The 55,019-nt window shown below is 31.7% G+C and overlaps 3 protein-coding genes across 6 annotated transcripts in view; 1 reads left to right on the top strand and 2 right to left on the bottom strand.

Annotated features, from left to right (window-relative positions):
* Nucleotides 1–3,463: 3,463 nt before the first annotated feature.
* LOC105363727 (integrator complex subunit 12) lies at nucleotides 3,464–34,827 on the top strand. Its single transcript, XM_011501481.1, has 3 exons — nucleotides 3,464–3,523; nucleotides 31,763–32,113; nucleotides 34,561–34,827. The coding sequence occupies exons 1-3, from the start codon at nucleotides 3,482–3,484 to the stop codon at nucleotides 34,780–34,782; spliced, it is 615 nt and encodes a 204-aa protein (XP_011499783.1). The 5' UTR covers nucleotides 3,464–3,481; the 3' UTR covers nucleotides 34,783–34,827.
* Nucleotides 6,938–8,843, bottom strand: LOC105363726 (chymotrypsin-2-like). 2 transcript variants are annotated; one of them, XM_011501479.1, is made up of 4 exons: nucleotides 8,756–8,843; nucleotides 8,310–8,659; nucleotides 7,874–8,140; nucleotides 6,938–7,295 (listed from the first exon to the last, which is right to left on the bottom strand). In XM_011501479.1, exons 1-4 carry the CDS (start codon nucleotides 8,802–8,804, stop codon nucleotides 7,131–7,133), a joined length of 831 nt encoding a protein of 276 aa, XP_011499781.1. In that variant the 5' UTR covers nucleotides 8,805–8,843; the 3' UTR covers nucleotides 6,938–7,130. The 2 variants fall into 2 exon arrangements, with proteins under 2 accessions (XP_011499781.1, XP_011499782.1); XM_011501480.1 differs by lacking the exon at nucleotides 7,874–8,140.
* Nucleotides 34,828–39,690: 4,863 nt separating the features above from the next.
* LOC105363725 (post-GPI attachment to proteins factor 2-like) overlaps nucleotides 39,691–55,019 on the bottom strand; it is a 15,828-nt gene continuing 499 nt past the window's right edge. The window contains exons 1-5 of one of the 3 annotated variants that reach the window (XM_011501476.1): nucleotides 42,631–42,949; nucleotides 41,432–41,770; nucleotides 40,919–41,186; nucleotides 40,394–40,591; nucleotides 39,691–40,013 (exon numbers count right to left, since the gene is read on the bottom strand). In XM_011501476.1, coding sequence (XP_011499778.1) covers nucleotides 39,880–40,013; nucleotides 40,394–40,591; nucleotides 40,919–41,186; nucleotides 41,432–41,596 — 765 coding nt within the window. In that variant the 5' untranslated portion in view covers nucleotides 41,597–41,770; nucleotides 42,631–42,949 and the 3' untranslated portion in view covers nucleotides 39,691–39,879. Of the gene's footprint in view, nucleotides 40,014–40,393; nucleotides 40,592–40,918; nucleotides 41,187–41,431; nucleotides 41,771–41,868; nucleotides 42,025–42,630; nucleotides 42,950–55,019 lie in introns of those variants that run through there. The other 2 variants (XM_011501477.1, XM_011501478.1) reach the window with 2 other exon arrangements.

Here is a 55,019-nt window from a genome sequence, read left to right as displayed (position 1 = left end):
ACCACCACCACCACCACCACCACCACCACCACCACCACCGTCGCCGCTACCGCCCCGCCACCACTCTCGCGGGCTGCGGGGAGCGCGACCAGTAAACGGACCAGGATGAACCGCGAGTGGGACTGAAAGAGAGCGAGAGAGTGTCCGTGAGTGTGAGTGAGAGAACCGATGACTGGAAACCAGCCGGCGAGTGGACCCGAGGGTCGCCGAGTCGCCGGCGAAGGGATTCTCTCTCTCTCTCTTTCGCTGGCTCGCTTCCCGACCCCCTCGCCTACCGCATCCATCTTGAACTCCCCGCTACCGTCCTGCCTCCAACATCACCACCACCACCGCCGCCACCTCCTCCACCGTCACCGTTACCACCGCTGTCACCGTCACCGTCACTCTTACCGTCTCCGTCTCCGTCTCCGTCTCCGTCCCCGTCCCCGTCCCCGTCCCCGTCACCGCCACCGCTGCCGCTGCCGCTGCCGCCACCGCTACCGCCACTACCACCATGCTACTACCATCTCCACTACTACCACCGCCACCACCACCACCACCTCCGCGAGCACCGCGGCCGATTTAACCGTCCATTTTTTGAAACGCAAGAGTCGCGCACTAACGTATACAAAAAAGACATATTAAGAATACGAGAGAGAAAGAGAGAGTGAGGAGTGTGCGAGCAAGGGGACGAACGAGCGACTCGTAACCGCGCGCCCGATATGTGTAAATATTGATGATTGAACCGAGTTAAGCGGCGAAAACAGATATCGACGCGATAAAAGCGAATTGAATAACCTTCCTTAACGCTATCACCAACGGCGAATTTTTGCGAGTGACCTGCCACGTGCACCTACCAACCATAATCGTACTATTATCGTCTAGCTTCTTTTTCTCTATCTCTTGTACTCGTCTCACAATGTCTCATGTTTATGAGGCGTATCGCTTCCCTGGCAAGAAAGAAAGAAAAACGGTCGGGCGCCGATTTTCGTGTCTGGTCATTCGCCTCCGCCCCCTCTATTGTCGCTCCGATATAGGTTATAAAGCCATAAGAATAATCCGCAAATTAACAGCATATTTGAAGAATAATTTATATAAATTAATGTTAAAGGTGATCCGATAATTGGCGACGGCGATCAGAAGCGCATGGAAATCGCTAATCGCAAAGGTAAGAGCGCGGAACTTATGTCGAGATAGCTCAGTACGACGTTGCCCGTTGGCGAAGTAAGAAAAAAAAACAAATAGAGTACAACGAGGAGAAGAAAGATCGATCAACCGATGCTAAATGCCGATAAGTCGTCAGTGGCGGCGACGGCAGTTAACAAATGAAAAAGATTTACCGCCTGGGCTTGTGCATCAATAAGGAAGGAAGCAGCGATGATACGCTTATGACGAAGTCCAATGACGGATGATGCAGGAGCGCCGGAGAGACCAAAAGAGAAGAAGAGGCAGATATAGAGAACGAGTGTGTGTGCGTGTGTGTGCGCGTGTGTGTGTGTGTGTGTGTGTGTGTGAGGGAGAGAGAGTGAGGGAGCAAAGGGAGAGAGAGAGAGAGAGAGAGAGAGAGAGAGAGAGAGAGAGAGAGAGAGAAAGCAACCCCATAAAGCGCGTACGAGATCGCGAAGCGCTCGAGATGCGTTGGTCAGTTGGGTCAACCCGTCCGGAGGACACGGTGGCGAGTTTTTTGTTTGCGCGTGCGCCTCATCCGCACCGTAGACGTGACCGAGTGTAGACGGCGGTCGGTGAGCATGTGAAGATCCTTTAAAAGGGCACACACCACCCTCGCCTCACCGCATCTCACCTCACCTCACCTCACCTCACCTCACCTCACCTCACCTCACCTCACCTCACCTCACCTCACCTCACCTCACCTCACCTCACCTCACCTCACCTCACCTCACCTCACCTCACCTCACCTCACCTCACCTCACCTCACCTCACCTCACCTCACCTCACCTCACCTCACCTCACCTCACCTCACCTCACCTCACCTCACCTCACCTCACCTCACCTCACCTCACCTCACCTCACCTCACCTCACCTCACCTCACCTCACCTCACCTCACCTCACCTCACCTCACCTCACCTCACCTCACCTCACCTCACCTCACCTCACCTCACCTCACCTCACCTCACCTCACCTCACCTCACCTCACCTCACCTCACCTCACCTCACCTCACCTCACCTCACCTCACCTCACCTCACCTCACCTCACCTCACCTCACCTCACCTCACCTCACCTCACCTCACCTCACCTCACCTCACCTCACCTCACCTCACCTCACCTCACCTCACCTCACCTCACCTCACCTCACCTCACCTCACCTCACCTCACCTCACCTCACCTCACCTCACCTCACCTCACCTCACCACACCTCACCTCACCACACCACACACAACTTCGGTTGAGCGGGTAGCTTGCGAACACGGCCGTCGGGTGGCGCTCGCCAGCAGCCGCGGGAACTCGCGTGCGGCGAACGCGAGATTTGAGCACTCTTGCCTCACTGGCTATTCTCTTCGCCAAAATACAAATAAAGCATGCTAAAGCGATCCTTCGGTGGCATCGTAAACGACTTGGCAATGCCTTGGGAAGAAACATCGTTCGCGTTCCCCTCGCTCGAGCTCCGTTAACTAGCCCACCCAATCACGCCCTTGCCTTGGCGATGGTTATGAATGTCACGAGCGGCTGAATAAGGATAGCTGCAGAGCTTGAGTGTGCGTTCGGTTAAGTCCGTAAACCTAGGGGACGCACGGAGCGATTGATTCGGTTATCGCGCCGGTTCATCAACGGGTCCAAAAGCTAATTGGTTGGGATAATGATTGGGGCACATTTATCGTGCCAGTTCGCGACGTTCGCACGCCCAATTTCATCCGGAATAAGGGAAGGCCTCGATCGCTTAAATAATAGCCTTTTGCGAGAGACTCCTGTGGAGCGGTACTGTACTTATAGATTAATTAAAGGCGTGGTTTGCGGAACTTTTATGGAAATGTCCGTAACAGGCTGATATAGCGCGCCTCCGGCTTTCCATGATTATCTTGCCTAAGGCAAACTGTTCGCCCCCCCCCCACCCCGCGTGTATTAGTGTATTAACCTGCATTGCCGCGCGTACTTATTCGACTATCGATTCGACTATCTACCTGAGTACGTAAGGACCGACCTCGGCCTATATGCACGTTATATTTCAAACGTGCGTTGGTACTCCACCTTTACCGTCGTTGATCCGGTAATTTGAAAAGGCTTAGGACTTTTGAACGGGTGGTGGCGGGGGCGGGGGGGGGGGGGGGGGGGGGACCAGCCATCGCCTATTGCTTGATACAATTTCCCGACTGGGTGGGTGGTACCTCGATGGATTTTGCTCTTCGTCGTGTCGGCAATGAAAGAGCCGAGTTTTATATTTCTTTTGGGCGGATCTAACCACTCTGGATGTATATTTAATCCATTGAACTTTAAATATGTATTTTAGCTTGAAATGTTTAGGCGTTTGGATCGACGACTGTGTCATGACGGTAAAGCATCATCAGATTACATTTGAATACATTTTGGTAAGAAATATATTTTTTTAAATTATGATGATATTAATAATAATAATAATAATAATAATAATAATAATAATAATAATAATAAACACTCCAAAAGCACGTTAAAAACATTAATACGTGTGTTTGGCAGTAAAATATTGAGAAATCATTTTTAGTATAGAGAGGCATTGGTAAAATGATTATCTCATCTTATGGTCTTAAAACGCACATTGTGCATTAAAAATTCATGGATTTGAGAAATATTAGTTTCAAATAATGAATGTTAAGCTTCAACGAAAATCTTTCAAAGCAATACACGAAATAAATAAATGATTTAATATTCTATTACAAGATTTTATATTATCTTTAGTATTTGGAGGATACAAAGACATTTTTATCCAATAATTTACAACATGTGAATAATATTCCATAACAAAGTTCAACCTACTTCCTTCGTAATATGATATAAGTATTTTAATAGATTAATAAATTTTTTAATACAGGCAGTAAAGCAAATCATTTGCATATATTATATGCTTACATTGTAATAGAGAAGAGCAACACAAGGCCATTACAAATAGAAAAGTCTTTAAGATGTAAAACAATTGGATATACATAGCATAAATGAAAAAAAAAAATATATATATATATACATAAAGATTAAAAAAAAAAAAGCCATTTAATTGGCAAAAATAATGACTCGAACGTAAAAATAAAGTAGTTTGTTCGCGCAAAATAAACATTATTTCATCCTACTTACATTCTATGCTAAATGTCCGAAAAATCAATCGTTCAATCATTAGTATTAAAAATGATATTTCTCACTTTTATTGTAAGATAATTTTTTTAATGACAAATTGAAGAACTAAATTATTCATTGTTTAAGACCAATAACAGTCATCGTTATTTTTTAAATACACCTCCCGTATTTTCTTTAATGCAAATTATTTTCAAAGCCTAATTAAATGATATAAAGTGTTTATAATAACAACCGAGCCATCGTTAAACATTATGTTTAATTGTTTATATTTATATCCGCGTTACGTAGACTCGTCCTCGTCCTCCTCCCCGGCCTCTGCAAACATAAATACAATTGAAAAGACAATTTTAGTATAAATTTGAAAATCTTATAAGTATGTTACATACGTGTAATTGATTTATAGGCTATTGTAATAATTGCTTATACGAGCGAACAGTGGCGAGAATCTCAAACTTTCTTTTATAATTCCATTATCAATCCTTTCTCTACTTTTTCCCTTTTACTTTTAAATATTTCATTATTCCATTTAATAATATTGTATGTATCTAATTTATTATAGGGATTCACCATATCTATTGCATTTGTTATGCCATAAAATTGGTAATTTGATGCTTTCTATGGTATTATACCATTGGGAAATAAAAAATACCTTACACCAATCCGCAAATACATTCGATGAAAAACTGCGTCATCCTTTAATTTATACAATTCGAAAAAATTAATTCCATCAAATAATTGTTCACTATATTATGATTGATATAACTCGATAATTTAGTTAAATCCTGTGAAAGAGAATTTAGCGAAGCGAATAATTAATTATTAACAAATTTACATCTTATTTTACATTCCTTAATGATATTAATGATTATACATTAGGTAGTCTTTAGCATCAAGTATAGAATAATATAGAAAAAATGTAGAAAAAATGTAGAAAAAATATAGAAAAAATATAGAAAAAAATTAACTAACGTTAGTGTTTAGCTTTTGTATTAACGTTAATTGTGATGTCGGTCATTCGAAATATTTAATGCTATTTTAATTTTAATTAAATAAGTACTTGATCAATCAAATATTGCATAAGCGCACAAGCGTAGCGTACTTTCTATACTTGAATATTGAGAATAAAAGCAGAAAAAGATCTTTCAACATCAAATGGGAATAACTTCTTTATTTAACGTAATTCTATTTGTCTTAGCAATTTATTCGCTTAATGATATTTATTTTATTGTCATAAATTGCATATTAATTTTGTCGTGCTTTCGTTGCATAATATATAAAATACAAGTATTACACTTTTATGCCGATCAATTGAAATTCGATAAATAAGATTGCATTGATTGATTATCCAGTGAGTGATTAAGATCTTGAATAAAAGATTTGTTTAGGCAATTAAACAATAGGCAAAACTTGTAATTTGAAGTAAAAATTAATCAATTTATTTTTAGATTTATTTGAATTCATTTTTGATCCATTAGAAGTAGAAAGATTATGTTTTTTTTTTTTTTTTTTTTTTTTTTTTTTTTTTAATTTAAAGCACTTTACATCACTGATTCAATCGGCAAAGTATTATTAAAATATTTTACATAAGCTTACTGCAATGCTGCATAAATATCGAATCAATTAGGAATTATTGTCAATTTCGTATTAATGAAAATCTCGTTATTTATGAATTGTATTTAAAATAAGATAGCGACGTTTAATATTGAGCGAGAAATTAACTATAATCGCTTTCTTCGGTTATTCAATGCTGCCTTTGCTATTTAGCTTTATGAAATCCGTTGCCGAGCATAAATAAAGAAACGACATACTTCAATATGCTCATTTGATAGGGCAGACCACGTTAACTGAAAATATTACGCAGTTGATGGACTCATTATCTTCTCGTCGACTAACGCTTACTTTTCGCCGACAACTGACGAAAATTATAATTGCGGCAATTCGTGCAATGCATTTTGTTCGTTCAAGCATCTGATATATTATGCTCTGATATAATATGAAATATATTTATACAGAAAGGGTTATATAAAAAGAAAAAAAAATAATAAATATATAAATAAAAAAAAAACAATAAAATATATTAATGAAAAGCTTATGATATGTTAAATTGTGTTGGAAATTGATAGGAAGGAGCGACGATTTTTTTTTTTAATGATTTTTCCGACTCGAATAGATTGACCGATTAATGTTATATTAAAATTAATATTTATACAAAATTAAAAGATTTGCCTTTATGCTACGAATTTACTCGTATCGAGTTTTGGATTTAAAATGCCTTTTTTCAAAAAAATATTTGTAATTAAGAACAATTATAAATAGAACAAAATTTGTTATTATGTTTTTCATTTTCAATTTTGAATTAAATAATTTTCTGCTCAAGTTTTAGAATAATATTTGTAATTAAAAAAGTTTCTCGATGAACACTTTCGACGCTTTTAATTTCAAACTTTTAACATTTAAATCAATAGAACTAAAAATACAAGATTATTTATCTATTTATAAGTTTAAAATTAATAATATACTTTGTAGATGTATATTTGAGAAGCTAAATAAAAAAAAAATTAAAAGTATTAACTAACACGAGTATTATAAATTTGTTCGTCAAGTAAAATATCTTGTAAAATGAAAAAATTTCAAACCACATAAAACATCTTTGTTCTATAAAATTTTATTAACTGTATTTATGAAAATATCGTATTATTATGGTAAAATTAATTAACATAATTGATATTTTTAATTGATGCTTACGACTTTAGAAATCGCGTTATACACCGAATTCATGCTATAATTACTATTTCTAATATTTTAAATGTATGTTTTCTCTCTCTCTCTCTCTCTCTCTCTCTCTCTCTATTCTATCGTAATATTAGTAATTTAAATAGAATGTTGTACAATCAATCGGATGAAATCTCGATAAAAATACAAAAATGTATGTGTATTCACTGATAATTGATGATAGAAGTTGAAACTTGGAGACACTGATTTTGTCACTGCAATTATAGTATTTCTATCTAAATAAAGTCCGCCGCCACTGTCACCCTAAAAAAGAAAATTATTTATAAATAATTGTACAATCGTGCAGGAGCATATGTTTTTTTTTTTTAAGTTTTATACGGAATAAATTGCCCGGCGATATTATATTTACGATTAATATTTGTAAAATTGCAAATCTTAATACTATATAATCCTTAATTTCTTAATATTTTATGAATTAATTATCAATTGTTCGAGGATTATGTAATTTATTAATTTTTATATTTTTTATATTACCCTATTTATTAAGATTATCACGATATTATTAAAATGTATAATTTCTAGTGAATTATTGTTTTCTGCCAATATTTATGTTATTCAATTCAAGACCTTCGGCACAGTTAAAAGTAAGCCTATAATTTAAGAATGTACGAACCTTTTAATTAAGAGCAAAATTAATTTACCATTTTAGTACGATTTACAAACGATTCGTCATTTCTGTCACAAGTGTTTCGCACATTGAAAATTCAATTTAATCGAATAGTCAGTTATTTTTTATTAAATGACGAACCACGCATCAAGTTCTACTCTAAATCAATTCGACATTTCGTTAAATACATTAAAGTAAAAGTAATGTCATTTACTGGACTTATTAATGCAAATGGAGTCGCAGCGGTACACAAATAGTTAAGAGGTAATCTATATAATTCATGCGTAATGTTAGTATATCTGTTAGAACATTCTTGATTAGAATAGATATTCAAGGAAACCGTTTGCATCATCCTGGGAATTCGACCTGTCATTACTGTACCCCATGTGGCCAAATGGACTCGTCTTCCCTGCAATCTGTCCCTCGAAATTCTTACTATTCTCGATGGTGTAGCATGATTTATGCTTACGTTCCTTGCTAGCTTTAAATCATTTTTCATCGATTTATTAATACAGCGCTAGTGCGTATTTTATATTGAAGCTTAGGCAGAGAGTAGCGATATGTACAAATTATAATTGCTATTGTGAATAACGTAAGCGTGGGCCTTGATTACTTTTAACTCCAAATGCAAGTATTTAATGATTACTTACCCGTATAATACACAAGTCATTGACTGGGAATAAAGAGGCGACACCGTTTTGTTCAGCCCATTCATCGTAAGTTACCCACCACAATGGAAGATGTTCTATACCGTCCCTTAAATTATTCATACCGACGAGTACCTTAACTTGATCAACTTCCTCGTTTTCAACGCAATGCGCACACGTTAAAACGTCCCTATAACTAATGAGCGTTGCCGAACATTTAAAATTATTTTCTGGCCAACTGTTATCTGGCACAATCTTGACAATGGCCACAGCCGAGGAGAATTCATTAATTTCGGCTTCTCGAACATTTGCACCAATCAAGCCATTTACAAGTAAAAAATTGCATTGTTTATCTAAACGATCAAAAATTTATTGAAATTACATGGCAACGTTCATTAATTAGAAATTCAAACAATATTGTAAATATTTCTTTGTTTATCTTTACTTACAAATTAGAATATATCGCAAAAGTAATAACAGTGTTTTTTTATATTGCATACTGAAAATGTAAGTGTCAATGTAAAGTCATTATTTAATAATTTTCAAACTGATCGTATACTATAGCGGTCTTAGCAATTTGACTTTATTCCTTATAAAAAAAAACAAAAGAAAAATGACAATATTAAATATATTAAGCCTTTTGAGCAATTTTTTAAACATTCAAAACGATTTTTCGATAACATTGAAGTAATTTTCTATCTCTTCAATGCATATATCGATAGTAATGATTTTTCAATAATTTCGATTTAAATTTTAAATTAAATATAAACTTGCACTTATAAATCGAATCAATATTCTTAAAAAAAAAAAACAGCAATAACCTCAATTTAAATTATTTCTATCCGTACTTAAAATATCTTTGCAACATAATATTATTTTTATTCGGTTTATCTGATCTACTATATATATTGAATGCTCTTATAATATTTCGCAATTCTATTACTTACTTTTTAAAGATAAAAGTATTATTATCGGCTATTATATACACAAAAACCTCAATATAAAATACAAAAATTAAGGTTTTGTATTAACAGCTGCATTTATATTTTTTTTTTTTTTGAGAATTAAAATTTGATTATGATAATTAAAATAGGTAATCCTTTACTTTTTAATTTACTCAATGTATACTTTTACTTTTTGTTTTACCTTATTTAATATATATATATATATATATATATATATATATATATATATATGCGTGCGTGCGTGTGTGTGTGTGTGTGCGCGCGCGCGTTATATATATGTATATGCATATAGATTTACAAAATTCTATTTACCTTAGAAAGTACGATTTTATTTTTATAAAAATTTCAATTTCAAATTTTTTATATTTTTTCATTATTCTATCATTATCCATTCATAATTATTCCAATAAAGCATTCGATACATTTAATACGTTGATATATTAAACAAAAATAATAGCACATACATGTCATGCCTATGTATGAATTTATAATATATTCAAAGTAAATACAATAAACATAACTTCTGCGCTTTTTATATTTCCTACATATTTAATAGGTATTGCAAAAAAAAAAAAAAAGAACCTTATTTTGTACTAAAATTTAAGAAACAAAAACTGTCTGGTTTTAATTTATTATATATTAAATAGATTAAATATATTGAATAGATGTAATTATAAATAAAATGGAATAGTATGGTATAGATTATTTGGTTTTTATTTGAGGTTATTATTTTTTTATCAATTTTTCATGCTTTAACTGCAAATATATAAAATATGTTTTAGTCGCTAGGGAATATATTTCATCTTTTAATTTTACTTTTTTATAAAATCCCTCGTTTTTCTAATTTAGAACTCTTTCGAGTACTTTAAATTTATATTTTATTTATTAAATATTATTACACGCAAAACTGGCAAAAATAGTCATAGTGAAAAATTATTTTCAATTAACTGTTATTTATTATATTATTTATTTACAAACAGCTTGTATTAAAATTTACCAAATAATCAGAGTTTCTTAATTTTTTAACTTTATGTATAATCTTACAATTTATTCATAAAACGCATCGTTTTTTATCAAAAATTTAAAAAATGAGATAAATATTTAACAGTCACATAATAAACAATTTTTTTTTCTATCGATATGAGGTAAAAAAAATTTTTTAATATCATTATTAATGAGAACTTATAATCTCGTATTAAATTAATATTTCATTCTTTTATTAGTATGTATATTAAACACTACAGTGTTTGATTTGTTTCAAAACTATTGTAAACAAATCAAATATGTATCACACATTTTTATAATTAAATGTCTCACATATTAGCATTACTGTAATATAATTACTATTCGTACACAAAAAAAGTATTTGAAAGCTTATTTGGAAAAAAGCACTATAATTATTATATTAGTAATATAACATTAATCAATTTGACTTTTAGTTGCCAATCAAAAAAAAATTTTTGATTTTAAATTTGTAATTTTTCTAACATATTTGCTTGGTATCTCTCCATTTAAAGAATTATAGCACATTAATTAGAAAAATTAGAATTAAAACTTTAATATTGGGCCATTTTCATTTTTTTTTTTTTTTAATATCCATTATATAAAATTTATTTTTTGCATAACTTTAAAGTATTACTAAACATTACGGCACCTTTGTGTAATAAATATGATTAAAGTTTCAATTGAAATTTGATTGGAATTTTTTGTATCGCACTCAGTTACTCAAGCATAATATGTCGATTTCTTGACTTATTAGAAAATTTATTATCGTATCGTTGCATCGTCAGATATGGATATCGAGTTACACGATCGATAGGAAAGTTACTGTAATCGCAAATAAAGTCGGATCGCATTTGACATAAAGCTAATCATTAAATTAATGAAATAAAACTGTATATTATATAAATGTTGAATATTAATTGATAGATGTAAATATGATGCAACATTATTGTGCTTAAGTGCTTGAACGGTCTGTTAAAAAGCAGATAATTTTGATGAATGTTAGTAAGTACAGGTGTCCATAGTTGCTCTAACTTCTAATAGTCTAAACAAAATTTATACTCTCTCTCTCTCTCTCTCTCTCTCTCTCTCTCTCTCTCTCTCCCTCAGTTATGACAATGATGAAATAATTTATTTTCAGTGACTTAACCAATGTATTTATAATAAGTTAATTACAAATAACAGTTCTTATCTCTCTTGAATTTATAAAGCATTCAAAGAATTATCAAAATTAATATCCTATAGGCTTAAAATATTGGTACTGCACATTTTTAATATAATGAATCTAGATAAGAAATACTTATAAGGTTACTATTATTTATATTTTAGATAGCTTCAGAGATCACTGATTTTTTTTTACAAAATTAGTAAGTCCGGTGATGTTACGATACCATTATTGGCCATTAATTTTAAATGCATGTACCGCCTTTTAATTAAATATATTTAATTATATCTTTATATTTATAAAATATGAATTAAAATTTGTTAAATATGATATGAATTTAATATATAAAATATGAATTAAAAAAAAAAAACGGTAATACTTACAGTGAAATTGTAGATATAAACTTGAACAAGAAATATTGCAAATTACATTAAATAAGAATTAATATTTAATAGTATATATAAATAGTCTAAGTAATGTGTATAAAAATTACGTTGATCAATTTTGTCTTCATTTTCTTCAATTTCTCTTTTAATGACTCGCTTGTTGATTATTGTGTCCGTTATATTTCAATTAAACTACTGTAATTAATCCGACCTTTATATTATTTAAAAACAATGTTATTGTATAATTAATGCTTTCATATTTTTGCATAAATTATTTATATTTTATCTTATATTATATTATCGAAGGTATATAGTAATATAATACAATACATTAATCACATATGAGGAAATAAATATTTTGTGACACTACAAATTTATACTTCATGAAAAAATCAATTTATTTGTAAAAGACTTGGTAATACTTTATCAGTACGACTTATCTGCACTGCACAAATGACATTTAATTAAGCATCGATTAATTAAATAAACCGTCAACAATTTTCTATAAAGTATATTGTATTCGTCAATTAATTTCGTTTGTATTTATAATGATACTTTCTCGTAATTAAAAAGTAATGTAAATAACAGATTTTACTAAATTAATATTTAAATTACTTATTTCAGATAATAAATTGATTTTATACATTATTGTTTAATTATAAAAAAATATAACAAACAACAACTACCTTAAAAATTTATTTTAAATTTAGATAAATCATTTTGTGATTAATCTCAATCTATTAACTAACGACAAGTATACTTCACAAAAAAAAATGGATATTAAAATGTATGTAATTTGAAATAATAATATAGAAGAATACGATGAAAATCTATGTACACAATGATAATTTACAATAAACTATCTTTCCCAAAGAAAAATAAAGTTAAAAATACACAAATAATTTTTTTTATTTTCATATAATTGGATTGAGAATAAATAATGAAAATAAATATTTAGTATTTTAACTATTTGATTACATGATTAACGTTTCATTTAATTAATCAATTATGTTTAAGGTATTTATAAAAATAAAATTTTCAAAAAAAAACTTCATTAATATTTTTAAATGATAACCTTAGTGTATTGTATATTTAAAATTTGCAAATATATTTCAATGTAGTTCAATTTTTAGAATTTCGAAATGAATATATATATATATATATATATATATATGCTTTAAGATTAAATAAATATTAAATTTATTCAATTATTTTCTATAATATTAATACCAAATTCTTATCCTCTCGATTTATGTCATTGATTATCTGATTTTCATTAGCATCGTTATGCAGTTGTTTGTTTCTAATGATCAATATTTAATTAATTTGAAATACCGTTTGTGCCTTCGTTTAATTTATTCCTATTTTTACAAACTTTGTTTTTAATTTATATTAGTGATAATATAGAATTGGAATGTTGATATAAAGTATAAACCAATACGAATATTAGAAATAATACAATACATTTTATTTATCTAATGTGAGTTTAAATATTCACAAGATAGAAGATAAAGGATGTTTCATATGATTGGTTAGGGACAAATAATGCAGTAATTAGTAATAAGTATTAGTACGGAGATGATTATTAGATGACTACATACTCATGTTTTGTATCGAAAGTATTTTTAACATAAAATAATAAAAATAATAATTCGTATATATATAAAGCGAATTAACTGTAAATTCTGTTAATCTTTAGTATAAAGTCAGAACAATGACATTACTAACGATATACTAACATTACATGTAGGTATTTACAGCTGTTGCTATTATTCTTTATATACTTAATATTTATTACAAAATATTTTTCAACTATTTATGATTAATTACAATACTAACCTCAAAAGGTGCGTTTCATTGAATTCACGAGAATAAATTTAATTGGAATTTGATTATCTTAATCAGATATTTTTATAAAAGTTAAATATTAAGCGTTAACATAAAATATTAGAAGTAATTGCTTACCGTACATTGGAGGTAGTTTTACATGAAGAATAATATTGGAATATAGGCTGCCATCAAATTTAGATATAAAATTTAATGATTATATTTTGTTGTTAAAATAAATATAAATTGTGTTATTTTATTAAAAAATTGCATATAGTTACGAATACTTATATTACATACTTTTAAAATAAATTAAATAGATCATTTAATGGCAAAATATCATATTAAATTTAAATTAATGTACATTTATAAATGTATTATATAATCAAATTCAGTATAATTGAATAATTCGATAAGTAAAAAAATGGAAATATTAAAATAATATTATATAACTTATACTTATTTTTGTTTTATTTTGACATTTAAAAACATTAAATAATTAAATTGTTAAAAAATGCAATTATAGAAATATTATTTTTCAAATTGAGTATTTTGTATTTTAAATATTTGATTACATGACTTATATATTTCATTTAATGAAGTTATTATTTTTCATATATATATATATATATATATATATATATATATATATATATATATATAAAGATAAAAATTTATTAGCTTTTTAAAAATTTGCATAAGTTCATTAATATTTTTAAATGTTAGCCACTAGTATATTATGTGTATTATTGAATATTGATAATTTTTATATTTATTTTACACTCAATATTTACTGTATAGTTGATAAATATTTAATCATATATTATTTTCAAATGTACCATTTATAACTAAGCATTAAACTACAAAATGTAATAAATCTTAAAATATATATTGTAAAAAATAGTGATAAATTTATTCCAATTATATTTATAATATTGCCGATAATACTATACTCGTCTAATATTGTTATTGTCTTTTATTTATAAAATTTCTATAAATAGTTAAAAATCGCAATATCAATATTTTTAAAATACTCACATATTTTGATCGAGTGTGTTGAAATTGGTAAAAGATTTTATTCATAAATTTATAATTATATAAAAATCTAATTGTAACTTTTGTTTTTTCTTTTAATTGATTAGAATGGCACATTATACAATAATTTCAGTCCATAATATTGAAATATATAGCTTCAATAATGCGTTTTTTGTTTAATGTCTTCGTGTTTTTTTTTTTTACAAAATAACAGACGTTAATGTTTATAGTATTTTAAAAGTAATATCAATATTTTAATGTGATTGAATTTTTACATTTTTTAATACAATGTAAATTAAAAAATTTCAAATTCATATTAATGTTAATTCATAATGTTATTTAAAAAATAATTAAAATATTAAAAAAACATTTAAAATATTACGATAATTCATTCGACTTTACATTGATATAAGATTTTTTTAAATTCATGAAATATTACATGGTCTACTAAACAAATATTATTACGCATGGGATGTAATGCGGGTATTTAATTTTTGCAAGCAATTGGAATTAAAAAAAGTACCCGATAGGGATAGGTTCGGATAAATAATTATTCTGTATTTTTAATATGACACTGAATAATGTAATGTAGAGCCGTTAATTTGTTTTCAACGACAAAGATAAAGGATGAAAATAAAAGTTTTCAATTAAATTAAACTTTAATGTGACGAATAATTAATTGAATTACTCTTGAATCACATAAAAATATAAGAACTTCGATATTATGTCGATTTAATTACTTAAATAAAAATTGGCCATTAATAATGAGTCATAAATAAGGTTTCAAAATTCTACAAATTACAAATTAATAATGTAACAGAATAAATAAAGAAAAATAAAGTTTAGTACGGACATATTGATTATCTTTAAATTGTTGAAAAATAATTTTAGAAACTTTATTGACGAGAAATTTTCTAAAGAATAAATCAGGAACGATTTTTAAGATAATACAAATAATTGCAAATGAAGATATATTCCATTTTTATTATTAAATAACCGTAAGATTATAGAGATAAATGAGATAACATATTTATCCCAATAATCTTTATTGAAATAAACTTAATAAATTAATTCAGAGAAATGAGAATTTTCTTTAAAGAAGGATCAAAAAATATAATAAGTAAGGATAAATTTTTATTCTCCATCCAACGATATGAAGATGTTTCAATTATATATAAATGAATAAAATGTAAAGAAATTTATCAGCAAATTTAATGACAAATTTCTTTTATTCATTATTTTGTAATTTATATTTTGTAATTTAATTTATTTTTATATATTTACAACGATTGAAATACCGACTAATCTATTAACAACTTTGAACATTCGACGTAGAGGTAACCTAGGAGATGTATTAGCGAAGGTAAATTTTAAGTTAGCAATTATGTGATAAGCGGGAGAAAAAAGGTGTCCATGCAAGATTAACCACATTACCATTCAATCAGATTGGAAAAACGATGGTTAGTGTCTTGAAACTTGATCCATAAATTTTATCCCCAAGTTTTCTCGAAGAAGATGGATTTGGTGGTAATTGGCCCTTTTCGGAACGGATAATGATAATGGATTATTAGTTTTTGTTACTGATAGAATGTTGCCGTCGTTGACAACGTTGTAACGTCCCATTCAATTACATCTCCTAATTAAAATTATATGTTCCGTTGATAGATCGGGTAATACGGCAATCATAATTATTACAATTGAATTTGAAGCTACGGTTTAGACAGAAATGGACGTAATGCTGTAAAGGTTTGGGTACTGGAGATTCGATAAAATAATGAATTTTTCCGTCTATCCGTTGCTCTAACATTATACTATAATACCATGTGCGGGTGTGGGCGTGTGTGCGCGTGTATATGATTTAAAACATCGTTTTTTAAATTACTAAATCAAGTACTCTGACAAACATTGTCAGATAAATTGTAATTTTTAATTACAAAATCTAAAAATTGCATATTTAAATTAAAGGAACGAAGGAAAATGAAATAAAATTCAAAAGTATGGTAGATATTGATTAATTACAATTTAATATCATCATCATCATCATCATCATCATAATTTTTATCAATATTAGAATTATTTGGAAATAAAAAAAATGATAATGGAAAACTATGGAAGAATTCTCAATTAGAAATGTAAAAATATATTAGCGATGGTATTATTTTTCACCTTTTAGACTCTTATGTTGTCATAAACTAAATTTATTTCTACTTATATATATATATATATATATATAATGTTTTAATAATATTCAGAAAATTACTGTGAAAACTACTTTTTAGAGATTTAAAAAGAAAAGGCAAGAAAACGAGAAGCAGAAAGATTTTTTAAAAAATTATTTATTTATCGAAGGTATTCGAATCAACGATATGAATTATTTGAATAAACAAGGTCTGTTAGATCGCAAATGCTTGCTATTTTGCCAACATCTTATCGTAGAAGCTATTTTAATATTCAAATGATTTTATCATAAACGCTTCGAGATACATTCTCGCAAGATGCAAATATAAATACTCGCGGTATTTATAAATGTAATTAAGAATAAGTATTACTTTGAAGAAAGTAAGGCAGGCTTGGTTCTCTTATAAAAACAGTTGTAACTCGAAAGTAGCTTTATTAGCTTGAAAGGCAATAAAAGAACATTTCCATTTACGGCCTGTAAGCGCAAAGTAAAAATGAATAATATTTCTGTAGCAATGAGAATAAACCGAAGCGAAAGAAAATTTGCTCGGGGCACAATTAATTGCAGGTCAAGGAAGGAAGTTAAGAAGGACTCGGCGGTGTTCTATGTGGCACACATCATCATAAGCTCAGGACATGAAAGGGGCCTTTGGGCGACTCATGTCGTGACTCTCGTCTTCATTTAGTCCGAAAATCCTTTAAATCATGCGCAAGAGACACTGAGATACGCGACTCACCGACTTCGGCCCACAATCCTCAAAGACGCGAGAGAGACGAGCGTAATCAGAACGACGTACCGCCACGCAAATCAGATTACTCGACTTTGGGGAACTGGGGCCATCTTCTTAACCGGTTGCATCTGTGTGCGTATGTCCCTGCTCTTTGCGCCTGAGTTTACTGTATTTTGTATTTAACGCTTTACACGTCCGTGATGTGTTATCACTCTCTCTCTCTCTCTCTCTCTCTCTCTGTCTCTCTCTGTCTCTCTCTCTCTCTCTCTATCTCTGTCTCTCTCTCTCTATATATATATATATATTTTTTTTTTTACTGCGCTTCTTACAGCCAGTGTGGTTTTCCTACTTTCTTTTCCGTGGCTTTTGCGAGCTGCGTGCACTCGTTTCTAGAATGTTGTAACGGTGCATGGCGATTGTGGAAGATATACTTTCTTTAATTTTTAAAATCAGTCCGAAGAAAGTTTTCCCTCCGATTGCCCGGGAATTTTAATTCCTGCTTATACTTAAACATTTGTTTTTCTTGGCTTCTTTTTTCTTTCTTCATTTTTTATGATTAAGACGGAGAGAGAGAGAGAGAGAGAGAGAGAGAGAGAGAGAGAGAAAGAGATCAGGACTTTGTTAAGATCCGTATTAATTATTGTTTTGATCTTTGTGTAGATGAATGTATAAATCGTGTATAAGCTTACCGAGCCAAAGAAATTAAAGTTTGAAAGTAAAATGTAATAAAGACTCAATGTGATAAAATATTTAGTAAACAAAACAAAAAAATAAAAAAAAAACATAAATTAAAAGATTGACTCACATAAATTCTTCTAAGTGACTCTTAAAATTACATCTAAATTCCTTATTTAATTGCTAGGAAAAAAATTTAATTGCTTGCTTTCCTACTGGCTACAAGTATACACCAAGATAATTATTTCTTTGTTTAAACAATGTTTGGTATATACAAGTGGAGACAAAGAAAATGTTAGAGTCTTGGGATCAAAATTAAGAGAAAAAGGCTCTGAAGATCGAGTAGCGAAGAAATGTTTAACACATCGTTTAACAGACTTATGCTTTTTAGGATATTTTATAATTTCGTTTTTTACTCTATCCATAATTTCCGACTAGACTCATTTCATTTCATTATTGAATAATGTCGCCGTTTGAATATTCAATTGTGTAAGAGCGTTTCATCATAATCAGTGTTTAAATAGAACGTTAAACAATGAATTCGCGTGCAAATTAGCTTTTTAATATCTAAGATATTAACACCCAATTGTACATAAATTTTCAGCTTATTAAATATAATGCTAAATATAAAATTTGAATTAATTTACGATTCGACAATTCCCTCGTCTCGCAATACACTTATTCGGATAAATATTCATATTTGAATAGTTTGACGGGCCGTTGAATGCAATTAAAATAAAAATAGAAATAATTAGCTGACTGAACGTCGAATGTATGTGAAATTAATAGTACATTTATTAATCTATCAATTTATCAATTTATCAATTTATCAATTTATCAATTTATACATTAATCCTTTAATCAAAGATTGTCAAAGTTTATGTATATTTTTTTGTTTTGTTTGATGTATGATTTAAAAAAAAAAACCCCTGTCTCTAGAATCATGGCACATTTTTGTTCTCTTAGTAAGTAAATTTACAAGCGAGTCATTAGTGAAAAATGTATATTAAGTAAACGAAGCAATGGTTAAATTTATATTTCACCAAAAAATTAAACTCAATAGTGTGAATTTTTTCTCATCGACTGGATAGCGAATTGAACCTCAACATCCAATTACTCATAGCGCAAAGAGCTTTGTATGTTGCAAAGCGACTTGTTAAATTAATTGCAATTTCCAATGCGCGCTCGAGTGCATTACGCAATAGCCAAGTTTATCGGTTCACATCAAACCGATTGGTAGCTCCTCGAATAACAATAGAATGCACGAGTTCCTTGTTGGTGAATGAAGCTTGTGAATTTGCATTTAAAAACATGGTCGGAAGCGTACCAGGGAAGATAGATTTTTCCTTAATTATTTTTCCCTCGCTTATTCTACGCAAACTTGCCGACAAACAACTACATTTGCAAATAACGAGAAATCCTTTTTACATTCGTTAAAAGGCAATTACACTCCTGTAATCGTATTCATTTAATACTATTATAATGCGTGAAAATAATTTCTAACTTTTAAGTTTATTTCAAGGCCTTTGGCCGCTGGTTTCTTATAAAGTTTCGTATAATTCTTGTAAGAAAAAATGCGTTCATTCTTGGCGCTTTATTATTATTATTATTATTTTTTTTATTATTATTATTATTATTATTATTTTTTTATTATTATTATTATTATTATTATTAATTTGACTTATATAATTTAGATCGATTGGATAAGGTATTTTCCTAAATGCGCAACATACTTATTCACTGCAATATTACCAATTGTAGATTAATACCGAGTTAACAGCTAATAATAATACATTTCTTAAAATTCAGAATTATAGTTTTTTAATTAAATTCTGTTCAATGTATTACATTACATTAAAGTTTGTATAAAATATTTAATAAATAATTACTATCGGAATGAGACTATAAATATTTGCTGAATTTCATATGAAAATTATTAAATTTATTAGTCACATTTTGATTTTAAACAGCGTTGGTATCACTGTAATTATTATTAATCAAACGTAATAAATTCGAAATTGCTTCTTTGAACGTGAAATGAAATGAAAAAAAAAAATTTTTTTTTCAGTTTTAGTAGCGAAAAATGAAATCCAATAAGTTGAAATATATTTTACATCGATGTGTCGTGTTTGATTATTATAATAATTAGTCGACGAAATGTTGATGAAGGTAACGAAACTCGTGTAAGAAGATATTGAATTTCACATTACTATAAAGAAACATAAATAAAACTTAAATTGAAATAATCAACAATTAATTCATCGCAATTTTCATAAAATCACTTAAATATTTTTAATCTTTTTAATCTCAAGATTTTGCATATTTTTTTTTTCAAGAAAAGCTTTAAAATGGAAGATAATATTATAATTATGTTGAATTATAAGTGGCTGCTGGCCTATACACATATCTTAATAATAATTACATGGGTATGATCTTCCTTATTCAATTGGTCCTTCATTAAATAATAATTCGCTTCGTGATTGAAATTATCCTTTCATATGCGATATATACGATACACTGATTCACATATTAAATGACTCAATAATATTCCTATTGATGATTGTCGATTTTCGAGTGAATAATTAATTCCATGTCCTTTCAATTTTCGATGACTAGCAAATTTTTCTGATTACCTCAAACAGAATATGCGATAACAATTAACGATAAAAGCAGGACCTAAAAACATTATATCCACAACATTTCGTCTCCCGTTGTAACTTGTTATTTCCTTTAAAAATAACTCTATTTATTGGCCTTCCCCTCTTCGTCTATCCTTTTCGCAATGTGGCTTAATATTAGCAATAATTATTGTCAGTAATAACGATTATTACGTATTACATACGCAAAGTGCTAGGATAATACGAAATGAATTCGGTGGTCGTCGATGTTGAATAAACAATAACCAAGATTCAATGGGATTACATTGAAAAAAATTACAAAAAGTTTCTAAATATCTTGAATGCACGAGTTTTGCTAATTTGATACATTGAGATATAAAAGTTTTTAATCATAAAAATCAACCAACGTAAAGCATAATGAGTGCTAAACTATAATGAGAAACGCTCGCTCATGATATAAAGGAACAATTGTTATTTTGTTCGTTAATTTATAATTAGATTATTACATGTAATATTCTTGGAGGCAATATAAAAGATAAGAATAATATTCTAGCGTTTAGAGCTGACAGCGTAGACGTGTCTCGAAGATTACTCAGAGATTTTCGTAATCCATCTGTACGATACAAGCAAGACATCCGAATAAGTAAATCATAGTAAATTTGCTTGCCTAATCAGTTTGAACTTTGCATTTCCTTCTTTACTAGTTGCCCCTTCTTCTATCATATATTCTTCAAAATTATACAGTAAGGCCCCTTGTTTGCATTCAATCACCGAAGCTCCGCACTGTCAATAATTACAGAACCGACAGCGTTACCAAGAACATCTATCCGTGTATTTGAGCTCATAGAGTCGCCCATTAATAAGATGCACACGAATGCATTAAGTATGCAATTCGAGTAAACGTCTCTTTTCGGAAGTAGATTTTTTCTTTTTTTTTTTTCTTTTTTTTTTTTATCAACGATTCAATAGATCGGTTGCGTAATGGCAATTGCCCAATGTCGAAATAAATAATAAAAGACAATTTAATGCGAGCAATTACAAACGAGTGAAAGAACGAAAAAGAGAGACTCAAGTGCTTACTTTGTTTCCATTAACGACAATGACAACGCGTTGTACTGTGATACTTATAAAGAATAGCCTTTGAATATTCCTAGAATTATTGCAATTTAATTATTCATTGTTCTCTCTCTCTCTCTCTCTCTCTCTCTCTCTCTCTCTCTCTCTCTCTCCCTCCCTCCCTCCATCATACACACGAAATCTTACTCCAACGCACCTGCAATATGTATTGGAAAAATAATTAAAAAATGCTAAAACCATTTCCACAAAATTTGATACAATTAATTTTAATATATATTTACTTTTAATAAAATATATAGTTTAATCATATTCAGATGGGAGTATGTGCATTATTTTAATAAAAATTTAAAGAAAGAGAACAAAGGAGGTAGAAAGAAAGTGTCAATATGAACGAACGAGAGAAAACGAAAGAGAGGGAAAAAAAAATAGAGAATGAGAGCTTGAATGAGATAGGATTGGGAGGGGGAGGGGAGGGGGTGGGGTAGAGCAATAACGTGTAATAGATATGGAGAGAAAATAGTGAGCATGTTGCGGGGGTCCGATGTACGGTTATATGTAAAAGAAAAAATGATAAAGTCCACAAGACGAGTATCCATTATGAATGCAGAAATATAAATACGTAACTGTAAATGAGCTATCAATGTTATAATAAATCTTTTAATTACAGATTTTATTCTCTATTAATGTCATATCAAAAGAAAAAATTTAGACAAACATAATATAATATATATTTATATATATACATATTGATAGAAAATTTCGTAAAATTCACTTGATATACAAGTTAATTCAGTATATCATATCAATATAAAATATGTATAATTAATATGTATAATATAAAAAAAAAAAAAAAAAAAACTGTATAAATCATTATAAATGTTTTGTTATAAATACGATAGTTAAATAATTACAACGTAGTTTTTATATTCACATATATAGGCGCAAATTTATGATGCGTGAAATAAAATTATCAACTCGTGAAATGCGAGAAAAATCTCAAGATTTTCAAAACCGAAAGATATATCTGTTTAAATTTGCTGTAAATTGTGCAACAGTTCGAAGGTAAAATTAAACTCTAAAAGCAAATGTATTTGCACACGACTATGTATTTCATATAAGCCGTATATTTACAGATGATACTTATAAGAAGAAATATTTCTGCCCTTTTGGTACTTCTTACTGGGCGCATACGCATTACATGTGCCACAGTGGTTCTTTAGCCCTGTATTTGTGTAGAATCGTAAATATTATACAAAATATTTGTATTTGTGTTGCAGCTGATAAGAACGAATCCGAACCAAGTCTTCATTCACTACAGTGCTATAAAATTTTACATTTCTGTTATAATGTACGATAAATTGTTGATCGAATACTTAAATAATAAGTCTTTCAACAATAATGTTCTACTACTGTTTAGACTGTCCTTTCTCGAGAATATGATACAGTAATACGTATATTAGTTGAAATTAATTTTTTTGATAATTTGTCGATCGCTTCGGGCTTTGCAGAATGCAAAATAATATTATTTTGAACGAATAACCGCAATATTATAATATTTGCTTTATCAATTTACAGTTTTAACAACGTATTAAAAAATGTTATCGACTTTTATCGTTGTATTTATTTGATAAATCCAGTTTTAATTTATAATAAATTTGGCTCCACTTACATTTTTTTAAAAAATTTTCCAAACCATCTGTTGCTTTTTAATCATCATAAGATGCACATACTTACATTATCAAACCTACGCGCTACCATAAATGAAAGAATTATGTATTGAAACGAGATTTCGTTGTCGCATTAGTACGGAGCTCGTGACATGTGGATAGCTTATAAAAATATATTTGTCGAAGCAATTTCCGTGGGTGGGTTGGCTGGTGGGGGAGTAGGTGGAGGTTGTGGTTGTGGATGGTGAAGGCCAAAAATAAATAGCACAGAGAGGAAGGAATCGTAGATAATTACTATGTCCAGTGTGTCGAAAATCAAGGAATTAAGGACGGAGGATAATAGGCGAGTGAGTTTTCGATTAACAACAAAACGATCTTCTCGACCTACCGACAATTCTACTATCTTATTTGATAAATTCATTTATAAAATCGCTTTCATTATAATATTCATTTAATAATAATAATAATAATAGTCATAATAATAATAATAATAATAATAATAATAATAATGATGATGATGATGATGATGATGATGATGATGATGATGATGATGATAATGATAATAATGATAATAATGATAATAAGAAGCGAGAGGCAGGCAGAGAAGCTCTTCAAAGCAGCGAAAACAAGTCGACTTATTTTATTACACTTTGCGGCTAGCTTATTTCATTACACGTTCTCTTATTTATTCGATAGTTTTATATTATAAATTCGAAGCAATATTCTAAATTAAAAGGTCGGTTTCGTGCAAATGTACATGTATTGATTTTATGATAATGTAGGTCATTATTATTAACTTATATTATTAAAATAAAGCGTTCCCGGTAACGACGCGTTATTTGGATAATCTTTATCCTGGTCGATCCTCGTTTCCGTCGGCGCATCAAAAGAAACCTTCTGACGCACGCATACATACAGCCGGACAGAAGTGCATGAGAAAGTGCATACGAAGACTTGCACTAACGATAAGTTACGCCAAATGAAAATCTTCGCATGAAAATAAAATTCTCCCCCAATAGAATTCTCATTCTATATTATTCATCATTCTAGAATAAAATTCTCTCTCTATCTCTCTCTCTCTCTCTCTCTCTCTCTCTATATATATATATATATATATATATATATATATATATATATATATATATATGGGCGTGCAAGCGTACGTGCATATTAAAAAAAAATCCATTATCGAAATCTTTAATAATCTTGACGATAAAAATATTATTGTATCATGAACTTACATTTATTTCAAATTCTGTAAAAGTATCGAAGTTTCATGTAATTATAAATTTTTTTTCTACTGCCTTTTTCCCTTTATATATGCATGCATACTATGCATAGTATAGAGAAAGTGGGCGAAAGAGATAAACTTAACGAGGTACGTGGGGGACCGAAGCTTCTTCCGCTGTTCACTAGGCTTTGTATTAAAAAATGCGGATTACCGAAAGGTGCGTAGCAAAATAAATATTTTTCAAAGTTCGCGGGACAGTCACGTATCGCATAGCGTGTAGGCATATGGAAACGATTATAAAATTCGCTTTAGACCAATTCGTTAAAATGAAAGCTCGAAGAATAATAAAATGCACGACACGTGAATATTTGAGTAGAGCGGAAGCTGCTGACAGGACAGAAAGGAGTAGAAATTCTCGGGTAGGAAAACGAAAGAGAGAAGAAGAGCACGTCCAGCCCAGAAGACACAGCGAAGAAAGGCGGACACAGCGAAGAAAGGCGGGTGCCCCTCCCCCCCCCCCAATTCCATACCTCCTCTCCCCTCACCCCATCCTATCCCCTACCCCTCCACCACACCCCCTAAATCACCCCACCCCATCCCATCGCCAATTCCATCGCCCACCCGGACTCGCCGTCCATCTTTTCGAGGCCTCGAGTTACGAGGAGCTCGCGTAAGCGTCGAGAATGCCGTACACCGTCCCCGAGATTCCACAAGCTCCTGCAAGCTTCAAAGATTCACTCGCCGGTATTAAAATATCGCACTACGGGCGGAACATTCAAAAATTCCGGGGCGTGGGACGGCATCCGAGGAAAGAAGGAAGTAAGAAATAAAAAGATGCGGCGGGCCTCTGCGCGATATATAAAAGTGTATGACGTGTAAAAGAACAAAGAAGGTCGAAGAATGCCGAAGGTGAGGGCGAAAGATTTTCCTCACCTGGAATATCTTAAGGAGGATCGTCGCACGACACATTTTCACTGAATTCTTTCTGCCCGGTACGACGGGAATTTCGCTGAGATCTGTCTATCTCAGCCAGCGGTATGGGGTACGGCGGGTGGTGGGTCAACGAGGGATGGGTAGCGGTTGGGGTGGGGTGGGGGGATGGATGACTCGCATCTTATCGCTATGCCATACTACCCTTCACCAAGATATTATTACATATTTAAGGTATTACGGTCCTGGAAAGTAGAGGCGTATATCTTCCATAATGTACTTGGTTCTTGATCATGACTGATGTACGTATGAGTGTGCGTAAGGCTTCATCGCTCGACCGAATTCGCCTTCATTCGCTTCTTTATCATTATTCAATATGATATTTACTTCTATCCCTTAAAAGATCTTGCATAATGTTTTTGCAAGCTCGACAATTTATACATTCTTGCTTTGGTCTATGTTATTCGGTTCCATTGTATGCCGCGAAAAAGATGGAGATTGCGTGTGTGCGAAGATATATTCTTATAGGTGAAATAGTTTTCGATTTTCTCTCGCGTGCAATTACAAGTCGACTTGCTTACGATACTTGCGCGTCTACTGCGTAGTTCTCATGCATTTATAATACAGACACGATGGACGACTAATTTATAAAACTGTTGATACAGTGTTTTAAAGTAATTACAAACCATAAGTTTATCTTTTTGGAAAATTGAAATGTATATATTACATATGATAACGTCACTTTTCTTATTTATCATGTTAATTATACTTTGATAGAATAATTTTAAGAGGTTATAAAAATAAATAGGCTAAATCAATTTGTATCTATGTGCGCATAAAGATAAAATTTACTTAAACGTGCTATTTTAATTATAAATATTATGAATGTACGATTGAATTACATTTCCCTTGGTTTCATTAAATTCATTAATTTCAATTTATTAAAAGGATAATAAGTGCCATTCGAATAAGCCAATAAATTAATCGAGAAATGAATATTAATTACCATTGCATATTATAAACAATATTTTATTTAATAATCCATTTAATATCTATCTTTAATTATTAATTTATCATATCGTAATTCGCACGCACATAAACATACAAAACGCGCGGCCATTGTACTGCAAAATGTTGTTATAACTTCACGTGTATATAAACGAAGATTTATTAATGTTCAAAAGAGGAAACTTATAATTTTAAACGATTGCGTTTTAAAAACACGAGACTCGCTATCTTTGTACCTCCTTCTTAATAATTTGTTAAATATTCACGCATATCATGCAACATACAGCGATTCATCAGAACATTCAATATCTGAAAAGTTTTGAGAAGGTATAATTTTTAGATTATTGCTCGCGAACATTAATGATAATCATAACGAGAACATTTGGCTAGACATATAATTATTATATCATTACGATACATTATGATCAATGTAAAAATTGGATCATTTTAATTATTAAAAATTGGAACGATTCGTAAAATGTCGTGAAACTTATATACTTATATAATAAATTAATAAGATGTGTATGGTGTAATTGGTGGAGAACCTGTGCCTCGCTAAAGGATTTAAAGATTTTACGATCGAAAGAATGTCCCTCTAGATACTAAGGCAGCATATTGGCAATTATTAATAAGTTTACGACCTGAGTCATCGATCAGCCACATTGTCTCACGTAAAATGTTTGTAAAATCAAGCACGAGGCAATACATCCGTGAGCCACTACTATTCTATCCGTTTGATAGTGGTCCCTTGCGTTTCAACATTAATGTCAGCAAATGTTCCCTTAAGGACGCCCGCGTGCCAGCAAACGTGCACAGGTGCTCATTTATATATATATATATATATATATATATATATATGTATGTACGCACACGTGTAAGCGTTTGTGTCTGTTTGCGTGTGCGCGAGTCTGTATATATATAAACATCAGCCTCTCTTGTTGTTCGATCCCGAAGGATGTTGCATTACTCCGTGTCTTGCATATCTCCGGGGGCGCATGCCAAGCCCATCGTCGACGTCGTTTGCGCATCGGTCTCTACCTCGTACACGCACAGAGAGAGAGAGAGAGAGAGAGAGAGAGAGAGAGAGAGAGAGTAATGGACAAAGAGAGAAGCTCAAAGTACAACGTTGTCTCAAATCTTACTCGTCGGTCTGTGTGGATGGATAGGGCACTTGGAAGGATTCCATTCGGTGCGTACCAACACAGCACAATCCGAGTGGCATACCTTAAGATGACACCCAATTGGTCCATTTCAGCGGGCGCGTATAACCCCGATTTCCCGGGGTCGGAATTAACGGCGGCTATGACATATGGCTTTTCGAGTCAAGTACTCGCATTCTCTACGCGTATTTCTGGATAAGCAGGATAATTCATCGATTTGGATACTCGGTCGGCTAAGATGATATGACATTTGCTTTTATTTTAATGCGCATTGTTACTGCGCTCGACGATTCCTTCTTCCTTTTCTTCGACAGTGCTGTAAAAGTTATTACTTGGAAGCCGCGTAATGTCGAGACTCAAGAGGAGCCTTACGATTTAGCAACACTCGTTTGGAAGTTTCATGCTGCGAGGAGTAATTAAATCGGAAAGCCTTTACATTTCTGTTTGGAGATATGTAGCGATAAATCGATATGTGCGAACATAATAAAATTTCTGATAATATGTAATATCGGCTCCAATGAGAAATAATTGTAATTTATTTGCATCCGCTGTCTCTATCTATTACATGCACGAAGGCACATATCATATTAATTAAAATGAATAAAGCATTGATTAACGAAATTGACACTATTGGATTAATTAAATTTAACGTTAAATAATTTTATATTTAGGGAAAATGTATTTAGAATTGTTTTTCAAATTTATTGAAATATAATTTACCATCATTGATTCGTATTAATTATTTCGTTAGAAGTCGCGATTTTAATGTTATTCGAGATTTTAAATCGCGAAAATCGGGTTGGAAAATCAATGCGAATGAAGTTTAACGAAATTCAAAAGAAAAGCGGGGACGAGCACATCAAAGCAAACCAAATCTAAACTCCTTATAGATCAGCTTCGGAGTGAAAATCGCTATATATATATATATATATATATATATATATATATATATATATATATATACATATATAAAAAAAATAAAAATTCAAATTAAAAATATCGTTCTCTGACACTAAATGTATTTAATAATCAATATTATTTATGTATTTTTAATTGTTATAAGCGCATTTTGCTTATAAATCTTCACACATTTATTCCATTAAATGATTAATTATAATTTTTTTAAACGAATACTTTCCGTCAGATATTTTTCATCATTAATAAAAGGTAATATTTCACGTGCGCCTTGTATGTCCAAAGTAAGAAATATTATAAGCTTAAATATCTCACAAGTGGATAAAAATATTTAGGCCACAAAGCATTGTGTGAGTGTGAGAGAAAATATCTATATATATATATATATATATATATATATATATATATATATATATATATACATATATAAAAAAAATAAAAATTCAAATTAAAAATATCGTTCTCTGACACTAAATGTATTTAATAATCAATATTATTTATGTATTTTTAATTGTTATAAGCGCATTTTGCTTATAAATCTTCACACATTTATTCCATTAAATGATTAATTATAATTTTTTTAAACGAATACTTTCCGTCAGATATTTTTCATCATTAATAAAAGGTAATATTTCACGTGCGCCTTGTATGTCCAAAGTAAGAAATATTATAAGCTTAAATATCTCACAAGTGGATAAAAATATTTAGGCCACAAAGCATTGCCCTGACATTAAACATTAAACATTAGATGTGTTAAATGATCGAATTAGATAATTAATGGTGAATGCCCGATGAGTTTTCCAGACTTTGTACTGTCATTTTCAAAATCGGCCGATTTCAGACTGTCAATGCGTGCGCGTACGCGCACAAAGAGAGCGAGCGAGAGGGAAAGAAAATAGTATAGCTAGGCATTGCGAGGGGAAAGGAGAGGCTGTAAAGATTTCAATACTTCTTGAAGCGATTGTAGCTCGCAGGATTTCTCGCAATGTAATTTATTTACCGCTAAAGCATCTGGACCGGACGGAGAGAAGCAGTAGCTCGTTATCTACAGCATAACGTCCGTGTGTATAATATCACGTCGGTTGATTTACGAGCGCAGCGCAAACGGCTACGGCAGCGTAACGTTGACAAGCCACGATAAGTAAGTTTGCATCTATCGAGACATCAACATTTCCTAACGACTAATCAGTCTGACATAAATTTCCTTTCGTGAATTTGATTAGCTTTACCGAGGTTGAGGATAGAGTGAAATTGCAAAACGGACAGCGTGAGTAAAGCATTGAGAGGGACACGGCGAGAGAGAGAGAGAGAGAGAGAGAGAGAGAGAGAGATAGAGAGAGAGAGAGAGAGTGTGTGTGTGTGTGTGAGTGTGTGTGTGTGCGTGTGTGTTAGAGAGAGAGAACGAAAGAGATTTGTGATAAAGTTAGCGGTAAACTGTTATTCGCTATTTATTACTTTTTCTCTTTCTAATATTACGTATATAATTGATCGTGTATTCATTTCACGTACTTTTACTTCATCGTATTGCTCTTCAATTTAAAAGTACAATTAATTTTACGCAATTAAAACAAGGTTATAATAACTAATATTTATAATCCGTACAGGTTCTCCATGCTTTTCCAAAGTTTTATACGACGTTTTATTTCTTATCTTACAATATATTACACATTGTAATAAATGTTTACTTTATATTTATCTTTCACTTTATATATTGTATATTTGGTAAAACAAATATTCCATTACAAGAGGAAACTGTAACATAATGACGTGTAAATATCATGATTTATCAGCCACTTTCTTACTATAGGCTTATAATATACACACATATATATATATATATATATATATATATATAGAATATTATAAACAGAAAAACATTATTATATACAAATTAAAAATACGCAGGATAATGGAAATTGTATGGTACTTATACTTCCTTATTAAAACCTTAAAAATGAGAGATAAATATAGCATTCCTTCGTATATAAATATTAATTAAATTTAAGCCTTGAAATCATTTTATTGTTAAATTAATTCTTCAATTTTCATAATATGAATTTATAATTCATAACAATTTATAATTTTGTTAATATTATTACGATTTTTAAAAAAATCCTTAAACTTCTTTAGTAATACTTCTTATGAATTGTTATACATAAATATTTCTATATATCTGTAAATAAAATAGGAAATTTAAATTGAACTGGGCAAGTACAGATATGATTATATCGTTTACTCAAATCACTAATATTATTATTAAATTTAATCCAATATACTAATCAATAGTACAAAAGCTAAATGTACAGCTTCAACGAATGTGCAATCGTTACATCATCTACGGAATATGCAAAAATATTTCAATTTATGTTTTCAATGCTTAAAGGCTCTAAATGAAAAATTTACTGCTGAATTGACACTCAATAATATCCATATATTCAATAATTTAATTATATGCCTATAATCTATGTCGATACTATATTTTTCAAAATATTTAAAGTATCTGTGATTAGTTCAATGAAATTTATGCTCTTTCAAACATTGTCTACATCAATAATTTTGAAACACGAAATTCTTATATATTTACTTCACTTATTTATTCTTTATACTATTTACACGAAATTATACAAGGTGGCATAATTGAACTCTATGCTATCATAATATCCTTTTTGTCGATATCCGAATGTTAGAGAAAAAAAAAAAAAATAATAAGCCATCCTCCAGCTACTTTTCTCATCTATTTTCTACCTCGAATTGGCCAATTATGATCTCTCATCGACACTTATGACCTACGCTTTACTCTATATACGACTTAATAGTTTTCTTCGTGCTCGGCGCGTTTATTGTTAATTTAAAGTACCCCGGGCATTGTTTTTCATGCGCGGACAGAGTCGAGAGGAAAGTAAGCCCATGTTTTCCGAATACGAGACATCGAATACCACATCGACGAGCCTCACCGAGGAGTTCATCAAGGCGCTGCGTCTCCTCCACTCGACCGAGGCCGGAAGTGCTGAGGAACTTCGCGGACTATTGCTTACATCGATCGTGAAACGATATGGATCGACAAGAACGACCCTCGACAGGCCCCTGGAATCGGAATTTCAGGACCAGGAGGAGCTGAAAGAAGAACCCGGGCGGAGCTACTTCGCTAACGTCGCTGGAAACGACGAGGATGATAAGGACGAGGTCCCTAGGATTTCTATTCCCGATGAGGGCCAAAACGACAGCACCGTCTGCAAGGTTTTTCCTATAAATCTCCTTTTTATCAAATATCAAAGACTGTTTTCCTTTTCGAAGCGAATTCCTTTTTCACAACTCATCCTAATGTCCCATTAGAATTGTCGGCTTTGTACAATTTATCTTTAATTATCATTACAGTCAACGCACAATAATTAACTTTTCTGCATATGCCTAAAAGCTCTAAAACTAAAACACAACCCGTCTGTAAATAATAATAAATGTAATGTTATTAATAAAACAGGAATTGTTGTTAGTATCTTAATTAACCACGACATTGGTTTTACTAAGTAGTTATGTTAAGGATTTTATATTCATTTACAAAACTTTAGCAATTGTTTAAGATTATTTTACTCGTAGTAAAAAGTATTAAAATTAGTAAAGATTCTATATTTGCAGAAATTTTTTCGTACATTCAATTCAATTTACAAAAAAAAGTTTGTAAAAACAGTGGCATCGATTGCTTCAAACGAATTAAATTGTTATACCATAGCATAGTAACGTATTATCATTCAAGATTCGGTAATAATATGAAATAATGCCAGAAATTTTTCTACCAAAGTAATTTATGTATTAGATATTACATCAAGTTAAATAAACGTGGAAATTACATTGATCTTCTGTATTTTAATTATAATATTTTTCATTTTCGTTCTCTTCCTTATATACATATGATTTTTAATTTATGTAAAATATATGAATTTTATAAAGATTTTCATAAATAATATAAATAACACATTAAAGCATATTAAAATAAATAAAAAAAATTTTTTAAAAAAAAAAAAAAAAAAAAAAAAAATAATTATCAATTAGTAATTTAACATGTGTACATTTAACAGTAAAATGTTACAATATATTTTAACGTTATTGTAGTTGCGCTGCAAATATCAATAAACATATTTATTGTAAATATATACAGCTATTAGATAATAATAATCCTTTATCATATATTGATTATACATCCACATATATTTATTTATAAATATAAATTTTAAAGATAAATATTTTGGTTGCATATTTTTTTTTTTTTTTTTTTTTTTTTTTTTTTTTTAATTAAAATAATGAAATCGCTAGCAAACAGCTAACAAACATTGTCTCTCGATTGAAATTTCTTCGTACGTAGTGTAGTGTATCGATAATTTGTTAAATCAAATTTCATAGTACGCAATTCCAGTTTGATATTATTACTGCTTTATACGTGAAATTAATTAATTTGTTAAATGAATGTTCATTTCCTGAAAAATGCATAAATTCAGTTAATTCGTTTATAATTAAAATAACTGCTTTGAGAATGAAAAATATTGCATTTCTAAAATAGGCGTATAAAAATAGTGCAGCAACACAATTTTTGTACACTTTAACATTATCGGCATTTTACAAGTGCATAATACAGCCTGTTTAAGGAATTTTTCCATTCATTTCTATGATAAAAACTGTATGCTAAACTATGATAAAAAAAAAAAAAAAATCATGTATAAATATAGAAAGACGTCGTGTATTAAAATAAGTCATTAATGTTTATCGGTAAACATGTGCGTGTGCACATTATGAAAAAGTAAGCTCTGAAAATTGTTTCCCGACTTTTCGTTATAAAAGAGCATTATTTATGACTATTATTATTATTATATTTTATATGGCGTGTGCAAAAATAAAGTTTTGCATCGTTTCAAGTGACCGTAAACGACAAAGGCAAACTATTTTGTGCATAGCTCGGTGTCACTGTGGCTTTGTTACACTGCTATGTACCGAGAAACTCGAGTTGGTAAAGTTGTGTCAACTGCAGATACAATATGATGAAATAATAGTTTGCATAGTACACCGTAAATGTTTTATGTACTTGTATTATCCCTTTTGCCCTTAATTCAAGTGGTAAAATGTTCAAATGTAGCCCCAACGTACGGGGTTTAATCATTGCTCAAATGATAACGATAAATCGCCTACAATTTCTATATTTCATTATCCAAATATCTATCAATTTATTATGGGAGTTTTATAGTTTTGTAATGACGATTAGTAAACGAATGCAAATAATGTTAATGTAATATATAATGTTTAAGTGGATGTTTCTTTCCACTTTGTTTGAAGGAGAGAGAGAGAGAGAGAGAGAGAGAGAGAGAGAGAGAAAGAGAGAGAGAGACTGAAGTAAAAATTACTCGAATAATTATAATGTTAATATGACAAAAAAAAAAAAAAAGATAATAAGTCCCGATAGCGTTGGAAAATCTCTAATTACGCTTGAAAATCATTTAACGATTATTTATGTTTATGCATGATTTTATTAAATACATGGTTACATGAAATTTCAACATTATTCGTAACGTCTGATTATGGCTCATAAATATGCAAGGAATGCTTTAGCGAACGAACGTTAACATTGAATTCATTTTAATAATTATTGATTAGCTGCTACAATATAAACGAGCACATAAAATTTATTGATGTTTCAAAAGGTATGTAATGTCTCGGAATTCGGTCCACTGATACTACTTCAATGTCAAGAGTGTCGAGAGCTTTATCATCCACTCTGTCATCAGCCACCAATAACTGACGTAGACGTTCACAAACTCGATTTTCTTTGGTGGTGTATGGAATGCGAACGAAAAGCATCGCTACAAAGCAACGCAACAAAAGATGAAATTTTGTGCAATTCAACGTGGATTCACGGCAACTAAATAAATTAAGCAGCCAATGAAACGATTAAAAATGAAAAATGAAAAATGAAAAAATGAAAAAAGAAAAAAGAAAAAAGAAAAATCAATTTCTTAAATTGCCTAGAAAACAGTAGAAAATGCTCGAGCAGACGGAACATTTTTTTATTTATTTGTATAATTTTATTTTCACTGATTTATTAGCATAATAATATTGAATTTACAATATGTACATTAAATAAAAGTTGTCTTTCGTTGAAAATGTAACATAGGAGAAATCCAAATAAATAATAGTGATAATGAATTAACAAGCTTTAACTTTCATACTATTAATTATATTCTCTTTAATTCTATGCAAGAAGAACATAATGAACGAATCGTTGATTATGATTTTATGAACGCGTATCAAGTAGATTAATAAACGTTTGCAAAGCAATACTTTTATCTTTCATAAACGGCGAAATGTCATTATAATCATTCCAAATTAAATTTGAATTTTTGTTTAATAATATGAAAAACAATCTTACCAAATATTATTTTAACATTGTAATATTCTATTTGGTTCTCACAATATTTTCATTGAACTATTGCAATTCGTTTAAATTCCTTTTAAACTGTAGTATCATTGTAGTATTATTAGATACTAGAAATGCATATTATAAAAACGTCCACGTGTAGTAAAACATGCAGTGGTAAGAAAACAACTTTTTAGAGAAATTATTAAGTAACTGATAAATAATAAAAATTCTGTATCACATACAGTAGTTATTAAAGTTTTCCGTCGCACTTCCCAAGTGAAAAGAATATTAAAAAGCAAAGAACAGAAAAGAACATTAATTTACAATATCTCAGTTCCCTTTAACTTAGCATATCAGGTCTATAAATCTATATTATTAATTTTATTTTTCGCTGCTCAAACTCTAAACGAACAAATACTCAAAATTAATAATTTTTCTCGCCAACTTTTATCTAGAGAAATAATTCCTAATAACTTCACTATCAATCAATATCATCAATATTTATTAAATTTTTTATCTATTATTTTTACCTATTATCGTGTTAAATGTCGTGTTGTTGTGTTGTTAAGATACTAAATATGAAAAGAATAATTGTAAAAAGTAGGAATAAGAAATAATTAAAAATAATACTGCCTGTTTTCGTCAACAACATAAAAAACATAATGGCTTAAACGCCTCTGAGAATTCAAAAGTTACAAAACAGAATTTCGCGATAAAGCGCCATGGTATAACAAAGCACTAAGAAATTGGAACGCGAGCTAATCAAGACAAAATCCACGAAATTTATGAAATTAGCTGAGTGGCACTGAAGGACAAAATAACGAGAAACTAGAGAAAAACGAAGTGAAGGTATTTTTTGCTTTACCTTTTGCTCTCTTATCGTGAGATCCACGACTTTTGGGGCAAGTTTTACAAGAAATTTTTATTCACAAACGCAATCGATTAATAAGCCTTATTGATTTCATTTTCATTAATATTTTTCTCTTATTGGATGCTTATATTTTTTTTTTTTATTTTTTTTTTTTTTTTTCCCGAGTCAGAAATGAATAGTTAAACAGACAGCGCCTATTGCCGGAAATAAACTTTGCTAAAACATATAGATATACCGACAATACTTATAGTGTTGTTAATTGATTTCTTTTTCTCGAAATGCAAAACAATGCAACTCGCGTGGTTTTGACAATTTTAACAATGAGAATATAAAATGAAATTATCGCTAAAGTAGAATTTTTAATATATGCTTGGATAACGTTCGTTTATACGATACTTGTAATTTAACGTTTTACATAAATTATAATTAATTATTACCGAATGATTTGAAAAAAGAGGGAAATATTTGCTATAATAATATAGAACTGAAATATAAATTTAACAATATTTATTTGCATAAATTGAAACAAAATAAAAAGATATATATATATATATATATATTGGGAAATAGAAAGAACAAAAGTATTAAAAATAAACGAATTTTATTATTGTTTATATTTCATAATTCTAATAACTATATTTATATCCACTAAATATATAAAAAATAATTCGGCAAAATTTAATAATTTTTGAATGTTTATTATATAGATATCATAATACATGAAAGGTAAAAAAAGAATATTGAACTAACAAATTTATTTATCGGTATTAAACAGGTAAAAAAAAATCTTGTCAATATAAAATAAAATATATATTCGTAAAATGGAAAAGAAAGATTTATAATAATAATAATAATGATAATAAGCGAATGTAGATTAAATATTAAATACAATCCTATATTTAATGTCAATAATACAATTATAAATTTTTTATCTTAACTGTTTTCAACGAATACAAATAATTATTTGTATTAATTCCTTGAAGTTATCGATTTTTTTTCTTTGAAATTTTTTTTTTTTTTTTTTTTTTTTTTTTTTTCATCGCAAAATAAGAAATACATTTATTATATTTGGCCTTTGCAATATAAAAATTAATGATAAACAGGTACATTAAAAACAACATAATGATTATTTATTTCAAAAGACTTTAATGCATTATTAAAACATAATATGTTCATAAAAATTTAAGTTAAATAATATGATAATAAATAATTTTCAATAATAAAGGGTTAAATAAAGAATAAATATTAACAGTGTAAAGCATTATTCAACAGTCGTACAATTTTATTTCATATTATTAAAATTACTTCTGAATTTTATAATATAATGAATAATTGAAGTAAAATAAATTTCTATGTATCATGTATTATTCACACTTGCATTTTTACATTTTATACGTGATGTACCAATAAAAGTACGTTCTATATAAAACCTAATGAACGAGCAAATAAAAATACAAAGTGTTAGAAAACCTTCATTCGTTAGCCTCGTAAAAAGTTTGCTGTCACGAGAGAGATAGAGAAGCATAGCGAGGGAGTTGTTACTATTATATGACATAAAGGTAGGTGCGGAATGACATTTATACTTATTGCCTAATTCTACATTTAATCTTAATGTATTTAGTTTCAGATAAATCATAATTATTTTTCGCTAGAATGATTAATTGAATGATGTCGACTCAATTATTATGATCAATTCGAAAAATTTTACGTTTACACTTGCCGTTAAAATTTTTACAAGATGTCCATATTTTACATATAGTCATTAAAATACTTATTGCTTCAAATGATATTTTTAATACGCACTTAACAATTTAATTTTCACTTATAAAATGGAAGCCAAATGTTAAAATAATTAAAATGGCATATATTTATACGATGCACATTCCAATTACATTTAGTATCAAATGAACAATAATATTTTGCTTCAACATACATTTTTTATAACAAACTAATAGCACAGGGTACTACTTATATAATAAAAACACTTCCAAAGACTAGAATTTTTTAAAAAAACAATATTGATAATTAAAATAGAATTATTAAAACTTTTTGATTTTTTAAATTTCCTAATAATATAATAAACGAAGACACTAATGTATTTTTACATTGTATGCGCATTAGACATTGTAAAAAAAAGTACGTTATGCGTATGGATTATCATTAGTGCATCACTTGGCACTTGAACAATATATATATACATTAAAATCTCGTATCTTCGACAATCGTCGATTATTGTTTTATTATAAATACAATATACGTAATGTACATAACATTTACAATCGATTGTTACAACAAAGTCTTAACTACTTTTACTGCTTACCAAAGTGTTTACGTAAAAGAAATTTAAAAAATGTTTCTATTAACAATCGTTAATAAGTACTTGAAAACTTTTATAATATTAAATTTATATTTATATCATTACGTTGATACATTAATTAAATATAAAAGAATTTAAATGGGAAAAAAAAAAAAAAAAAAAAAAAAAAAAGAGAGAAAAGAAAAAACATACAGACAATGTAAATAGGATCTTTTCGGCAATATTTTTCAGGCTATCCAACAGTTACGTAAATAATATTTCATTTTGATTTTGCTTCGTTATAAGCAATAATCTGTAGTGGTTTTGAGAGATTTTGAAAAAAAGTATTAAAAAGTGAATTTGCATTTATCAAAATATAGAATTATCTTATTGGCTGGTTGATATACATATATAGTTGAGTCGTATCAAACTCTACAAATATTTTATCAACTAATTAAAACATATTTTGACAGTTTTAAACCTCTTAAATACATTGGCTGATTTTATTATTTTAACGCGTTATTATCACGTAATTTATCGGTGAATCGCAATCTCTCTCCCAACATCTTCAATATCTATTCATTCAATTCAATTTTAATCAAGTTTAATCGAGATAAATTAGAAGAGCGAGTATACCGAACGTTAATTTTCTACAAATAATATTTTGAATGCACTAAAGACCAACGGTCGTTCAATATTACAAGTGCTCTATTCCATTTAATTTCTTATTATACGTGCTCCACTTTAATTTTTTTGCCTTTACACGATTAATTTTTAATTTTAGTTAACAACTTTGATGATATGACATACAACCGTTTAAAACCGCGATCGTTTAATCAAATCCTTTATCAAAGCATTTCAAATTTCTGAGATCAATTGGTCAAAGCTTTTAATTCGTCTTCTATTCAACTAATATAAATTTAAACTAGATAATTAAAGCCGATAAATGTTCCAATGACTAGATATCATATCGACTAGAATCCTTACGCTTAAATTTCTGCTTACTTCCTTTAACATTGTTCTCAGACAAATTCAAATTGCACTTTACATCTCACACAAAAATGCTACTATGAAAATAAGGTAAGCATTTTAAATTTATTGAATTACAAGACATATTTCTTATTTCGCTAATAATTAATTACTATAAGTTTTTTTGCTACTAGTGTCGATAGCAAAAAACCATCGCACTACAATTACATCATCATCGAATACCATGGAGTATTATTATATCACGCCTCCCTTATCTGCTGCTGCGTATGTGCATGGTACAATTGCTCTTCAGTGATTTCTGTCTTGAAAAGTTCTTGTATTTACCGTCAATGGTAACAAAGAATCTCAAATTCCAACATATTTTGAAAGTAGAAGTAGAATATTGCATAAAGACAGATATCGTGTGCAATTTCATACGATGATGTATGTAAAATTTTGTTCTTTTATTAATCTCCTTTAATTGCGTTTAAACCATTTCCTACGACGAGCTGATCCACAGGAAAATCTAATATGACAGTAGCATGAAATGCCATGTTTGCTGAAGCTATCACATACTCGCATAAAGAGAACCAACTAAATGCTGTTAAAATATTAAATTATGTATTAGTATATTAGTCTCAATGTTATATTTCACAGTAACTATTATATTAATCGTAGTAAAAAATTATGTCAATTACTTATGAAGGTAAAATGCAAGTTCAAAATTTTATGTGATAAATAAAATAGAAAGTAGCTTAGTGCATTAAGAGTTTCGAACACATTGTAGAGTTTATAACGACATTTAAATTTTCTCATACGAATTAGTTAAAAATTGCTTTGTTCTAATGTTTTCTAATCAATCATAAAATTTATCGTACAAATTATTAGCTATACGATAAAAAATTTAGCTAGAACTGCATGGAAGAGTTACACACTGAATTAATAATAGTATTAGCAACAGTCATGATGAGATGTTCTTACCCAGATCGTGGCACAATAATCGATGCTTCAAGAAGAAAATTATAAGGCCCACGGTGCTAACCATGCTTGTTGCAAAAAGGATTTGTTTGTACTGCAGACTTTGTGCATTTGGGGTAATTAAGCGACCTAATCTTACAGCTATCAGCATGTGTGTGAGAGAACTTATCATGAAAACTATAAAGGTTTTCTCGTGCACAGCTATCAAGAAAAGGTACACAGATTAAAACATTTGAATTTATCCTTCTGCCTAATTTGCTTAATATTGCGATAGATAAAGCATTGGCTCTTCGCTTAGCATGAGCAATCGATAGTTTCTTACTTATTTTTATACAATTTCAAATATATTTTTTATTTTCTCCTTAGATTAATACATACACAGATTTACAAATAAAGCACAAATTCTTTAATAAAACTATAAAACTGTTGGAGATTTTTAAAAGGCATTTTATTGTAGCTCTTAATCAAATTTGCGTTTTAATTTAATTTAATATCAATAAATGTTAATTAGTATTTATTGCAACTTGCCATAATTTTCTTTATTAGAAATATAGGTGACGCCGCATAGAGCAGCGACTTCTGAAATATTCAACCAGTAACAAAGATTCAAAAGCCTGGATCCTTGTAATCTTTTACGCACGTTCTCAATGGTCTTGAGAATTTTATGATAAAATGAATAATAAACACTGGCTATTAGTAGACGTGGTCCAATATGAAGAGCAATGCTCACGCGCCACAAGTATCTTTGAGGCGATACCCCAGTAATAGCTGATATCGAAGGAAGAACATTATATACCTAGAGAAGTTATAAACAATATTTACCAAATTGCACGTGCAATTACATTAATGTAATTGGAGAATATCAATTAATGATTTGAATTTCAGCGTGTCGGGTATTTAAAATATTTGTTATTGCACTGATATTCGTCTAAGTAAGCGAGAAACATATATTTCAAATATTCAATTGCCATTAAATTACATACAATTTCATTTTAAAATCTAAATTGCCATCGCCAATGTTTATACATGAAAATTTCTTACCCTACAGTGCGTTTCATGGATGTCATCTTGTTGATATATGTAGGCTGTGACAAAACAAAATAACAAAGTAGTGAGTGGTATGGAAACCGTGACTATACACAATTTTCGAAAAGGTACCACCAAATATATGGAACTCTTGCTGCCTACGACATTATTAACCTCCATGCTCTATATGTCTTACTTAAGTCGATTGATCACACAGGAACTTAAATTATCACCCAGTATGATAAATACAAAACCATGATTGGTTTTTTAAATCGTAAGTCTTATATCCATCGCTTCCATCTTTTAATATTAGTCACTCAAATGGCTGGCATCTTTGTTTACAAGAATATATACCTGAAAAAGCAACGGCACCGCTATCATTAATACTCTGCAATGCAGACATTATAAATTATATGGTATTAAAGAATTTTAAATAACAAGCAAGTAACAACCTAATAATGAAACAAACAATACCCTACGCTGCATCGGGCTACAGTCAACTGCAATTTAACATACAGAATCTCAATTTACGAATTGTTTGGAATAATTTATAAAAGCTTGTTACCAAGCTGAATCATTCGTTACACGCATTTAACATCTTTATTACTCTCATTACACTCGAACGAATTATTACACTTTATCGGTTATGAATTAAAAACATTAACGTGAAAGGCTAAAAAATCGATCTACGTTCAAGCCAATTCGTACAAAATTGATTTCTGCGCCAACCCAAATGAGCTATTAAAATACCATTTAGGCTACTAAACTATAAAAGCTAATAATATAAGCTCGAATAAAATCCAATAAAATCCAATCAAATCATGCGAAATCGTATCGATTACATCACGAAAGCATTAATACAATTATTACAAAACCAGTGAAACGCTTCAAATGCTTTTGCATCGAGTCCCAAGCAATGCATACGTAAAATAAAAGATGCAGCGGGAATGATAATGAATGGACGTTTGAATGAAAAAAAAAAAAAAAATTGACACTAGTAGTACGCAATGCCGAGGTGATGCGGCATTCCCACGCAAGAGTGCGAATCATTTTCCGATCGAAGATTCGTTGGTTGTCGCGCGCCATTCCTAGGGAGGTCTTGCACAAAAGGTCAATGCCGCGGCATTAATTTTTTTATATCACATAATATGGAATTTGTTAAAATGCCCACGACGTCCCGCCACATCGCGTACGTTAAAGAAAACTTTTCTTACTTGTGAGACGAGGATGGAGCGAGCACTTTCGAATAGTCCTCCACCTCCACATCGAAATTCGATATTATAGAAAACGAAAACTGTATCCCTCTACGACCTCCTCTCTTTCACTCTTTTTCCCATTTCGTGCGACATCTGTGCGAATATTTCCCAGAGAAAGACCTAAGTGCGGATCATCGTTGGAGTACGCGCACTTCGTGCTCCGCGGAGGAGACGATTTATAAGGTTATGTTGCTGTTGGCACTGTTTAGTGTAGTGAGCGCTACTCATTACTATTTTCGTACTACCTCTAGGGGAGATATTTTTATTTTTCATTAGCGTTATTTGATTATAACATTTAATTTGACGTAAGTTCGATAATAAGCGAACCATCCATCGTCATTTAAATCACGCACTAAAGGTTAATTAGGATGCAGTAGGAGCCGGATCCGAGACTAAGCCAGTAATCGCCTTTTAGCAAACAATTTCTTTATCACTAATTTATCTTTTCCTTCTTTTTTTTTTTTTATTCGATACAAATAGAGCACAGATTTATTATGAATTGGTATTGAACTAGTGTGCGTAAATTTCATCAACGACTCGCATTCGTCAGCCTGTAATTTTATTCAACATTATTGACATAAAAATATCGGCACCCGTGACCCGTTATTTATTACCATTTGCGCTACGATATTGTGCGGCAATTAACGTATTATTCAAGTGCTTTATCTACATATTAAAGCTTTTTTGTAAAGGTCGACGAAAATTGTGCAAACACGAGGAACGATGTCAATGTCGCGCATACATGTCGACTTTTTCAATTTTTTTCAATTCGTCAAATGCCGTCTTACGACACGTGAATCAAGGCTCGCGAGCGTCGTCTCCCAAGCGAATGCGCACACTTTTTATAAATTCCGTTTACAAAGATAAGGTTAAGTTACATTGCCATCGAATTTGATCTCCTCCTCCTCTTCCTCCTCGCCGTCGCCATCGCCCTCACCCTCACCCTCTCCTACGCCGACAAAACAAAACTGCGTTTCAGTCATCGATTTCGAATCCGTAATAAAGCGCCCGAGAATTCTCTAGGTTAACGCAAAAACATAATGCAGGCACGCAACCAATTGATAAGTGCGCGAGCGCGCGCACGCACGTACACGCGCACGCAGCTACAAATACAAGACATTTCGCCGCTTCGCGAACAGGACCGCTTACGTGCGTACGAGAGATGCAAATTAGCTTTCGATATTCAAATTTTGATATTATTGGCGCTGTGACGCCCCGGCCTTATCCTTATGAATGTCAAGCCGGACTCGCACGAGAGCGTCACACGAGCTTTGCAACTGGAAAAGGGTTTGTTTTGAACTCGTGTCAAAATAGAGCCAAACTGCCCGAGAACTCCGAGCCTTTGCGACATACCTGGAATAGACGTAAAAAAAGGGTAAAAAAGAAGAGTCCGTTGCAGCCTTGAACTCGAGCGAGCAGCAGGACATGTGGATGGACGAATGTGGATAAACAAACTAGGGAGCCAACCTCGTGAAAAGTAGCCTCGTTCGAAAGAAATTTTATTTACAGTCATTAAAAAGAGAGGATAAAAAATGGTGGTACTCTGAGGCTATAGAGCGAGAGAGGGGGAGAGGGAGAGAGGGAGAGAGAGAGAGAGAGAGAATTGCCTAGGCCATAAAGTATTTTAAGGGCGCCAAGGCTAAAGCTTCGACCGCCAGCGGCGGCGATGAGGTGGTTGCGGGCGACGGGGGCGCGGGAGGGGAATGTGCGACTGGGGGGGGGGTGGTTTAAGGTAAGGATAAAGGCATACGAGTGCGTCACTCGAGAGGCTCTCAAGGTGGCATTGTTTTCGACAACCTGTTGCTGTGGATGCTGCACCGCAGGAGCAGCGGGCGTTTTCATCATGGCCGACCGACCGATTTACCTGTGGCGGCGCGTCGACCCTAACCCCGTCCCTCCCGCTACTCTGCCCCGGCGGCGCTCATTATTCCGCGTGCCTCATCGTAACTCTGCGTTTATTTCATTCAGAATTAGACATCGCGAATTCTCTTGGGCCGCCAATTTTTTCCAAACCCCTCACAACTTAGTCCCTTTGTTCGTTCGCACTTTGCGCGGCCGCGATCTACTCGGATCGGTGCTCCTCTCGCACTACGCATCCGAATAATCTGGTCGGTCGGGCCCTTCCGGTCTCCTCTTTTTAAACCTCTCTCTCCCTCTCCCTCACCACGTCTATCTGTCCCTCTCACTCTGTGTATATCCATCTCTATCTGACGCTCTTTATCTCGCGAGCACCGGCAGAACCTTTACCTTTCTCCGACCTCTCTCCCTCCCTCTCCCACCGTCTCGTTCTCTTTCTCTCGCTCACTCTCTCTCTCTCTCTCTCTCTCTCTCTCTCTCCCTCCGTGGCAGTCCGTGGTGTGCCGCTCGCCGCCAGTCTCTCTCCCCTCGTCGACCCCAACGAACCTGTTGTCCGGGCAGCCTCGCGCTCCTGCGGCATAATACACGTTTCGCAGTCTGCGTCTCCGTATACGCATGCACGCGCGTCCGCTTCGTTCTCTCTCTCTCTCTCTCTCTCTCTCTTACACGTACTCACACGCGGCTGTTCCTCTTTCACTCCCTCGCCCCGTCTCACTCTCCCTGATTCTCGGTCATCCTCGTGCGGTAGGCAGGTGTGCGCGCATCTGCGCCAACACCGCGAGACGAGAATCGGCATAGGCCACGGGTTGTAATCCTCCTGGATAAGCTCCTGGTGCCGCCCGCCTCCCTACATGTATTGTGCGCGTGTGCTTCAGCCTGTTGGATCTGTTGTGTGTCGTTTCAATCGCGCCTCGCTATGAGCGCCGGACGGGACTGTTCAGAGTCCAGGTTCATCCCGCAGGCAATGCAATGGTGGCGAATTTAGGAGAGGAGGAGGCTTTACGCGGAGCCGAGGAAGGACCTGGAGAGGGCGAGGTAAGTTGTCAGAAGTGAAGCACGAGGAGTTTCAAAGAGTTTGATGGAGGAATGAGCTAACTCGTGGCTCCTTTGCTGGCATTTATTTTGTGTACAGTTAGGTCGGATGTGAGATAGAGAATTGGGGCGAGTCGTCGATGCTCGTCTCCTTCGATTATCCGTCGGGGACGAAGCTTAATAAGTGAAAGTAACGGGTTATGGAACTTAGGGACTGGAAATTAGGGTAAGAATTCAGGGGAATCTTAACCGTGGCTTTATTCGCCTGGAATCTTCTATATTTTTTATCGGCACGCAAACGATTTAGCTGCAATGCCGTTTCTGCAACGATTAAATGATCGTAATGCGATCTTGGCCCACTTGTCGCCCTTATTCTTTCATACGATGTATATAAAGGTAACGTTATTTAGAGTGACACACGGAGAGAGAGAGAGAGAGAGAGAGAGAGAGAGAGAGAACGAAGCGGGATCGTTCGAGCAAATTTAAAGAAAAGAGAAGAAATGAAATAAATCGCCGAGAATGCCGATAAAGTGCCAGCAGCGTTATGGTGTGGAAAGAAGCTTGACATTGGGAATAAAAGATGCATGTTTGTAAACAATGTTATGATTAATAAATGTTCGAGGAATAAAATGAGATAAGCGGAAAGTCTTGTAGAATATTTGTTTGCATTTTAATCGAAAGTTGTCGCACTAATAGATAAGTAATCACTGCTAATAAATGTGCCTCTGGTAGGTTTAGGATACTAGGCATTGTGATGTCTGGATATTGTGATAGACGAAGGATATAAAGAGCGACAATAAGAGAAATAATTTTCATTTCTCACGGAAGCGATTCTTACGAAAAATTGTCTTATTTTTAACTTGTCCAACGTTCATCCGGCAATAAGAATTACTGCCTTGTAATAGAATACAATCCATTCATTGCGGCTAAAGATGAAAAAAAAAAAAAAAAAAAAAATGTAAATAGACAATGGCGAGCCATCTATTTAGGATTTCGTAATATCTCAATCGTTGGTCGATCTATAATTTATTTATTGCCGAATAATCGTACAGTTTTTCCTTGGTTCTCTTTCTTCTGTTTTACTCTTTTTTTTTATCCCCTTCCCCCTCTCATATATATTTAATTATATATATAATAATTTACGCTGTTTAAAAAATGAACTCGCGAAATATAATATAAAAGGCCATTTCGCAATGCTCTGCGGAATTTAAAAGTACATTATTCCGGTGTCCTCGTGGGCGCCAATTTGAAAAACCAGCGGCATTTTTCTCTCGGAAGAAATATTTCGATATTTTATTATCGTAAAACTTGAAAATTACGTCAATGCCATTCTTCGACAGCCTAATAATACCAACAGGCGATAGTAGTATTTATTTTGAAAAACGAAGTGTCACGTAGATTATTTTCACCGTAGCCTCCCCCCCCCTCCCCTCCCCCCTGCCCCCACAGTCGCTATCCATACGCAATGCACAAATACAATATTTCAAATAAGATAGATTTTTATGAGAAATTTTTGTGAGAAATCGAGCGATCGAAAAAAAGGCAAGAAGACGAAGAACAAGAGGAAGAAGCAGATGATAAAGAAGAAGAAGAAGAAGAAGAAGAAGAAGAAGAAGAAGAAGAAAGTCAACGACAACCGTGGGACATTCCGGGTTTACGTATAAACAAACAGGGCGATTCAAAAGTTTGAAAAGCGCGTTGATTCACCTTGAGACTCCAAACGAGCCATTAAAAGGCTCGAATATCATAAAACAACTCTGGTCCTATACCGATCCACATAGATCCGCAGGCTCCTCCGAGGGCTATTTATTTATTAGTTTGAAGTGAGGCGGGTGCCGACATTGTCGACGGAGTAAAATTAATGGAGACAAAATTAACGGGTGTAGGACGTCAGGATTCGATCGCACGCCACTCCTCATTGTTTACAAAGTACCGAGTGGTTGTTTTATCGTAGGGCTGCGTAGACTCTGCGGAGAGAAACACGCTGCTACTCCTCTCGGTCGATGGTAATTTCGCTCCGGCGAAGGACATCCTCCGCGTACATACGTGTACACACGTACGTGCGGAAGATCGCGACGTATCGGATCCCAGGTTAATCATCCGACAATCACGGGGCTGCGACTGTGTGTAGCGGCTGGTGGCATCGGCCCCCCGAGCAACCGATGAATATTCAAAGCCGCGCGTAGCAGCGAGCAAACAGAGCGAGCGAGACGGATGGAGTGACTAACTCACACAATCTCTCTCTCTCTCTCTCTCTCTCTCTCTGTGCGCGCGTGCGTGTGTGCTATGAAGCGCGTGTAACATCGCGACGAGCTACGTGATTAACCTGACAAAAATGCGGCGCGTGACAGAATGTCTAAGGAGCGAGTACCGGGAGATCCAGAGCTCCGGTCCCTCGCGATTATTCTTCATTCCCGATCTCCAGCCGGTTTCCTTCTACTAACCTCACGCACTCGCACACACGCCTCTGTCCGTGTAATCTCGTGCTTTGGCTATTTTATCGTCTCTACCGTTCGTCCCGTTGGCTGGTCCCTGCCCGAATGCTTTGTTGCCTCGACCTTTTTGTAGGAAGCGAGAGGCTATCCGATCATTTTTGCGAGCCTCTCTTCGTTATTTGCATTCGTAGTTCCTATATGCCCTGACTGCGCGCAAATGCTCCATCGAAGATGCATTAGGAAGTCTTAGGAAGCTTTTACGCGATCGCGCGAAAATCATTTGCCAGTGATTGGCCGATTTTCTTCTTTCCTTCTTTTCTTCTTTTACAGCATCTTTTTCATTGATTGTACAAGGACGTGTGTAATGTGCTAATATTGTTTTTAATAATTAATTTCTTTATGTATAGTAATGTTTGAGGCATAAAATCAGGAATTTTAATACGAATATGAAGATTGTAATAGGAACCCGTGACTTGCCTCTGGTACAAAGTATTGGATAAACGACTTGTGGTTTGTTTAATCAAATTAATCTTTTAAGCAGTTTGCTTAATTATGACATTAATTATTCGAGAAAGCTTGGTGGATGGGGGGGGGAGGATATACATGCAATTAAATACGAAATAAAAAAGATAAAAAATTTCCTCTCGTAATCATCGATAAAATTGTAAATAATCAAATGCTGAAATTAATTAATTCTATGAGCAAGACTTTATCTGAAAAATAGTAAAATCAAAGAGGCTTTAAATGTAACGAATAACGGTTCATCGCCACTAATTTACGTTAAATTAGAAAGATTTTTATATTCTCTCTCTCTCTCTATCTCGTTTCTCTTCTTCTTCTTCTGCTTGCTGCAATGACACAAAATATTGTTAATACTAGTTGCTCATAATCATCATCATTATATATAATATAGAATACGTTTATGTATATGATTTTCCAAATTTATCCTAAAATGAAATGATATATTATTTAATTCTTTAAGAAATTTAATAAAGTGTGTAAAAAGAAATGATAATATCGTTGTTAGAGTTGAAGATTAACAATGGTCATTCTGTTTATGAAAATTTACGTGTGACTTGGTTAATTTTCATGGCTATAATGCACATTTCATATATTTTAATAAAAAAAAAAAAAAAAAAAAAAAAAAAAAAAAAAAAAAAAAAAAAAAAAACAAGGATTAACGAGTATTTTCTAAGATAAGTAAAATTTATAAAATTTACGATACCGAAAGTTCTAAATTTATTGAAGTTCAAATTGAAATCTAGTATCGTCTGTATCCATAAATTTTCTCTTCGGTTTGGCGAAGGCACTTATTTTAACTTAAAATATGTGTTTTACTCAGAAGAAGATTAAACATATCGAATATTTTCTAACTGATGACTTAAATATTGAAATAATTTATTTGACATTAAAGTTTGATTGAAATGCGCTCCAATACATTAATTTATACGTGAATAAAATTTTTCAGACTAAATGAAATACTTTTCATTCTTCAGGCTTACAGTATACATTAATATTATTTCATAACAACATTATAAATTATAAAATGTGGCTTCCACGAATTAAATAATATTTTATCAATAATTTTAACTTTTTTTTTGTTCATGATAATATAAATAATTGTCCGACATCACGTACTAATTGACTTTGAAAGGATTATTAAATTTGAATACATTGTTATTGTAATTTACAACAACAAAAATTCTGTCTCTTTTATAACGGAAGATCATGAAAGAAATCTTGTTTCTTATTATATGTTCAATATGTTCAACTATTACATTTACTTGATATTTATAAATAAATAATGATACTATTATTAGAGATTGCAGTGTTCTCCAATATCTCGTAATATTAAAATCATTAATTTGGATAAAAGTGAAACAAAATTGTTTTATTTACAAATAAATTAATCCATATTCTTCAATAAATCCATATTTCTCGGAATTAAGAAACATTTTATATTTAAATCATTTGATGAATATTTAATAGATTTTTGTGAACCTTGACGTTTGTGAATTTTACAAATTGTCTTTTCAATTAGTTTAATTTCTTATTTATCCTTCAGTTTTACGTGATCGTATCGCAACTATAAAATAACCTGAAATATTTAATTCATAAATTAATGTCATTATTGTCGTCGTATGATCGAACGATTTTATAATCAATTTCCATTACAGAATGCTTCGATTAATAAATAATAAAAAATTTTACAGAATCAAATATTATATGCTATATTTATATTTTCTAACTTGTTAATTCGAAACGTACACGTGAAGGCACGTATTATCACGCACACACACACACACACACACACACACACAGTTACGAGAAAAGATATACCATATTGCAACTTTAAAAATAATTAAATAAAGGTTTATTTTAGAACATGATCTACTGTTTCCCTCCCCCCCCCTTTTTTTTCTTTTTTTATTTAATTCAATCTTTTATGCGCATTAATTAAAAAAAAAAAGTTTAAATATATGTTAATAGCATTATATTAGTATAAGTCTTCTATAGAGATTAAATATCATGTGTTATTGTTAATTATAGTTCCATACGATACGATAAAAATGAATAGTTCTACTATTTGAAATATAATAAATATAATAAAATATTATACACAATGCAAGAATAATGTTAAATAAAGACTAATAATGTAATTAATAATAAAGTATGGCTTGTTGTTTGCGGCTTATTGTGTTATTTTACATGCATACGAGCTTCTACATCGTTTAAACTTTATCACAATTAGAAATTCATTAGTTTATAAAAAATCAATTATCGGTCTTAACATTACTTTCAATAAAATATGCAAACAATAATTGTGCAATTAATTAAATAATCAGCATGTGAAATAGCAGTACTATCTGAAATTACATCCATACTATGGATGGTTATGTGGTAATGCTTATCTAGTAGAACTTGATAGCAATACTTGGTATGACATTTTCTATAATTAAAAATACGATTAAGCTTTTTCATGCGTATTGTATGAATATCTAAAATGAAAATAAGTAACGTGCAATACCTCAGGATATTAATGCCCATTTGAAATTTGAATTAATCAATACATTGCTCATTCCTACTGAACCTATTAAAAATAATACAAGTTGTTAAAGATTTTGAAAAGTGGATATTTAATGGCATTTACAGTTAACACACAATTTTTCATTCTATTCCAACAATGTCAACGTTCAATTTCCAGAATACAAGACATATATAATCGATTAGGTTTACTAAGGCGTAAATAATTATAAGCTGTGTGAAGATATTTGTAAAATTTTGTAGAATTTTTTTTTTTTTTTTTAATGAACGACCGCGGCAATCAATATTACGAAAAATATTTTGAAAAAAATTTATTCATTGATTTATTTAAAATTAATGTAAACTACCTTCAAATATGTTACTATGCAAAGTCGTATAAATAAGTCATTAATTCACGAAGCAAAGACTAAAGACGAAAAAAAGATATATTTATTCGTATATTGTAATAGGTATAAGGGTTAAGGGTACAAAATATGCATTAACATTAGATGAAAACAGATGGGAAAGATTTGCGATGTCAAGACGCTTAACGGATGCGAAAATAAGCAGCATTATCAATTATCTCAGTCGACGAAATTTTTATGTACAATTATTTGGTGTGTATTTGGCCGATAAATGATGGTAACATCAATGCTTGATTATTTAGTAATTTTGCCTCGTTTTATTTTTCAAATAATTTCAAATAAATTATTTTATATTGATGTATTGAGTAAATACTTATAGATCAACATTGTTGATATATTGTCTCGTTAATCTATGGAATTATTCGATTGGACATAATGGCGAATAAAGGATTTCTCATGATTTATCTATACAAATAAAAGTAATTTATATAAAATAATTTATTTACATATAACAAAATCTTATGAATATATTGAGAATATTGTTGATTAATTTTCGCATACCATTATTAAATGAATGAAATACAATAGGTAGCTAAATACCATCAAAATCATTGATAAATTTGATTTTTCTTCTTCTTCTTCTTTTTTTCTTCTTTTGCTTTACACTGCAAAGATCTATATATCTTATATAATATCTGTATATAGCGTAAAATTATCTTCGCGTTAGAAGAAAAAAGAACCTTGTTGATAATTTGAAGGGTTTATTAAATAATTTAGATAAGTGATTAAAAAAAAAAAATTAATATAAATGTATTAGAATTTTGAACATAATCTCATCGATGTATTACTTATCCTTTCGGCAAATAACTTCATCCGAGTCTGTAGTAGATAACATTTGTTTTTTGTTTTTTTTTTTTTGTTTTTTTGTTTTTTTTGTTGTTGTTTGTTTTTTGTTTTTTATGAAATCAAGAATCATTACAGTATATGAGACTCGATGTATAAATTACAGATTTTTTTGCACGCAATAATCCAATTGCTAATTTTAAAGAGCATAAACGTTGTTCGAAGCAACTGTAATGATGTTGCTATCTATACCGGTAAAACAGGAATCTATGGCAATATATGGCTTCCTCTTGAAAGAGAAAATCGCTACTATTTATTTCGTAACCAAGAATAGTTGTTTTTACTATTGTTAAAGTTTTGGAAATTGGCATAAGCTGTTGTATTAACAATTTGCACATTAATATTCGAACAATTTCATCATATTTGCAGATTTGCCGTGACATTTAATCCATACAAATAGATTATATTTAGAATTAAAATTTCAGTCAACATTATATGTACATTTAAACGTACGACTAAAGAAGAAATGAAAAATAAAATTAACCTCGGGCAATTCTTCTCCGCTCTTTTTTCTCTCTATGCCCCGAACTCTCGTGTCTTCGTTGCACTCTGTTTTGTCACAACGCGCGCGCATACACACACAAACACACACAAACACACACAAACACACAAACACAGAGAGAGAGAGAGAGAGAGAGAGAGAGAGAGAGAGAGCGCGAGAGCAGTCGGATGATTCTCTTTCTCCTTCTCGAGAGGAGACACGACTGAATATAAAAGGCTTAACAGCACTCTCCCATCGCGGTCCACCGCGAAAGGCATCGCTCGACTTGCTTCGACTGTGTCTCCATACGTTCGCCTTGTTGCAAGCGTAGGTGGATTTCTCGCATTCCATTATGCCATGAATAATTCGGGAAAAGGTTATATACGCATACCTCTCGAAAATTATACCCGGCTTTATTATACGCCCTTTGTGTGTGCGCGCGCGCGGATGCACTCGACGACACAACCATCGCCGCTCTTTTACGTTTTTAAGCTGGTAGAAGGTGACGAGCGCTTCACGGCTCGTGGATCCTGCATTATCGATCGTCGCGACCTTTTTTCCTTCAATGCCGTATCCATTACCATAATCACCAGTGCTATTGGGGTGCTGTATTGTGTGACCCGGGATGACACGTTGCTCAAGCGCTCACAATCTTTGTCGAATATTTAAGAGTTTTGAGAATTCGGTGCTGCGCTCCCAACCATCATCGGGCATATTTTTATAATTGATTTATCATGCGAGGAAAGTACATCTGTTTCTCAACAATATGCTTTGGTAAATGAGTCACTTTACCGGGCAAATATACATCATCGATTATGCCAAGAGATATATAAAAAAAAAAAAACAGTTGCTTCATCATCGCATGCTTTACATTTACATTAATTATTAACATTTTCGACAGCTAATTAACATTACTAATAATTAATAGCTATTGCAATTTAAATGAACATTTCAATCTACGATATTTTATTATAAACTTGAGTATAATAAGAAAATAAATTACAAATTCCGATGATTATTGTTAAGAAAACTCATCTATCTAAATTTTATATGAGCACTCTTCCAAACAAACAATTGCTATTAATTGTTATTAATTGTACATTAAAATCATTTTTGTTTAATTTAACAGAATTTGGCATTACAGACGATATTTAAAGAGTAATACAGAGCTAATACGTGTTTTCTTATACTATAATGTTTACAATTTGCAGTTTATAATATAAAATGTAATTAAAAATTTTTGCTCTATTTACGGTGATGTTTATATAAACAGCTGAAACTTTATCTCATTAACACTATTCGGTAATACTATTTTTATTCTAGTCACTTGTCAACTTTTAACGCGGCATTCTAATCGTTAAAAATTTCATTCCATTTCGATTTTACAACGAATTTTATCGAATAGATTTGTTTATATTTAGCATTTTACATCGACATTTTACAGCAAGGATATATAAATTACCGCACTTATTAAATATACTGTACGATGTGATATTTCCTGCTTAAAATCCTACATTCTTAACGACAAGTATTTTTACTGTGTGACAAACCTATGGGAAACAAAAATTTCAAACTCTAGCATTAATTACTCGAGGCACGTAAGAGCAATATTTGACATAATTTTGTGGAGATTTAAGAGGAGAATTCCCAAACTACGATTTACGCGATACAAGATACGCGATTGGATTATATGATCATTTATTATATGAGCAATTTCAGATACCTTCGTAAGAAAACACGAACGCTTATTTATGAATTACGTCGCTCTTCCATTGCCATACTTTTAATCCCATTTAGCAATACGTTTCTCAATATCGAAGATTAAACATTCAATGTACAAGTGTTCGATATTATGAATTTTTGCAGGCGTTATCGTGCAAAATAAGGCGCTCGACTCGTAACTCGAGTCTATTATAAAGATCACCGGCATCATCCTCATTCATACATATTGCTTATCCGAAGCACATACCTTCAAGTTTTAATACTCACTCAATACTCAATAATCTAATACGTAATAATTTAATCGTGCGTCCGCGGTATGAGGGAGGCAGAGGGAACAACAACGAAGTACGTTGAAAAATTTTGGTAGCCTGTATCCGGAATATAAAGGATGATATTACGCGGCCTATTAGTTGGGATCGTTCACGAAATTATTAAAGTAAGCATTGGTCTTGCGAATTTGAGGTTAACGTACGGTATCCTTAACAATCATAAATCGGCTCATGCCGCCAGGCAGCTTGTTTCAGCTAC

The sequence above is a fragment of the Ceratosolen solmsi genome, unplaced genomic scaffold (genome assembly GCF_000503995.2).
Source record: "Ceratosolen solmsi marchali unplaced genomic scaffold, CerSol_1.0 scaffold28, whole genome shotgun sequence".
NCBI classification, from domain to species: Eukaryota; Metazoa; Arthropoda; class Insecta; order Hymenoptera; family Agaonidae; genus Ceratosolen; species Ceratosolen solmsi.
The sequence above is the reverse complement of the archived record's forward strand: the minus strand, read 5'-3'. Positions and strand labels throughout refer to the sequence as shown.

Bases quoted from the DNA above. Each gene is read 5' to 3' on its own strand.
- LOC105363727 (XM_011501481.1), top strand. From the start codon at position 3,482: ATGACGGTAAAGCATCATCAGATTACATTTGAATACATTTTG. The intron at 3,524-31,762 runs GTAAGAAATATA...ATGCGCGGACAG, and splicing joins TTACATTTGAATACATTTTG to AGTCGAGAGGAAAGTAAGCC. The intron at 32,114-34,560 runs GTTTTTCCTATA...ATGTTTCAAAAG, and splicing joins ACGACAGCACCGTCTGCAAG to GTATGTAATGTCTCGGAATT.
- LOC105363726 (XM_011501479.1), bottom strand. From the start codon at position 8,804: ATGCAATATAAAAAAACACTGTTATTACTTTTGCGATATATTCTAATT. The intron at 8,660-8,755 runs GTAAGTAAAGAT...TTGATCGTTTAG, and splicing joins TTTGCGATATATTCTAATTT to ATAAACAATGCAATTTTTTA. The intron at 8,141-8,309 runs GTAAGTAATCAT...AATGATTTAAAG, and splicing joins ATGACTTGTGTATTATACGG to CTAGCAAGGAACGTAAGCAT.